The sequence below is a fragment of the Lepidochelys kempii genome, chromosome 3 (genome assembly GCF_965140285.1).
Source record: "Lepidochelys kempii isolate rLepKem1 chromosome 3, rLepKem1.hap1, whole genome shotgun sequence".
In the NCBI taxonomy this organism is placed as follows: domain Eukaryota; kingdom Metazoa; phylum Chordata; order Testudines; family Cheloniidae; genus Lepidochelys; species Lepidochelys kempii.
This window is the reverse complement of record NC_136382.1, coordinates 141,938,994-141,999,941: the sequence shown is the minus strand read 5'-3', so window position 1 is coordinate 141,999,941 and position 60,948 is coordinate 141,938,994. Positions and strand designations below refer to the sequence as shown.

The 60,948-nt window shown below is 42.4% G+C and overlaps 1 protein-coding gene across 1 annotated transcript; it reads right to left on the bottom strand.

The window, feature by feature from the left end:
• Window positions 1-6,433: 6,433 nt before the first annotated feature.
• DRC8 (dynein regulatory complex subunit 8) lies at window positions 6,434-41,394 on the bottom strand. The gene is made up of 7 exons (XM_073335272.2): window positions 41,110-41,394; window positions 24,858-24,942; window positions 16,935-17,007; window positions 11,438-11,517; window positions 10,430-10,472; window positions 10,257-10,323; window positions 6,434-6,869 (listed from the first exon to the last, which is right to left on the bottom strand). Exons 1-7 carry the CDS (start codon window positions 41,138-41,140, stop codon window positions 6,754-6,756), a joined length of 495 nt encoding a protein of 164 aa, XP_073191373.1. The 5' UTR covers window positions 41,141-41,394; the 3' UTR covers window positions 6,434-6,753.
• Window positions 41,395-60,948: the final 19,554 nt, after the last annotated feature.

Genomic DNA, 60,948 nt, shown 5'->3' with positions numbered 1-60,948 from the left:
TGTTTCATATTCTCTGTGTATATATAAAGTCTGCTGCAGTTTCCATGGTATGCATCCGATGAAGTGAGCTGTAGCTCACGAAAGCTCATGCTCAAATAAATTGGTTAGTCTCTAAGGTGCCACAAGTACTCCTTTTCTTTTTGCGAATACAGACTAACACGGCTGTTACTCTGATACCTCCATGAAGTTACTCTGCATTCTAAGTTGGTTCCTTCCTGCAGGTTTCCCAATGCAAAAACCATAGGACCCTTAGGACAATGTCATCAAGAGTAAAATTCCATGCAGGGAGAAAACATGGTAAAGTTGTTAAGAGATATTTATTATTTGTATTACTGTAGAGCCAAGGGGCCCTAGTCATAGACCAAAACCCCATTGTGCTAGACGCTGTACAGACAACAAAAAGATGATCCCTCCCATAGAGACCTTTCAATCTGAGAAATAGATTTGGATAACTGGATCATACAATTTATACCAGTAAGTGCAAATCATGCTAAACACTTGTCTATGACAGACAGCAGGCATCACTCTATAGTGTATTAAATAGCAGATGGAGGTTAAATGATGAGTATTATATGTATAATATCAAAGTGGTTATCCAAGGGCCTATGAGTCAGGAAAAAAAAAAACAGTTACTCACTTTCTTGTAACTGTTTTCTTCGAGATGTGTTGTTCATGTCCATTCCAAATCAGGTGTGTGTGCACTGTTCGCACAACAGCTGGAAGATTTTCCTCTAGCAGTATCCATAGGATCGGCTTGGGCTCTCCTTAGAGTTGTGCCTTCATGGCATTTACTATATGCCCTGCCGACCCACCACCCCCTCTGTTCCTTCTTGCTGGCTACTCCGACAGAGGGGTAGGAGGATGGGTATTGGAATGGACACGAACAACACATCTCGAACAACAATTACAAGAAGGTGAGAAACCTTATTTTCTTTGCCTGCTTGTTTATGTCAATTCCAATCAGGTGACTCCCAAGCCTAAATTCCGGAGGCGGGGTTGGAATTCAGATGTCCACTGACTGGAGCACTGCTCTATCAAAGGCCGCGTTGTCTCTGGCCTGCTGGATGATAGAATAATGCGATGTAAAGGTATGTATTGAGGATCACGTCGCTGGTCTGCATATTTCCTGGGTGGGAACCCTGGTGGGAGTGTGCTGTGAGCAGAGGAGCAGGCATCTCTGCCACTCTCAGATGCAGGACATGATCCACGATGAAATTCGCTGAGAGGAGACTTTCATCCGGTCTACCACAGCCACAGTTGAATTGACTTTTGGAACAGCTTCGTTCTTTCTATGTAAAAAGCTAGAGCTCTCCGGATGTCCAACGAGTGAAGCCTCTGCTCTCTGTCACTTATGTGGGGCTTAGGATAGAACACTGGAAGGAAGATGTCCTGGTTGATGTGAAACTTGGAGACAACCTTCAGGAGGAAAGCTGGGTGGGGCCTGAGCTGAACCTTGTCCTCATAGAACACTGTGTGAGAAGGCTCTGATATTAGGGCCTTGAGCTCAGACACCCTCCTAGAAACACCAACTTGTATGAGAGGTAGAGCAGGGAGCACGTCGCCAGCAGTTTGAAGGGTGGCCCCATCAGTTTGGGGAGGTCCAGATTAAGGTCCCAGGCCAGGATCGGTTGTCAGCTTTGTGGATATAGTCTATCGAGATCTTTCAGAAAACGGCTGACCATAGGGTTGGTAAAGATAGAGCGGCTCTCTGCACCTGGACGAAAGGCAGAAATGGTGGCCAAGTGAACCCTTATTGACGATATGGACAGCTCCTGCTGCTTAAGATGGAGAAGGTAGTCCAGTATAAGTGGTATTGAGGTGAGCATCAGGGATGGACAGTGCTGTGCCGACCAGATTGAAAATCTCTTCCATTTGGCCAGGTAGGTAGCCCTGGTGGAGAGTTTCCTACTGCCAAGGAGGACTTGTCTGACTAGATCCGAGCAGAAGAGCTCCATTAGGTTCAGCCACGAAGCTTCCACGCCGTGAGGTGCAGCAACTTGAGATTCGGGTGCTGGAGATGGCCATGATCCTGAGTTATTAAGTCTGGGAAGAGTGGCAGGGTGACTGGGGCTTCCATGGACATTTTGAGTACAGATGTGTACCAGTGTTGGCAAGGCCAGGCTGGAGCTATCAATATCACTGCAGTTTCTTTCCTCCATATCTTGAGGAACACCTTGTGAACAAGAGGGATAGGCGGAAACCCATATAGGAGATGGCCTCCCCATGGGAGGAGGAACCATGTCCGCGATGGAGCCCGGGCTGTGATTCAGGGAGGTGCAGAATTGCTGGCACTTGCTGTTGTGTCACATGGTGAACAGATCTATTTGGGGAAAGCCCCACCATTGAAAGATGGAGTTTGCGACATGCCGGTGTAGGGACCACTCATGGCCGTGGAATGACCTGTTGAGATGGTCCGCCAACTCATTCTGTACTCCCAGGAGGTACGATGCTTGCAGGTGTATCAAATGAGCTACACAAGTCCCACAGCATGAGGGCTTCTTGGCACAGGGGAGAGGAGTGCACCCCCCGTTTGTTGATCTAAAACATCGCCATGCTGTTGTCTGGCATAACTGATACACATCTCCCTGCCAAGTTGGCTCAGAAAGTCTGATACGCTAAACACACTGCTCTCAGCTCTCTGACGTTGATGTGGAGAGCGAGCTCCACCTGCGACCAGAGGCCTTGTGTCCTGAGGTCTTCCAGGTGCGTAACCCAGCCCAAGTCTGACATGTGTGTCATCAGTGAGAGGAATGGCAGAGGACTGGTAAAGGGGACTTCCCCACACACTACCTGCAGGTTGAGCCACCACGGGAGGGAGTCAAGGACCGGGGAAGGCCGAGTCACAACCTTGTTCACACTGTCCTGAACTGGCTGGTACACTGAGGCTAGCCAAGATTGAAGTGGCTGGTGTCTGAGCCTGGCCTGTTGCACAACATAGGTACACATGGCCATGTGTCCCAAGAATCATAGAATTTCATGGTTGGAAGGGACCTCAGGAGGTCATCTAGTCCAACCCCCTGTTCAAAGCAGGACCAATCGCCAATTAAATCATCCCAGCCAGGGCTTTGGCAATTCCTTGCTGTGGTGATGGGGACCCTCCTGCCTATTCTCAGGATAGTAACTCCTCGGCGGGTGCTGTGCTCTAAAATGCCTCCACCCCAATGCAGGGGCGTGACAGCCAAGGGACTTTAGGGTGGCCCTAGAGTCCTTGAGGCTGTGCAGGTGGGAGTCAGTCTTTTCCAAAAATAAAGTCTGACCTTAAAAGGGGAGGTCCTGGATGGTCTGCTGGACCTCATACAGGAGGCCAGAGACCTGCAGCCAGGAACTCCTCCTCATGGCCTCCCCAGTCGCCATGGTGCATAAAGCCATGTCTGTTGCATCCAAAGCTGCATGCAGAGACACGCAGGAAATTAGTTTACCCTCCTCTACTAGCGCGGAAAACTCAGCACGAGAGTCTAGACACAGGAGTTCAGTAAACTTTGTCAAGGCCCCACATGTATTAAAGTTATATCTGCTGACCACTGCCTGATGGTTAGCAATGCAAAGCTGCAACCACCCTGTTGAGTAAACCTTTCCCCCAAAAAGGTCCAACTTTTTGGCCTCTTGACTTTTCGGGGAGAGCCCCTGGTAGCCCTGGCGCTCATACTGATTGGCCTTGTTCACTACCAGAGTGTCCAGCGGAGGGAGGACAGGTGTATACAGATGTTCATACCCCATTGGAGGGGACAAAAAGTGTCTCCGTTCATACCTTTTTGCAGTGGGTGGCAACAAGGACGAGGTCTGCCACGGTATCTTAGTGGCTTCGCTGATGGTTTTGATCAGGAGTAGCGTGATACAGGATGGCCCAGGATGGGAAAGGATATTGACCATCCGTCAGTCTCCTCCACCACCTTCTCTGTTTCAATATTGAGGTTCTGAGCCATCCATCTCAGCAGCTCCTGTAAGACCCTGCTGTCCTCCAGGGCTAGGCAGCTGATGTGCCGGCCACGCCTCATCCAGGGAGGACGAAAGGCTGACCGGTACAGGAGCCTGCTCTCTGCCCTCAGCAAATCTGGGGTCCCAAGGAGCAAGGACCTCCAGTGCCGCAGTCGGTGCCACAGTCAGTGCTGGAACTGTTAACACTGGTATGCAAGTCAGCTGGGTCACCGTTGAAATCCCGAGTGCTGAAAGTGTGAGAGGCTGCCCAAAGGACACCGAGACCACCAGTGCCAATTTGGAACTGTGGCTCTGCCCCTGGCTTTCATGATAGGCCCAGGGCGTCCAGAATGGCCACTGAGGAGCTTGCCACTAGATTGGTCATGGTGCCAGGTAGGGATGGCGGTCTTGGCAGGAGCAGGACCTCCTGCTTATAATGGAGCATGAAGACTCTGCTTCCGACTCTGAGGTCTCTGACTGAGACAACCAGGAAGGAGCGGAGCCCCTCAGTGCCAGTGACGGGTGCCACAAACTGGGGGACCGGAATGGCTCCTCCATAAGGGTGGCCAGTGCCAGGGAGGGGGAAGGGGGGGATGCGCCAGGGATGGTGCACACATAGTTGTCATCATTGCCGGCTTGTCCATGGATTGCACCGGGGCCTGAACCACTGCCAGCTACCTCTCCTGCCTTGGAGGGGAGGCTGGTGCCATAAGTGCCAGAAGGCCCAATGCAGCCTCAAACGCAGCCAGCATGGAGGGGAACTGCAGGTCTTCTTGTTGGCGGCCTGGCAAGTGAGGAGGGTCTGGACTTGACTGAACCCCCGCTGGGGCAGGAGTCGACATGACCTGTGGTGATTGGGCACGGCACCGGATGGAGGGTTACTGACTGCCTGATCCTTAGACCTGGTCAGGGAACGGCCTCTGAATGACCTCTTCTTTTTGTGAGGCACCAGGATTTGAGACTGGTGCCTCACAGAGGTCAGGGTTCTGTGTGCAGAGCCGTGGTGGTGCCAAGGATCTCTGGAGGAGCCCTTTCTCGGCACTGGCTCATGCGTCGAGAGCGTCAGCGCACCGTGCACTAAAGGAAACGGTGCTTGGGGTTGGCTCCCCGCACTGGGTTTGGCTCCCTGCACTGGGTTCTGACTGAGGCTGAAGCGCTCCCTCCATGAGCAAAATACGGAGGCACTGATCTCTGTCCTTTAGGGTCCTAGGGCGGAACCCTTTGCAGATCTTACAACGTTCTCTAAGGTGACCCTCACGGAGATATTTCAAGCATGAAGTGTGCGGGTCGCTTCTAGGTATAGTCCTGCCACAGTCTGTACATGCCTTAAAGCCCGGGGACAGAGGCATGCCCCGGTACTGGGGGAATGTTGGGTGGAGGAACCCCCCCGCCAAAGGAAACTTATGAAGCTATTATGAAGCTACACTAAAAAGGACGCTGCAAAGAACATGCGCTTGCCGAGGCAAGAGCAACAGGGAGTTCCATCTAGGTGTCACAGGCAGTAGAGAAGGAACTGAGGGGGTAGTGGGTTGGCAGGTTGACTCCAGGACATCCACACAACCCTATGGATGCTGCTGAGGAAAAATCTTCCAGCTACCGTGCATGTGGCGTACGCACACCTGATTGGAATTGACATGAACAAGCACTCAAAGAAGAGGCTTATGTTCTGTTCTCAACTCTGACACTGACACTGTGAGAGATGGGAGAGTCATTTCATGTCTCACTGCCTCAGTTTTCCCATCTGTAAAAAGGTTTTATAGGCGTAATATAGGAATGTTCTGAGTTTTGTTCAATTAATGGATGCTAAGTGCTTTGAGCTATTTAGATGAAAGGTGAAATGAGTGAAAAATACTTATTCTGTAAGTACCCAGAACAAGGACCATTTCTTTCTATATGTATAAGATACAGAACCAAGCTTACTGTTGATGCTTAACAAATAACTGAGATAAAAGTAAAAAAAAATTGTAAGAGCATAACTTTTATTCACAATGGCCTCAAGTGTTCTTCCATAATTTCCCTGTTACACAAAGATTTCTGATTTCCTCACCATTATCTTTCCATTCAAAACTGAGCAGAATTGTTATTTAAAAGACACACTTAGATAATTGAGACCTCACATTTAGGTTATGGTAAAAAGGGGGTGCGTTTTTTCTGTCAATTCCCATATTAAACAGAAATTTAATGATTTCTTTTATTTTACATTTAAATTAGCAGCATTTTTGGATTTCCCTGCTCTTTTTAAAACTGAAGCAAAAATACTATGTACTGGTGAATGAGAACCTGAAATGAAACTGACTAGTTTCATTGCTTAATGTGAGTAAAATAAAGAAAGTAAACAAAAAATAAATGCTGAAAATAAAATTGAAAGTATTTTACAACTCTAAGTGTTATTTTAAAATATAAATTTTATTTTAAATTATAAAAATTTTATCTTGGTAGTATCCCTTTAAAATTTCAGCCATCTTAAGAGCCTCACAGATCTGCAACAGTCCCATTTCCCCCCCCCCCCCCACCCTCACTTTTTCAAATGTAATTCTAAAATAGTTTCTTGTTCCTTATTTGTCCTGTTTGTGTGTCACTTATACATCTGAATTCCATGCTTTTTATCTCTCCTCTTTCCCATCTTCTATACAATATTTCTTTCAATAACCCCTTTTCAGACACCTTAAATGTTTCTTGTGTTCAAAGATACAAAATCCAAGGAAACGCTTTCATAAAGATTGTATTGGAATTACAAACACTGTCAGATTCTGATTTCTATGATGCCACTGTATATCCAGACTAACTCCAAATTTACACTGGTGTAACTAAGTGGCCCATTAGTTCTACAGGATGACTCTAATTTTCATCTACTACCATCATTGTAATATAATCTCTGTAACGAACAGTATTTGTTTCAGGATCTACAGCAGCAGACAGCATCTCCTCCATTTCTTCCTGTGTAAAAGGTTCACCTGCAAGAGGACAGAAGTGTCAGTTTGTCCTGATACTATATATTAGTCAACCTTATCCAATAGACTTAGTGTTTGGGCTCTCCTTTGAAATCCTTTTGGTACTCAGGCAGAAGACAGGCAGACCCAGGACCCAATTCTTTCACTTACACCAGTTACTTGCAGTGTTGTTGTAGCTGTGTTGGTTCCAGGATAGGAGACACAAGACGGGTCAGATAATATCTTTTATTGGACCAATGTTGTTTAGTGGAAGAGACAAGCTTTCAATTTGCACAGTGCTCTTCTTGAGGTCTGGAAAAGGTCACTTTGTGAAAAGTTCGCCCATGGGTGATTAAAAAAATGATATAAACATAAAATAAGGTGGTTTTGTCTTTTCATTTTTCTAGAACTTCCCGGAAATGGGGAGTGATTACAGAACAAAAGCTCTAGTCAATCAGGATGAATTCTTAAAGGCAGCATCTTTTTTCAGGAACACAGGAATGGCCATACTGGGTCAGACCAAAGGTCCATCTAGCCAGCACCCTGTCTTCCAACAGTGGCCAATGCCAGGTGCCCCAAAGGAAATGAACAGAACAGGTAATCATTCCCTGTTGTCCGTTCCCAGCTTCTGGCAAACGGAGGCTAGGGACACCATCCTTCTAGGAAACCTTCCACCATTTCACTAGCACCAGTGCAGTTAACCTGGGATCATAATAGTGGGACTGTTAATGTAGACAGGGCACAGCCATTTTCACCATGGCTGTACCCTGTCTACACTTGTTCTCTCACTTTTGCCACCACTGGTGGAAGAGCGGCACTGAAATTAGTGAAATGGCGGGAGATTTCCTAACAAACATTAGCTTCTGATTGTCCAAGAAACAGTAGATCTTTCCTACATTAGCGTAACACATTTTCCAACTAGTTACAGGTATTTTGGAGAAATGATTTTACTTCTTATCCCTGCACAGGACTAGCATGCCTGTGGTGAGCAGTGCAGTGTATGTGTTAAACTCCTTCCTCCAACAGCAGCTGCACTAGAGATGTTTAAAACTCTCCCATCTAAAACTACCATAGTTTCAGAGTAGCAGCCGTGTTAGCCTGTATTTGCAAAAAGAAAAGGAGTACTAGTGGCACCTTAGAGACTAACCAATTTGAGTATAAGCTTTCGTGAGCTACAGCTCACTTCATCAGATGCAAGTGAGCTGTAGCTCATGAAAGCTTATACCATAGTTTGTTTTCCCCACATATTCAGTCATAGATTGACCTTAACACCAAAGGCGAATTAGGTTGTAGATGGAGCAGTATTTTCTCTACTACTGTCCTGTTAGGGACTCTATCTTCTGTTTTCAGACATGCTGTAGGAGCTTGAGCTTGCAGTCACTCCACATGCTACCAGAAAGAGTTGTTAGTACTGTAATTCTTCAACAGTGTTGTCTGCATATTCAGACTTGTGGGAGAGAAGCTCCTAGTGGAGCCTGAAGGGAAAAGTGAATTATCAGAAGATACTGCTCCCTCATCCCAAGAAATGTTGAGGTGTGCCTCAAATCCATCATGGAGAGCATCAAGGCTAACTGGGGCACTGAAAAAAGACAGTTAGATCCTCCAGATCTGAAGATCTCAATCTATTGGTTCTCTTCCAGGAAGAAAGGATACAGTGAAAAATAGAGGCACATTGGCACAGAAGGACCATCACTGTCTCCAAGAGAGGGAGAGCCTAAAAGAGGGACCAACATTTTGAATCCACCCAGCATAAGTGCCAACTTCTTCTGGCGCTGGTTGGTGCTCGAACCCCCTCTGCCTCCAGCCCCGCCCTGACTCCACCCCTTCCCAGCCCCCTCCTACCCCCATTCCAACCCCTTCCCCAAAGTCCCCACCCCAACTCTGCCTCCTCTCTGCCCCTATTCGACTCCTTCCCCAAATCTCCGCCCCAGCCCCGCCTCTTCCTCACCTTCTCCCCTGAGCATTCCATGTTCCCACTCCTTCCTGTCCCTCCCAGCACTTGCTAAAGCGGTTTGGGGGCAGCAAGTGCTGAGAGGGAGGGAGGGAGGAGCAGAGACACAGCGTGCTGGGAGCAGGTAGAGGAGGTGGTGAGGCGGGGGAGCAGGGCAGGGAGGTTGGCTACCGGTGGGTGCAGAGCACCCATTAATTTTCCCTGTGGGTGCTCCAGCCCCAGAGCACCCACAGAGTCGGCATCTATGCCACCCAGACAATTCCTAGATCCATCGTGGTATTTCCTCTTCCTTCTCTGTGGTGGCACTGACTCTTTCCGTTTGGAGAACCTCTCTGGGCCCCACACTTGAGGGCAAAGAAGAACAGAATCTAGACCTCCACAAATATCAAGCCCAACTGAAAACCCTGATCCAAGGAGAGGTCAGTACATTAGAGGCTCCTTCAGGGCTAAGAGAGAGACTCCAGAACGGAGGAAATTGCCCTGGCTGTACCATCTGGTTCTTCTCTGGGAGGAGGCACTGTCCAAGTCCACAGCAGTAAGGATGTCTTGGCACTGAGAGACTTAGATGATGGAGCATAGCGTTCCACTGAGCTGGTGCCAGAAAAAGGGCAAACCCCGGCACCAAAGTCTTCTGTTTTCCTGCTGCAGGTGGCTTAAGAGCTGATGAAGGGCTGCTGTGTCCCTGCATGAGAATAGGGCCCTGAACCAAGGAAAGGCCTGGGAGAGTTAGGAGTGAAGTATGTTTGTCTTTTTGAAGTCAAGGCATAAAGAGCTGGTATGCCAAACAACCCATACAATAAATACAAACACTTCAGGCAACAGATATGTGCATCAAACTTTGGAAAGATGGAAGTGCATAAAAATACACTGCTTAAATCTGGTCTTTTTCTCCGATTCTTTCGGGTTGGACATAATGCTCTTGAACCAGAAAAGAGATGGTCCTGCAAGAAAGATGTGCATTGGCACAGAAACTACCTAAACAACTACAGTTCTAAACATATTAACAGGAGATCTTTGGTTAAAAAAAAGTAGCTCCTCATACACAGAACATAGCAGGACACTATATCTACAGGTAGCCATGGAAAGGAAAGAAATGAAGGGGTTGGAAACTGTACAACCTCTTATAAATTTGACTGACTATTTGATGCCACAAGATGGTGCTCATCTGGGCACTGATTTTCTAGAAAGTTCTGGAAGCTCAGTGGTATCAGGGTGCCTGTCACAAGTGGAAATATGCAGATGCCATCTCAAAGAACTGTTCATGATTATTATTAATTTAATTATTAATTTGAATTATTTTTCAAGTACCAGAGGGGTCTAGGATATGGTACAAACAGTTAAAGAGATAACATCCTTTCCCTGGAGAAGTTGCAACTGAAATGTTTTGTTCTGCAATGTTTACTCAAGTGTATTCTTTTATTAAATATATGTTTTATATGTTAATTAGCAAAAATCTTTACCTTCTTCAGTCATATATTTGACTAACTCCTCTTTAGTAAGATGTCCGCATTTATTCGCATCTAAAACCTAAAGAAAAGAAATAAATAAAACCTTTTGGTTTAACACCTTATGGAGTCAAGATTCAATAATTATTTTCCCCTTAACTAGATGCTTTAAAATTGTGGTTACAGACCTCAAATGCACGTAAAAGTACATCTTCTGGAATAGGCCGGTATCTGAAATCATTGAATTAGGACAATTAGTGCCATGACTTGAAGGGCTATGCAGTTTTGGAAGCAGGACCTCACAACAGTAACAAAACAATACACAATAAATCCTAAACACTAAAGAAAAAGGAAAAACACAAATGAAAATTTACTTAAACACACTTGCAGCTTGCAAGTTATGTGTGCTGCAAGAATACATATGCAAGGAAACAATTTAACCTAATCATGCAGAACTACATTCCACTGAAGTCAGTTGGAGTTTTGTATGCAAAAGAACTTTGCAGCATTGGATATAAAACTATGGGGTTCACAAAACTTTTAAGACACTGCCACCTTTTTTTTTTTTAAGAATAAAGGTAAGTTCATTACAGGTAATACTGTTACAATGAAGGACAAATGAAAACACATCAAGTCCACCTGTAAATGCAAAGACCACTGCATGCCTCTGAATACTGTATGTATAGCCTTCTACTTCCAGACCAGTTAACCTTTTAGACTGCTAATCATATTTACTGTGCATGGTAGTTATTTTGTTAACACATTAATATGAAGCTGATTTATGTGTTATTAGAAACATGCTATGTCTACCCATAAATTAAACTCAGGTTTGCAAAAACCTGATGATTAAAGACCTTTATTTTGATAAAATCTCTTTAGAGACACACAAAATCAGATGAATGGGAAGTTTATTTTGATTCACACTATACAAGACAAGAGAAGCGACACATCATAATTCACAGTGACTATAAACTATGTGATATTATTTGTGTGGTTTTAGTGACTAAAACATTTTTAGATTAAATCAGTTTGAACTAAAATACTCATCATCACTATCAAACTTGGATAGAGTTAAAAAAAACCCAAAATATTTACTTTTTCCAGTTACATAAAAATATCTTTGGTCAAAATCAGCCACCCATGGATCTGAACCAAGCTACAACATAGAAAAAAAAATAAATCTATTTTTCCATTACCTTCTTTCCATTAATACTTTTGTCATCATTGGAAGAAATTTTTCCAAACGAATATACCCAGTAGGTTCTTCTTCTTCTACCTGATATTAAAACAGAAGGATAGTAAATTTAAATCTTAGATGACACATTAGAAAACTAAAAAGAGAACCAGTTGGCTCTGCATTAAAATAGAAGGGTTAGATTTTGACTAGTCTTAAAGTTGCCAGACAGGAAAGAAGTGGTTGGATCTATAAGGCCTCACTCATCTCTGAGTGGCCATTTTTTTTTCCTTGTCAGATGGCATGGCTACACGCCAGCCCATACGCAGGGCTGATCATAAAAGCTCAATCTAGCCTATAATAAATAAATAGTAATGATACATTGTATGAAGTACTTAATTGATTAAGCTAAGTGAATATTACTGGGTTTTGTTCTCAAGAGTGTCAGGCAGAAAATTTAGCATCTAACCAAGGCCATGTTTACACTATGAACTAGGGGGTATGATTCCGCTGCTCATGTACACAAATTTTTGCTCACTCTCATGGAGCTAGTGTGAGTATAAATAGCAGTGTAGCTGCAGTACCATGGAGCAGTGGCAGTGGAAGCCCGTCTTAGCTAAATACATACCCACCGGTTTCAGGCAGGTTTGTATTCAGTATGGCTAAGCCATGCCCTCCACTGCTGCTGCCTATGCTACTGCAGCTACACTACTATTTATAATCCTGCTAGCTTGATGAGTGCTAGCCCAGGTATGTATATATGAGCAGGAGAATTGTACCCCCTAGCTCATAATGTAGATGTAGCTCAAGAGAGTGTGCCAAAGTGTGTGCAATAATAGATTTTTCACTTTAATTTTCTAAGCAATTTATGTTTTGGTTTTTTTTAATAACTCACTCATCACAGCATCTGAGTGAAATACTTGTGATCAAATAAAAAAAAAATCGAAAGGAAGAGACTATATCCCCAGACAAGCTACAGGACAATTATAGTGGGAGCTTTGAACGACTCAATATTGTCCTCTAGTGGTACTCAGTAACCGATGCTAAGTTATCACACAAAGTGTTTATAAACGATACAGCATACTGTACTCTCTCTCAAAGACTGAATGGTTGTTTCCGGATATTTTACAGCCAGAGAGTGCTGTCAAGGGAGAGGCCGAAGTGGCAGCGGCTCTCGGTTCAAGGCAGTCAAACAGACAAAAGGGTGGGGAAAATGACAAATACCATATATACAAAGAAAAGACTTTTCTTGCCAACCAAGTATATTAATGAAAGATTTTCTACACACTATAGGAAAGACTACCGGGACCTCACTGCATTCCTACGCTTCCATAGGGGTCAAGCAGCATGAACAAAAAGAGTTTCTAATTGTTCAGGAACATGCCTGTGTTGAAAACTTCAAGTTTCACTCCTGAAAGGAACACTCTGGGCTACATTGTGCCCATACAAAGGTGGGCACAGAGCAACTGAGTTAAAACCAACCCCATATGGGGACGAGACACACTCAATCCTTGCACTCTTAGCAGGCAAGAATGGAAGAAGTCTAGCACAGGCAGTGGTTCTAAATTCCTCGGGAAAGAATGTGGCAAGAAGGCTCCTGCTGTCCTTTTCTGCATGATCAGTGGAGATGAGCCAGAGGAGGGATCACCACATGCAGCACCCAGTTAAAGCATGTAGCAGGAGCTGCTGCGTTCACTGTGTGTTCTGAAAGGCATTTTGGTTGCCTCAGGGGCAACACTTCTAGCAGCAGTCACCAATGAACAGTCCATCTTCATTCCCCACCCCTTCAGTTCCGACAATGTCTTGAAGCTACAGCGTTGCCCTCTGTCTGCTGTGCCTTATAACAGAGAATCTTTTGTTAGAAAATGAAGCTGTTCTATACACGAATAACTCTGTAATCATTACAGGGTTGTTTATTTTAATGCTGAATACACTGCAAAGATGCAATAAAATGGATGGCAAAAATTAATTTCCCTCTCATGACATAATAGTCAATAAACTGAACTATTTCATGCTTCACAAATATTGAGACAATGTCTGTAGTAAGGATGTTTTATGAAGCACCTATGTTCCAACGGGCTGTAGGTTAGGAAACCAAAAAGACAGAAGTAGTAATGTGGTAAGTATTTATAGATACTATACAGAGACATCTTATATTATACATTAACTAAGGTCCCAAAGGGCACATAAAGATCATACTGCAAATAAATCATGTTTAAAAGCCAGAACCATTAGGCCTGATCCAGCAGGTGCTAAGCACTCTCAATCGCCATTTCCATCAATGGGATTTGCAGCTGCTCACCACAGGGCTAAATGTGGTCCTAATTTTCAGACTGGGAAGAAAAAACACATTAGTAGCAAATAGCCGCTCCAGAATCCACGATGTAACAAAAACATGTATTTGTGACTTACAAAATAAAGTATTAGATTTGTCTCTTTGTTGGTTTACCGTTTGCATTTTATCCCAATAAAGCATTTCCTGGTAAAAGAAGTGTTTCATCACCGATAATGGACCCGCTACTGTGAGGTGATGAGCAACCTCAACTCCTACTGATGTCAAAGTGAGGGAAGCACCCACCAATTCATTTGTACTGTAGGCCCAGAGGTGTCTTGGGATTTTCTCTACTCTAAAATGCAGAAAGACTGAAAATAGGTTCTTTCCTTAACACTGGACAGGTGGTAATGAGAGGCCAAATAAATGCTTTGCTTTAAGTCCTTCAAGTTTTGCAGATGTTTATCTTCATCTTATCCACCATCATGGTCACTCCTATCTTAAAATTGCTTTTTCACTAAAATTTCATCTTCTTGCCTGTATTTTTTGCTCTATTTATGGGGGCTATGACAGTAATAGCTACTGCAGGGTGAAATATTTAAAGCATTATACTCATCTATCTAGTCAAGGTACTTCTAGGACCTCTATTACCATAGTATCTGAACACTAGTGTCTTGTGAGTATTATTACACTAACCCCCACTGTGACGTAGGGCAGTACTATTTTCCCCATTGTACAGAAGGAAAACTAAGTGATTTGCTCAAAGTCACACAAAGTCTATGGTGGAAAAGGTTTGGACCCAAGGTCTCCAGAGTCCCAGGTCAGTGTCCTAATTCTTGACCATCTTTCCTCCATCTCCTTCCATTTCTCTTTTGTAAATCTTGGGCCAGGGTGCAGAGATTTTCATTTATCAGTAAATGACAATCCATGTGGGTTTGTTTTTTTTTGTATTATTTATATTTTGGAGCATAAATTTCTCTTTCCTCAGACTGTCTTCTACTTCTTGGTTGAAGATAGGAGTTGGGGAACTCTGCTAATAAGGGGAGCAAAACCACAGCAGGCAGGCTGTAGCAGGCAAGACAACTTTCTATTCTGCTGGTTCTTTGCACTTTCTCTTCATCTAAAGAGCAGAGAGTCAGCTGAGCCAGGGAGTGGAACCACTGCTATGTGAGACTCTAGGGGGGATGGAGTTGGCATACGGATAAGAGGTAGGGATAGCAAAATTTTCTGGGTGGGAGCCAAACTCCAGCATCATGACATATGGGGGGGTGTGTATATATAAGGACACACACACACACCCCTCTCTTCAGGCTACTTCCAAGGGATCTTTCCTTCCCACAAGGTAGCATTTCAACCTGATATCACCTGCAAAAGAGAAGAGGAGGCAGTCGTGGAAAATATTTCTGCTGCTGTGTCCCGCACTCTGGCTCCACCCTATGCATCGTCACTGTGGTGACCCCAGTTTCCTACTAGGAAGTAGAAATAGAGCAGGGACTGAGCGGACAAATTACAATCTAAAATCAAAGTATTCAATAAAAAAAATAAAAAACCATTGGACTGGTGTTTACCAGTAGAAGTTCCCTGCACACAATTCGGGGAGTGGGAACTCGGACTTATAGGATGAAGGAAATGAGCAAGAAAAGATTACTGACTAGTTACTGTGCATCTTCAAGAGAAAGTTTTGGACATTCACACTCATAGGACTGGCATTTCTGGAACCTTCTAGAAAGCCATGTCTGTTGGGGCTACAAAAGCATCACCTCATGGCACTGAACATTCAGCACCAGGTTATATACAGAGCTGCAGCTTCCAGCTATCTCAATTTTTCGTTGTCTGCAGCAGAACGCACAGGAACTAAGTTGCTTGTTCAGACCATTGCATGAGTACTCAAAACCTCTTGTTTTGTAAATAGCTAAACTGTAGGGTATTACTCCCTTTAAACCTGAATTTAGACTTGTGAGATGCAATTTTTAGTTTCAAAATGTATTTAGTCCAAATTCTGCTTACTAGTTACACTAGTACAACTCCATTAATTTAGAAAGAAACCAAACCCTTTTAAATGTTATTTTAAAGAATAAAGATTGCATAGCAACTTTAGGAGAAGACAATCCTGGGAGAAAGGATGAAGACTCAAAGAGAATCAGGAAAAAAGGGTTGGAATGAGGAGGTTGAGCCATACAATATTGGTAAAGGTACAGAAGTTCAATGCACCAATACATTTTTAGCATCACCATAATCAAGGAAACTGGTTTAATAATCCTATTGTATCTCACTTTTATACTGTTCAAATAATTGTGACCTAGCATTACAGAAAAGGCAATACAATGTTTAAAAGCCAGTTTAAAACAAAACATTAACGTTATTACAAACCCACAAAAAGGGGAAAAATCGCCATTATGGGTACAACCATATCCTTAGCTCCCCCCATTATGTTGAACTGCTGAAACAAAGAACGTCGCACTGAAATAGACTAAATAATGCATCAGACGTGTGCAATATGTAGGAATCATAGGGGATAAAAGAAGAATACATGGCAGGTCTTTCCTCAGAAGCTCTTTGAGGTTAAAGTCACAACTTCAATGCTATTTCATGAGTTAATTGGTATTACTTGTTCATTCTGTTTGGCGTGATTGTGTCAAGAAGTTAATTCAGTTGGAGCTTGTGTAACCTGATGAGTTTGGAACTCACTTTTTTATTTTTCCATCTGCAAAGGTATATTTTTCCTTGGTTCTTGACAAAGAACTCCCCCACCCTCTTGGCACTGGATCACCGTAACCATCCTTGGTAGGAGACAAAAGCATTTTGCCTCCCAGACCAGGTTGACAGACTTGGGGCTCGCACTTTAAAAATATCTGCATAGGCAGCACTTTGAAGTTGCGGCTTGGGTTGGTGCTTGGACTCTGAAATCTATGGAGGTGGGTGGGCTTCAGACCCCAAGTTCCAGCTTAAGCTGTAACTTCAACGCACTGTCTATACAGCTATTTCTAAAGCCCTGCTAGCCCAAGTCTGTCAGCCGATATGTAGCCGGACCTGAAAAGATTCCTTTTTGTATTCTATCAGTGTTGCTCCCGTATCAGCCTTAGGGGTTGCTCAAGGCAATCTGAGGGACCCCCTTGCTGAGTGACCTGTCTCCATAACATTTCCAGCCTCTGGGAAACAAGCTAAGGTCTCCCACACAGCAATGCAGAGATTAAAACTTTTGCAAATTGTAAGATTGAAGAAAAATTACAAGAGACAAACCGCTTACCTCTGCAAGCAGATCATGTAATTCGCCCTCACTTGGGCAGCATCCTAATGACCTGATGATTGTACCAATCTCTCTGAAAAAGAAAAAAACATTTTGGTCAGTAAATCTAGAGTACAAGAAAACCTATGGCAGAACCAGCTATCAACCCAGAGCAAGTGTGTGTGGGAGGGAGAGAAGGAGGGAAGAGGAGGGTGGTGGTTTATAGTGAGGCCTTAAAACTAAGATCCTCTTTGTTTTGTGTGGACATTAAAAAAATCTCATGGCACTTTTTGAAAGAATATGGGTTTGCCCTGTGGCCTTAACCCAAAATCTGCTCTCCCCCTGTTGCAGTGCAGTGTGTTGTGTTGTATGTAGGTTGCTTCCTGACTGCAGTTCTCTTTCTCAGTATGGCTGGATTTCAGCAGGGTCTATATTTATACTGTATACCATAGTTAATAAAGCTCTTTGGAATCCATTGAGATGAAAAGTCCTATATGAAGGTAAAATGAAGGTAAAATGAAGGCGGGTGCAGCATTGTTGAGTGAGCTTCAAAGTTGAAAACACCACTACATGGTCAAGATTACCAGCCTGGCTCTATGTTGCATGCACACATTAGTGGTTCATGAGTGGAAGACCTTACTAACAAATCTAGCGCACTTGTTATGAAGTTCCAAATAAAATTTAGGACCAAACTAGTGATGCCTCAAATAGAAACAAAAAATTAAATATCAAGAGAGATGCTATCTGAGAAATTTAGAAGGGTGTCACAGTGTACATATAAATTCACCTGAGGTTTCTAGAGGTCAAAGATGAGCAAACTGGTTTCAACTGATTAAAAAAAAAAAGACAGACCTGAACCACCTCAAACTTAATTTTTCCCATTTTGAAATTGTGAATTTAAAAAAATGAATCCATCTATCTTTGCACTTCCCAGTTGCATCTTAGGCCTTGTCTATATTATAAATGCTTTGCCAGTATAATGACAGGTTTCAGAGTAACAGCCGTGTTAGTCTGTATTCACAAAAATACATCCGATGCATTGAGCTGTAGCTCACGAAAGCTTGTGCTGAAATAAATGGGTTAGTCTCTAAGGTGCCACAAGTCCTCCTTTTCTTTTTGCCAGTATAGCGATACTGGCATTGCTATACCGACACAAATCCCCACAGTGTAAGTGCTAACACAGAGCGTTTTTCTGTCAGCATATTAACACTTCCTCCATGAACAACGTTAGCTATAGCGATAGAAGAGTGCCTTTGTTAGCATAACTGCGTCTGTATTTGGGGTTTGGCTGGCAAATCTATGTCAACTAAGGGGTGCGGTTTTTTCGTATTTCTGGTGTGATGTAAATCAAGAAACACAGGAACTCGTGTGTGTTTCTTGAAATTTTTCTAGTCCAATTCCAGAGCAAAGAAGTTCAGTTAACCTTGCATAAACATCCATGCTATAGGATTCTTAAACTTTTGAGGTTCATCCATCACTGCCAGTGCATCTAACAGACAATTAGAGTTTTCTAGTGGAAGTTGTATAGATAAAAATCAAACACTTACAAAACAATCACATTATTACAGTAACACCCAAAATGTGTTAGGCACCATAAGGATGTAGAGGAAGACAGTCCCTGATTTGAAGAGCTTACATTCAAATTGCACACACGATGAAAAGTAACAGCAGCAGATGGGAATAGTAGAATGGGTGGACCAGGGTTGTAAAAATAAGGCCATGTCGGTTGTTTTTGGTGTCCAGGATTAAAGGAAGCTAAATACCAGGTTCTAGTGGTGGCATAGAGTAAAGAAGCTTTAGAGACCCCAGCTGAATCACTATCTTTCCCTGCCAGCCTCCCCCCTCCACTTGATGCACCATCTTTGGCTTCTGCTAGCATAGTTTCTAGCACACAGAAGTGATGGTGAATCTAAGCAAAATGCTCACCTACTTGATGCATCTGAGTTAGTGAATCACAGTTTAATGCTCATCTACTTAATCTGAGTTTATACTGCAGATGAAATATAATCCTAAATGTCATATTTATCAAATAAAAAGTAATATTTTGCAGGACAAACTTTGCAGTAATCACAAAAAAAACCTCTTTGTAATTTATATTGTGAGAAAAAGAGCAGAACATCTTCCAATGCAAAGCTTGTTTCTTTTTAGTCTCGTACGTGCATGCTTAAAGGTCAGGCAGTATATTGGTATTGGCTTTCTGCAAATAGGTTAAAATCTCACCTTCTCTTCAAGGGTACCTGATGTTCCAAGAGAGAATATTCATAATACTTTTATGACCATGGTTAAGAATTGTGCAGTACTGCCACCCTCTGACACAACATAATCACCTACTATTCTGAATGTGATAAAACAGGGAGATAAAAGAAATTGCATTTATGAATCAGGAAGGATGCGTGAAGAAATACTGTTAATGATTTTTATAGGGTAATAATTTTGACATGAAATAGTGAGTTTGTTACATTTAATAGACTTTCTGACCTCCCCTTTCATATCTTACGGTTTATCATCTCAAGAAAGAAACTGTCAAGGAAAAGTTTATTCATATCATTTCATTGTCCCAGCGTTTCCCTCAAAATACACATCCAACATACAATTAAAAAAAATGAAGATTTTAGCAAACTTCATGGCTAGTAGCATGCTTTGACCACTGTCCATTGGTCATACTGACTAACATTGTCTCACTGTTTCCTTGTACTCCCCTGCCTGTCCATATCTAATCTGTTGTCTCGTCTTATACTTAGCTTTAAGCAACTTTGGAGAGGGACGGGTAATTTTTTGTGTGTGCGTGCACATGTGCAATGCCTGTCACAATGGGGTCAGGGCTCCTGGGCACTAAAGTAATACAAACAATATACCAGAATATACAGAACCAAATAACAGTTAAAATGAGCACCTAGCAGATAGAAATATCAAAAGGAAAAGGACAACTAATGTAAAAGCTCTTTCCTACCCAGGCCAGGAAAGACAGCAAGGTGTAAGCCGATTTCCTCATTGGTATTCAAAATGAAAGAGCACACTTTTCTCAAATACTTCTACAGAAGCAGGAGTAGCTACAAAGGCTATGGCTACTCTACAGAATTTACAGTAAATGTGTATTGCTGAAAAATTACTGATTTAGGTCACCAGAATATTAAGAAATTTAACAAAGACTGTGCAGACAATATAAATAGATGACTTAATTACATAACTTTTTCCCTGGCTCTAGATCAATGAGTAATACTAACTAAATCATTTTTAGATGGTTATATCCAATAAATATTGGGTAAACGCGCGGAAAAAAAATCCAATTTCTCGTTATTGCCCCTGACCCTACAAACATGCTTAAAGTAGGTGGTATGTGAAAGTAATGGAAAATACTCACTTAAAGATAAGCATGTATGAAAGTGTTTCAGCATAAGGGCATGTTTCTTTCAAAATAAAGTATTAAAATAGACACCCTTGGATTCAGGAGAGATTATTTTCAAGTACTCTTCACAGATTTTTTTTTTAATTGGGTTCATGTCCCCTCATTTTTTTTCCTTTCTTTAGGTTGTATAAAAGAAGGCTGGAACATTTTTAAAAGGATTTTTCTCTGGTTTTACTTTACAAATATCAGGAATGTCAAGTCTTCTCCCTCCTAGTTTTGCTATAAGGCTTCTTGAGGGGTGATTCTTCAGAAATGTGTACTGTGAGCCCTCATCCCTCAACTGGAGAGGCTGGGGTGCTGAATCTTAAAAAAAAAAAAATCCTCTCTCTCTAGTGTTTATTGGACATTGACATTAAATAAGGGTGGGAAAAAAGGGTTTTAAAAAGTCTGCAATAAAAATCTCTTCCACTATCAATTTCAGTCTTTCAGCCTCCAGTCTCTTCGGATATCAATTTCTTTAGCTCTCCAGTCACCCTAAGCTATATTTACACTGGAGAACTGAACTCCTGGTAATTGAATTGATGACATTCCACTAGTGAAGAAAAAAAAAATTGTTCAGTGCATCCACACTAGTGAAAATATAAAAAGAATAATGAAAACACGACTGAAAGTAAATGTTAATGATAATGGCCTATCTCTGAAGTCTTTTCTCTGAAACTCGATCCTCTGTTTATTATATAAAAATATATACGTTAAAAGAATGAAAGGTTTCAAAGCTCTGAAGACAGAAGGATTTATTTCCTCATGGACTTTTCAATGGTGCTTTTCACTGTAATATCTGAGTGGTTCACATATATTAATAGGTTTCAGAGTAGCAACCGTGTTAGTCTGTATTTGCAAAAAGAAAAGGAGTACTTGTGGCACCTTAGAGACTAACCAATTTATTTGAGCATAAGCTTTTGTGAGAGCTGTAGCTCACGAAAGCGTATGCTCAAATAAATTGGTTAGTCTCTAAGGTGCCACAAGTACTCCTTTTCTTTTACTGTACCCCATGATACCCTCTGTACCCACATATCCACTACTATCATATGATTATAATATGTTTTGTACAAAGTATACCTTGTGAAGTATCATTTGAAAAGTCTTAATTTAATGAACCTCATTATCCTGTTTAAATGTGTATATCATTATATATGAAGTTAAAAGACTTTGTTATATGCTTGTTACTGAAACATGTTAAGAGTCTGGGAAACTCCCACTGACTAGCTCTTCAGTAGCAACAAAAGAGTGACCAACACCCAGCCAGGTGTTAAGTAACCATCACTGGCCATTCACCAGCATGAAGGATGGTCAGCAGCTCATGTACACAATGGAGGTAGCCTAACCCCCATGACAGCATGGATTTTTCCAACACCTGGAGGCGAATATAAAATAAGGGACAGTGACATCATCAGTTCACCTCTCTCCTCCCCCATCTCAACATCTGGAAGTAAGTTCATTTGGAAGACAAAGAAGTCTCCTTGAATTGGAGGGAAGGGATGGTCCTAAGTAGAAGGCTTTCTAGTTAGTGTGAACTGAAAACGGGCTGCAATGTCCAGCAGGGTGAGAAAAACAGATTCAAATCTTGCTTAGCCTGATAAAGTTTAGGGTTTAGTGTGCGTGTTTACTTTTATTTGTTATGTAACCAACTCCGATCTTTATGCCTATCACTTAAAAAAAAATCTCTCTAGTTGTTAAACTTATTTTGATGTTTAATCGAAACCAATAAGTTTGTCTCAAGCGCTTGGGGGATCTGCTCAGCTTAGAGGCTGGTGCACGTTGACTACCCTTTGACAACGCGAACACATTTCTGGGTGCAAGGCTGGGGCAATTTTCTGTGGTCTCCCTGTATTCACCTCATGAGTGGCTTGAGAGTGCATTCATATAACTTTGGGCATGCCTCCAGAGAGCAAAGCCTAAAGGGGCTGCTAGCAGAGCAGAGTAAAAGGCACCGTTAGTGAGAGAATTAAGGAGACGCAGTAATTCCACAGTCCAAATTGTGCCTCAGGACGTCATACATCCCCAAACCAGGTCCATCCTGTACAGTGAATGAAGCACAGGTCCTGTGGGAAAAATAGTGTGTGAACATATAATACAAGACTATAGCATAATGCATACACACAAGGGAACCAAGTTTGGGTTGCACAGGCAACCTTAATTCTGGTATTTCCTAACTTTTAACTGCTTCATTTACAATCTTAGTGTTCTTTTAACACTTGTGCGTGTGTGTAACTTCCTAGGTTTTTAAAAAAGCAAATTAAAAAATTGATGTTCCATCTGTGGCTTCATGTTGACATCTAAATGGATCATCATCAAGGTTGGACCTTTAGATCCACAGTGCAGACCTCTGCCACTTGAGCTACTGGAGAAACTAATTACAAGAGTAAGTTGTCACCCTCTACATGGACCAGCATTAGAGGAGGAGGAACCATACTATGCAAGTGGATTTTATAGATATTTACTGACAGCAGGAATACTGAGACTTGGCAACCCCGGTGTGACCAAAGACACCCTTGTATTCACACCCTACACACCATTGTAACAATCTTTGTACCAAATATCCCTTGTAAGATATCACTGGAAAACTAATAACTTGCTGGTCAATAATATCATGGTGAGATTTATGTAGTAACATTATATGTAAAGTTATGAATATAACCTGACATCATGACTGAAGGGTGTTCACCAGACAAGTCTGGGGAGTGGATAAATCTGTTTCTCAAAGACAAGGGATAAACTGACCCCTCTAGTCAGGCATCATCAAAGGTGATAGTTAATCACCTATCAAGTAACCATTCTTTGGCAACAAGGGATGTATGAAGAGATCTAGCTGCATTTTAGCAAACAGCAGCATGGAACCTCTTTCACCACCAGAGTCATAGAATATCATGGTTGGAAGGGACCTCAGGAGGTCATCTAGTCCAACCCCCTGCTCAAAAGCAGGACCCATCTCCAATTAAATCATCCCAGCCAGGGCTTTGTCAAGCCTGACCTTAAAAACGTCTAAGGAAGGAGATTCCACCACCTCCCTAGGCAACGCATTCCAGTGTTTCACCACCCTCCTAGTGAAAAAGTTTTTCTTAATATCCAACCTAAACCTCCCCCATTGCAACTTGAGACCATTACTCCTTGTCCTGTCCTCTTCCACCACTGAGAATAGTCTAGAACCATCCTCTCTGGAACTACCTCTCAGGTAGTTGAAAGCAGCTATCAAATCCCCCCTCATTCTTCTCTTCTGCAGACTAAACAATCCCAGTTCCCTCAGCCTCTCCTCATAACTCATGTGTTCCAGACCCCTAATCATTTTTGTCCTTGTCTCCATTCTCACAGTAAGTATGAATTTTATCTAGGGGTAACCCTCATGAAAATGCATTTCAGAGTGTGACTGAACTATAAAAGTGAGGGGCAAAAACACCCCAAGCTCCCTCCCCCATCCATCTCTTGCTGTTTCCCCTAAAATGACAAAAGAAACCAGCCCATTTGACTTTGGGAGAGATCCTGGTCATTTGGTCAGCCTTGTTGCTGGGAGCATGTGGTAAGAATTTTATCTTGAACTAATATTAGTTTAAGTTTTAGGACTGTAAATCATTTTATCTTTATTTCTCTCGTAACCATTTCTGGTTTTAATGCCTTGTAGTTGCACTCACATAACACCCATCTCTTTTTAGTTAAACAAGCTTGTTTTATTATGTAATCAAAACTAATCCAGTGTTGTGAACTGTGTGAGTAATGCCATTTGGGAGAGTAAACGATCATATATTGATCCCCTTAGAGGGGCAATGGACCTAATATATCTGAACTATGCAGGAGAGGGCTGGACAGTGCAGAACACATGTATTTGAAGGAAACTAAGACTGGGAGTGTGTTGGGGTAACCCTGTAAATAGTAACTAAGGCTACTAGAAGCTAGAGTGTATCTGGTGTTTGCTGACAGGCTGCTGGGGTCAGAACTGGCAGACCAGGGCTCTGGCTATACAGACACTCAGGGTGTGACCTGCATGCTGGCAGGCGGTTTGTGTGCAGCTCAGGTAGGAGCTACAGTAGCAAAGCATTGTGAGATACCCTTGCCCTGCAACCTGGGGTGACACAGCCCCTCACTGGTCTGGACTGCACCGCACCACAGAACGTCATTCTTGGGTTCCATTTCAGGTTCTGGAGGGGTGTGTGCTTCGGTGGCTATAAACCCTTCTGCCCCTCTTCCACCCAAGCCTGACATTGTTCCAGTCTGGCCCTCCCTCTCCCCACCCAGCTTGTCATCTAATCTCAGTCTTCCCCTCCCTGGGCTCCTCATCCCACTCTCCTTGCCCAATCAATCCCAGTTTCTCCCCAACTCCAGCTCCTCTTTGCCCTGCCAGCCCACTGCCTCCTAATCCAGTATCAGTCTTAAATCAGTGGGACTACGCACACTAGTCCAGTTAAGCATGTGCATAAATGTTTACAGAATCAAGGTCATGGTGCATTATTTCAATTTTGTTTCTTGTTAAAGTGGTTTAGGATTTAGGGCAGTGTTTTGCTCTGCAAAAAAAGTCATAATATTTCTCTGAGAAAAGATTTTCAAACCTGACATCCACAGTTTTATTGCATTCATGGTCAAACACTTCAAAAGCGTCTGTAATCTTTTTCTGAATGTCTGCTATTACAGCTTCTGCAAGACACAAAACCAAAAAAAAGTTTCACCAAGCTATTCCAATGAATTTTATCTCTAATTTAAGTATCATCTGAAGAAAGACTCAAATACAGTCTCTACCCTAAAATGGAACGATTCACTTCTCTGAATTTCCCCCTATTCACCCTAGCTTTAGGTTTCACACATTCCATTCTACCACCAGGTCTTATGTCTGTCTCTTTCCACTCCTTTATTTCTTTAAGCATCTTACTCTTTGCCTCTTAATCTTATCCCTCTTTGTTTGAGGATCCCTTTCTTTTTTGGGAAGAGAGAGATGAAAGGACTCCTCTTTCTCCTTCTACTTTCTTCCTCTGTTCAAAGGGCCCACATCATAGCAACAATCCCTCCATCTGTTGAGGGTAATGCATCTATCCCTTTAGTGCCCTCTTTGCATTGCTCTCAGCAGAGTAGCTGTTCCTCCTGTTGTCCATCTTTTTCCTCCTCCCTCCTGCAATTTATTTCTCTTCCATATCTCTGTCTCCTTCCCTTTTAATTTGTCTCTCTCTTTCATAATTTTTTTCTTCCTGCATCTACTTCTGAGGCGTTTTTTGTTTTGATTTTTTTGTTCCCCCACTTTGAGCAATTTGGTAACTTCTCTCTGGACCCTCTCCAGAATGTGTCTGTTCACACAGATGCACAATTCCCCAAAATGGATGCAATAACTCTACTGGGTCTTCATGATGGTATTGTACATAGGTAAAATACTTTATTTCTTTGTGTATATTAAATGTTTTTTGATACAACTTACTGGCCTAATTCTCCTCTGTCTTGCTCCTTGTGCATTAATTTATATCTGTGAAAATAGGTATAAAATGCTATCACAAGTGTCTGAGAGTAGAGAATTGTGATTCGGTAGAATTTATATATATTTTACTTGGTTCTCATCCAAGGTACATGTACCCCTCGGGATATGCAGAGGTCTTCCAGAGGGTACAAAAAGTCATCGAGGTATTTGCCTAGTTTTACAACAGGCTACATAAAAAGCACTTGTGAAGTCAGTATAAACAAAAATTTCAAGACAGTAACTTGTTTATACTGCTCTGAAATTTACATAATGAAAAGTTATATTCCAATTGATTTTATTTTTACCATAGAATAAAGCAAGCAATTTTTCAACAATAGTGTGCTGTGAAATTTATATTTTTATATCTGATTTTGTAAGCAAATAGTTAAGGGACATGAAACTTGGGGGCAGGCAAGGCAAATCAGACTCCTGAAGGGGTCTAGTAGTCTGTAAAGGTTGAGAGCCACTGTTCTACACAAGTGTAAATGGCTATAAAAGGCAGGAGAGGATCAGGCACTAACATCTTATTTGTCTTTACTGTAACTTATTACCAATTTGGCTTCTTCCATTGTCACTACATTACAATTCTTCATCAGTGTATAGTCTGGTCTTCAGTTAGAGCCTACAGGTCTGATCAAGAGTACACTAAACACAATGGAAAGACTCCCATTCAGAGAAATAGGTTTGTATCTGGCTCCAAACGCATTACTTTGCATTTGGTGTCTTACACCTTCTCTACCCTACAAAACTAGACCACGTAGCAGCACCTTTTCAAAAGCTAGCTAAAACCATGAATGTGGTTTGTACTTGTATCCACTTAAAACTAAAGTGTTTTCATCATTGCTTTCAGCTGTGGTTAAAACCTAGGTGGACCTAATCCTAAGTGGTGCCAAGCACTTAAAGTCTGATCCTCAGCCTACTGAAGTTAATGGAAGTCTTTCCACCGACTTCAATGGCTCCTGGATCAGGCCCCTACTGAGCACCTATAATTCCCACCGAACTAAGGCCAGGTCTACACTAACAAGTTATATCAACCCAGTTACATCACTCAGGGGGATGGATTTTTTCACACCCCTGAGTAGAGGCACCAACTTTCTAATTTTCCCAGGGGTGCTCGACCCCCCCATGCCACCCCAGACCCAGCCCTCACTCCACTTCTTCCCCCAAGTCCCCACCCCACCTCTTCCTGTGCCCGCTCCACCCCTTCCCACCCCCTCCCCTGAGCACATCCTGCCCTTACTCTGCCTCTTCCTGGCCCTCCTCACAGAACCTCCTGGACGCCACTAAACAGCTGATCCTCTGCTAGCATGAGGAGCTGGGAGGGTGATGGAGGAGCTGATCAGCGGGGCCCACTGGTGGGTGGGAGGTGCTGGGGAAGGGACAGAAGCTGATCAGCCAGGCCACTGGTTGGTTCCCGAGTACCCACTATTTTTTTTTCCTGTGGGTGCTCCAGAGCATCCATGGAGTCAGTGCCTATGTCACTGAGCAACATAGTTAAGCCTACCTAACACTGGGTGTAGGCAGCACTAGCTCAATCGAAGACTTCTTCTGTCGACCTAGCTACTGGCTCTCAAGGAGGTGGATTAACTACAGCAACAGGAGAACTCGTCCCATCAGTAGAGAGAGTGGCTACACTAAATGGCTGCAGCTGTGCCGCCATAGTGGTTTAAGTGTAGAAATAGCCTCACTAGGTGTTCAGCTCTTCTCAGGGTCAGGCCTTTAAACGCTATACTACTCCTCTAATGTACGCAAATTTGTGTGTATATGGAGGAGCCTTACTAGGTGCAGATTAGAAGAGCTATGAGCTAGTCCTCTGTATTTAAATATTTTTTTAAAAAATGATATACACAACATATACATAACAAGTAGAACACCAAGGACTTTATTTTGAGGAATATGTATTCAGAATTATAATGTGAATATACAAACTGGAAAAGGCACAATGTGTAAAAGCACTGGGTAGTAATGGCACAAAATAGCAGATTTTTTTTATGGCTTGAATGAAACCTAGGATCTATAGGGTATATGAAAATTCCATTGCATGCAACTAATTCCCAGCAAAGTCACACATAGAAAAAAAGAGACATTATCTGTTATATCGCTAAAATGCTTCACATACTTCTCAATTTTTTCCATTTTCTCAGGTTCAATTAGTTTTAAAAACACTTGAGCAACTGGGAAAGAAGATGCCTTAAAATTCATTCATCAAATGTTAAATATAAAAGCTATTTGCAGACCAATTTCCCCTCATTTATCATCTTTGCCAGATTTCCCAATATTTTAGGATTTTTAAACTTATTCCTATGAGAGCTACACAAAGCTCCAGACACTCCCACTTTTTGAGAATGGTGGGAATAGAGATGCCCAAATTAATTTTCCTGGCTGCTCTCAATCTGGATTTTTCCTCTTTAGAGGATCCATGCTGTTCTCTACAATGACGAGGCTGTTTAAGCCCACCCCTTAGCAGCAGATCTGTCCTGTTCGTGACATTATTTCTTCAAAGAATTATTGCTGCAGTCAGGGCAGGGAAGAGAAGAAAAACAAACAGATGTGGCTCTGCCACCATCAGAATAATGAGAACTTCAAAAAGTGGCTCTTAAAAAAAAATCACTATATTTTATCATTAGACATAAGCTTTTTCTTCCTTTCTTTTTTCAAGGCCAGTTGCTCTGACAGTCTATGCAATGGAGCCATGGCAGTTTCAAAGCCTGTCATTCCTTTTGCAGAACTGAAAAGTCACAGTTTGAAGAAACGGCATCAGGACGACAGGCAGGCAGGTTGGACCAAGATGAAACAGCCCCCTAAAATGCTAGGTAGTGGTAGACGCTCACAAGAAAAGGTCCAGTCTCAAACAGCCTGATGAATTTGTTATACAATGTTACCTTCTGAAGTGTTCTTGCCCCACATACAAAATGTTAAATTATGTCTGCAGTGTACTGGGTGATGCAGGTTGCTCAGCACCCTTGAAACTCACAGAATTAATTTCTTTATTTGCTTAAAATACAATATATTAACTTCTTACGCTGGTTATTCACATACATGAATTGGGAAAATAGGATATAAATTATTCAGATATGTATCTATATTAACAATTAACCTAATAAAGTCACAAGTATAATGTAAATTCATAATTGTAAAGCAATTTCCCTATATCTCACCTACTAATTCCACTTTGAGTAACCTGCAGAGAATTAAAAGGGCCTCATGCCTCTAGAGAGCAACAACATAGAATATCAGGGTTGGAAGGGACCCCAGAAGGTCATCTAGTCCAACCCCCTGCTCGAAGCAGGATCAATTCCCAGTTAAATCATCCCAGCCAGGGCTTTGTCAAGCCTGACCTTAAAAACTTCTAAGGAAGGAGATTCTACCACCTCCCTAGGTAACGCATTCCAGTGTTTCACCACCCTCATAGTGAAAAAGTTTTTCCTAATATCCAATCTAAACCTCCCCCACTGCAACTTGAGACCATTGCTCCTCGTTCTGTCATCTGCTACCATTGAGAACAGTCTAGAGCCATCCTTTTGGAACCCCCTTTCAGGTAGTTGAAAGCAGCTATCAAATCCCCCCTCATTCTTCTCTTCTGCAGACTAAACAATCCCAGCTCCCTCAGCCTCTCCTCATAAGTCATGTGTTCTAGACCCCTAATCATTTTTGTTGCCTTTTGCTGGACTCTCTCCAATTTATCCACATCCTTCTTGTAGTGTGGGGCCCAAAACTGGACACAGTACTCCAGATGAGGCCTCACCAATGTCGAATAGAGGGGAACGATCACGTCCCTCGATCTGCTCGCTAAGCCCCTACTTATACATCCCAAAATGCCATTGGCTTTCTTGGCAACAAGGGCACACTGCTGACTCATATCCAGCTTCTCGTCCACTGTCACCCCTAGGTCCTTTTCCGCAGAACTGCTGCCTAGCCATTCGGCCCCTAGTCTGTAGCGGTGCATTGGATTCTTCCGTCCTAAGTGCAGGACCCTGCACTTATCCTTATTGAACCTCATATTTCTTTTGACTCCAAGATCTCTTTCTTGAGTGGTAACAGGAAATTTAGACCCCCTCATTTTATATGTATAGTTGGGATTATGTTTTCCAATGTGCATGAATAGCAGTTTAGAAGATCTAGTCAATAGTTCATTGTCACTTTGTCCATATGTAAAGAGTTACTCCATCTCCTCCTCATAGTTATACCCAAAGTATTATATTTTTCCAGTTCTTGACATAATTTGTATTTTCTATTTACAGTCTGTTTATTAGAGATTATTAGAGACAAACATATTTCTGTATCCTGGCAATTTGGTTTATGAAACATTCAGAGTATGTGAAAGCAATGTGAGAGAAGCTGTGGTTGCCACTGGTACCTAGAGGTCTTAACCCCCATTTTGTTAACACAGAATTAAAGTTACCCAGTGGAGCCTTGCCCTTCCAGCATGGTGAGTTCATCAACACTGAAATCTTAGAAAATCAGGAATTGAAGAGTTAAGGCAATACAAACAAACTTCTGAAACCCAGTCAATACAGAGTTAAGGTACAGACCATCCCCACAGTTCACCCTTAACTCCTCCCCCTGGAGCCAACAATAGCTATTGGGAATGGTTCAGTAAGTGGGTGGCATAATAAGTAGACATAAGAAAAGACTAAGAGAAAGTGCATTGTTTGTGTTGTGTTCCACAGATATACATCAAAGCTGTAACTAGGCACTTTAGCATCCAGGGCAAACAAGCATATCTGCACCTCATACCAGAGGCGATGCACGGGAGTCATGTGCCCCCCTAGATTTTTTGGTTGTACTCCATCAACCCAGACAGGCTGGGTGGCACGCTGAGGTGAGTTGGGGGGGGGTCCTCCCCATGCCCTCCCCCCATAGGGCTGGCCTGCCTGGCATCACCAGCTCAAGCTACCCCTGTGGCTTTGCACCCTGGGCAGCTGCCCCACCCTGGCTGAGATAAAGCTTAAGAAGCTGAGATCAGTTTGGGGAGGATTTAAAGCATAGTCTGAGCCCCAGGTGAGCATAAAAGAAGTTAGAAGAACCAAGTGATTTTGAAAACAGCTGATTTTAGGGAGAGAGTATCATAAGAATCCCTTGCTCAAATGATCCCAAATTTGGAGCACAAGCCCTACCCAGTGGCGCTGGAACACTTTTTATAGTGGGGGTACTGAAAGCCAGTGAAACTGTAAAGCAGGGATCCCAAAGCTTTTTTACCTTGTGCCCCCCCTTACAATGGGGCTGGCAGCTGGGACCCCGGGCGTGGGGCCAGGAGCAGAGCCCTGTGTAAAACCCGCACAACTCTAAAACCCGCACCCATAACCCTACCCCACAGGCCCATGAGGCATAGCATGTTTTGGCGCTTTTAGAACAGTCATCCTTTAAACAATAAGCAACTCTCAACCTTAACTATAAAGAGATCCCATTGTGCTAGAATACTGTACTTTGTAAAGACATTTGGGATGAAGGACACAATAGATTGCAAAAAAATATTCTTTAAATCCTTAAAATCCAGAAGACTACATTGGATTTCATGCAATTACTTTATAAGAAACAAAGTTTTTAGAAGTATGACTTTTGTATACATATGTATCTTAACTACTAGAGTTCTGCTGACAAGAGTTGGTCTATGGTAAAACACACATGGTCTGCCTAGTGTACAATCTCAGATTGACCTCTCTGAAGTACTGGTTTTGGCCCCTTTGAGGAAATCAATGTAAAGCGGAAAAAAACAGCAAAAAGATTAAGAATTTTAAAAATTGGTCTTAAAATAATTTGTATATACAATAGCACATCTTCTGCACATGCCTGTGTCAGGCAATGAATGTCAACTTTTGGTATGTTCAGCTTTTATCTAGGGCCATCTACGATCTATACTACTACAGCATGCGAGCATCACACCACAGATAGAGTGTCCATTTATTGGCTAACACACAAAGCTCATCATGTGTTATTGCTTATGTATCATAATTTATTAAGACTGGCTACTAGAAGCCCATGTGCTACATGGCACCTGAGTTTTCTATATGCCTATAATGGAACATTACTCTGCACTTGTACAACATCCCTCAACTGACATATTCAATGCAGTACATTTATCAGTTAATTAATCCTCATAAAAGCCAAATGAATTGGTTGTTTTACAGATACGGAAGCAGAGGGACAGACACTACAAGGAATAATTTCAAAAGTAGCCTCTAATTTTGGGTGCTGTACTTTAGCTACCCAAGTCAAAATTTCATACGAGTGCTAGAAGTTAGGCATCTGTCACGGGGCAACGACTCACCAGTGCAGTGCTTCCTGGCAGTCATCCTGCAAATTAGCTCTTCCGGCCAGGAACGCCCTCTGCAGGCCGGTGTCTTGCCTGCCACTGGCACCCATGTCCCTCCCAGACCCCAGTGCCCTTCTAGATTAGGGTTCTGCCCCCTGGCTGTACCCCCTCAGTCTGGGTCTCCCTTCCCAGGGGAACGCCCAACCCCCTATCCCTCCCTTACCTCAGTGGCTACTGCCAGTCATCATCTAGCCCCCGCTCCCTGGAGCAGACTGCAGTCTATGAACCACTCATCAACGGCAAGGGGGGCTGGACCAGCTGCCTCTGCCTATCTCTGGGCTGCCCCTCTGCAGGCCCAGTACCTTTTCATAGGCCTTTAACTAGGCCTACAGCCTGGGGTTTTGCTAGGCTGGAGCTCCCCAGCTCCTCTAGCTTTCCTCAGCTCTGCTCTACTCTACTCAGGTACCCTGCTCAGCTCCCAGACAGCCAAGTCCTTCTCTCTCTCTACAGATAGAGAGTCTGAATCCTTCTGGCCCACCACCCTCTTATAAGGGTCAGCTGGGCCATGATTGCACTGGCTACAGCTGTGACTGCTTTCCCAATTAGCGCAGCTTTCCTCACTGCAGCCTTCTCCGGGGCTGCTTTATCCCCTTCCGGCAGGAGCAGGGTTACCACCCCACTACAGCATCTAAATCTATACTAGAGTCCCTAAGTAAGTGGCCTTATTATTTCAGAGGTTCTGAGCACCCACCATTACCACTTACTTCATTTTGAATTGTGGGTGTTCACAGTTTCTGGGGGGGGGGGAAATCCGACCCTAGATTTCTAAGGCTGGGCATCCAGAATTAGAAGCCACTTTTAAATAATGAACTTTTCACACAGCAGGTCCATTGTAGTGCTATGCTAACCAGTAGATCAAGCTCATCACCTGCACTCCATTTTGCCAAATTTTATTGCAAATTATATATTTGTTCCCACAACATAAAAGTACTTCTAAACTGGAGAAAATCTAGGATGTGAAAAAATTAGCACACAGATATGGAATGAAAACCCAAATTCTTCTGAACAGCATATTAACTACAGTTGGAGAAAAGATCATTTGTATGAGCACTGCAAATCCCCTTTAGCATTGTGAATCTGATACTTGGCATTGTTCAGAAGACAAAATATTATTGACAGCTTTCTACAAACCTGCTAATTTCTTGTTGAATTAGTGAGCTAGAGGTAGAGTTAATCTGCAAAATTTCTACACTTGTATGCACGATGGAAATAGGAAAATCTCTCTCTGAAAAAAAATCCACAATTGCCTTAAAAGTCAGCCATGGTTTTGTCTATAAAAATGACTGCATTTTGTTGTCTACTTCAGTCTCAAATATAAGCTGAACCTTTAAGCTTAAAAGTTTGCGTGTATACAGTCCATAATCAAGTATCAGAGGGGTAGCCATGATAGTCTGTATCCAAAAAAACAATGAGGAGTCCGGTGGCACCTTAAAGTCTAACAGACTTATTTGGGCATAAGCTTTCCTGGGTAAAAAAAATCCACTTCTTCAGATGCATGGAGTGAAAATTACAGACACAGGAATAAATATATATTAGCACATGAAGAGAAGGGAGTTACCTTACTAGTGGAGAACCAATGTTGAAGGCTAATTCAGTCAGGGTGGATGTGGTCCTCTCCCAATAATTGATGAGGAAGTGTCAATACCAAGAGAGGGAAAATGGCTTTTGTAGTGAGCCAGCCACTCCCAGTCCCTATTCAAGCCCAAATTGATGGTGTTCAGTTTGCAAATGAATTGTAGCTCTGCAGTTTTCTCTTTGAAGTCTGCTTTTTGTTGAAGGATGGCTACTTTTAAATCTGTTATTGACTGTCCAGGGAGATTGAAGTGTTCTCCTACTGACTTTTGTATGTTACCATTCCTGATGTCTGATTTGTGTCCATTTTATCCTTTTACATAGAGACTGTCCAGTTTGGCCAATGTACAGGGTAGGGGGCATTGCTGGCACATGATAGCAAATATCACATTAGTAGATGTGCATGTGAATGAGCCCCTGATGGTGTGGCTGGGTCCTATGATGGTGTTGCTAGTGTAGATATGGGGACACAGAAGGCAGCAAGGTTTGTTACAGGGATTGGTTCCTGGGTTAGTGTTTCTGTGGTGTGGTGTGTAGTGGCTGGTGAGTATTTGCTTCAGGTTGGCAGGGGCTGTCTGTAAGCGAGTTTTGGCCTGCCTCCCAAGGCTTGTGAGAGCGGGGGAAATTGAGTGGCTGTAATGTGCAAAAATTATCAAAATTAGAAAACATGCAGAAAACTGCATAATCTATTTTAAAGCTGTGATGCAGGATAGCACTTAAGTACATGTGTAACTTAAAGTGCATTAGTACTCCCATTCAGTGGTATTACTTGAAGTTACACATGTGCTTAAGTGGTTTGCTGCATCAGGGCCTAAGCAGTGTATTGATTCTACATGCCCTGAGAAGACCTAAAGGACACAGAATTAGATCCTCAGATATTTAGGGACTTAATTCCCATTGATTTCAATAAAATTTGGGAACCTAAATACCTCTGAAGTTCTGGGCCACAGTGCTTAAAATTTCAATAGCAGCCCGCAACCTGTGTATTGCTAACTGAGTTCTGGTCTACACTACAAACTTATATTGGTATAACTTTGTCACTCGGGGGTGTGGATTTTATGAGGGAGAAAACAACACACCCGAGCAACATAAGTTTAGCTGGCATATGTTGGTTGGAGTGCTTCTCCTGCCAACATAGCTACCACTGTTTGTTGGGGATGGTTTAATTATCTCTGCTGTCTCTCCCATGGCTACACAAGAGATCTTATAGCAGCGCAACTGCATCAGTACAGATGTGCTGCTGTAAGGTCTCTAGTGTAGACATAGGTAACACACATGTGGAAGGAGTCAGAAGAAGGTATGTATCACACTAATTCAGGCTACCTGTAATCAGTATTGCCAGCTTTTGTGATTTTATTGTGAGTTTTGCAATATTTAGTGCTTTTCTTAAAGCCCGATTTTCTGGAATAATGGCATTAAAACAGAAATTCAGATTTCATCTTAGACACTCTGGTAACCTACCCCAGACCTGAAGAGCTCTGTAAAGCTTGAAAGAGCGTCACTTCCACCAACAGAGGTTGGTCAAATAAAAGATATTACCTCACTTACCTTGTATCGCTGATTGAAAAAAGTAGTACATTTCTAGCCTTTAATGTTACAAAGAAAAGCTGGGAAATGGATGTAAGAGTAACCTACAGGGTCAAAATCCAGAAGCAAAGAACCACCACCCTGGGTTATTTTTGGCTTAAAAATTGTGATTTAAAAAAAAAAATCTCATGATTTTGGGATGGGGTCTCACTCATGGTTTCTGAATGTCTGTGTTGGCAATATTCTGTATTTGATTTTAAATGTAATGTAATCCTATATATGAACTGTTAAATTGCAAAATACAGGTAGGGGAATGAAGTTATCAAGGGTGATTACATATTTCAAACAGTAATCAAACTACCAACAAAAGCAATTGATAACCACTGGAACAAGCTACTAAGGGAAGTGGTAGATTCTCTATTTCCTGAAATCTTCAAATCAAGACTGAATGCCTTTCTGGAAGATATGCTTTAGTCAAACCCAAAATTACTGGGCTCAATACAAGTTGTTACTTGGTGAAAATCTATGGCTTCTATTACGCAAATGATCAGATTAGATGATCTATCTATTGGTCCTTTCTGGCCTTAATATCTATGAATCTTAACTTCACTTCCCTCTCCCCCACACCCAAGACCATCTTTATTATATCAGAAAGACTGATCAATTACATGACATTCCTATGAAGATATAAGGATGTTCAACCCTTGCCTTTTATATGATTACTGGAAGAAAAGAGACCTATTTTCACTAATTCTACATTAGGCTCTAGTAGGGCACCATCTGACATCTTGCTTTCAGGTTCTTGCAACAACAGTAATGAGATGTTAAAGCTTGGGAGTATTGACATGTTATGTCAAAGTGTAAGGAAGCCATCAGCACACACAAAAAAGAAAACATTGAATTAAGCATCATGAAAAGGGAAAGAAAACAGAACGACAGAAGGGAAAATACATATAACAGAAACAGTAGAGAGCAAAAAAGAGCAATAGTAGAATCAGCTGAGTATAAAATACATTTTCAGAATACCTATTAGGAAAAAAGTAGCTGTACAATAAAGAAACAAAAGATAATGAGAATAGGCATGGACACTATGGTCCTGATCCCGCAAACATTTAGGCACATGCATAACTTTGCTCACACAAGTAGTCCCATTAACTTCAGTGAGACTATTCTTGTGAATAATTATTTAAGTTAACAGGATGACTTGTGCAAATAAAGTTCAGCATGTGCACAAGAATTGGCAGAATTTGGTCCTATACTGTCTCTTGCTGTGTACATCCATAAAACACAGAATCAGGAACTTAAACTCAGATGAAGGAAAAAAGTTTAAAATAATAGGCCCCAAGGGAAGCACTAACCATGAAAACTAGTAGAAGCCTACAACTAAGAATTTCTGGGAATACCCCAAAGGCTAATTTGGCAATGCAATTAATGTTACTGTGCTCTTTGATCCACAATATACACACTAAAAGAAAAGGAGTACTTGTGGCACCTTAGAGACTAACCAATTTATTAGTTAATAAATAATAAATTGGTTAGTCTCTAAGGTGCCACAAGTACTCCTTTTCTTTTTGCGAATACAGACTAACACGGCTGTTACTCTGAAACCTGTCAATATACACACTGTAATTTCTATTTTATAGTGCAGAGCACTGCTTAATTGGTGAAAAACTAGGGACAAGATTTTCAAAAGTGACTAGTATAACTGGCCAAAACTCAGGAGTTTTGCTTAACAAATTTGCTTTTGTACCAATCTGGAAGTTTTGTTCTGAAGACACCAAAATATGGCATTTCTAAAACAAAATAGGACATCAATATTCTTGTCAGTTTTATTGCTGTTATTGAATGAATAGCAGTTGTGAAACTGACAAAAATGTCAATTTCATTCAGCTGCTTCTTGGCAGGGAGCCAAGACTTTCAGCTTTGCTATGGTCCCTGTCATGGACCTGGGAGTCCTACGACTCACTCCCAGGGTCTGTGGCAGCCCTGCCATGTGGGCTTCCTAGTGTTTCAGCAAATGTGTTGTCAAATCTGTAACAGATTTGGCAAGCCTTCACTTCAGCAAGTCAGCATTTTCTGACAAAATGTAGCTTCATTGTAAGATTTCTATCCAGCTCTAGCAACTAGTGATTTTAGATGCCTCAATTCTGAGAGCCCTAATTGATTCCTACCTAGAGTCTGCAGAAACACTTCACCTGAAAGAGAAGCAAACCATTCCCATTCATCTCAGCATAGGATTAATTCTGAAGACTAATGAGGCAAGTCACTTCACCATACTGTTTCAGCTCATCATTGGTAAAAAGGAAATACTACTACCTCACAAGAGCATTATGAGGAACAGCAAATGCACAGCAGCACATCCTCACTTCATGGGCCTCCCCTCATCTCAGATCACAGCATTGCATGGGGTTTTTAGCTCTAGTACCACCTACTGGGGCTCTCCCTTGGGTCTGCAATAGCCTTTGAGCCTGTATCTTCTCCTGTCTCCGCTGCTAGGTGTTCTGTGGTTTGGCCCTCCAGCCAAGTCACATAAAAGTCTATACCCCTTCAAGGGTAGCACAAATAAGTCCAAACAAATCAAAATAACAGCCCTTCCACCCCCTGAGGCCTCATGGTAGTTCCCTTGTTAGCTCTATCTCAAGGCTTCACTTGCAAGAGCTATCTTGCTTCTGTAGTGTGTATGTACTATCATTTCCTGTTATGCCCCACTCCAAAAATTCTCCATACCAGAGACTGCTTTCTTCTACACAACTGTGCTCCCTCAGTCTACTTATAAGGCCTAGCTCCACCTCCTCTGGCCAGGAGGCAATTATTTAATTACCCCCCAGGCGCAGAGCAGGACTAAGTTCTTTCCCTTGTTTTGGAGGTGATGGGGGTTAAGCTCCATCAGAGCAAGATTTTCACAAATGCTAAAAAAGCAAGTTAGGTGCCTATCTCCTATTGATTTTCAATGAGAGTTAGGCACCTGACTCACTTAGATACATTAGAAAATCCCCCTGAATGGCTGAAAATCTCTCTACTTAGATGGGCCCCATTACTGTATTATCTGGGCACCTCAAAATCTTCAGTGTATTGATTCTCACAATCCTCTGAAGTAGGAAAGTATTATCTCCATTTCACAGATGGGGAACTGAGGCACAGAGTGAATAAGTGGCTTGCCCAAGATCTCAAATGAAGTTTAGAAATGCAGGGAACTGCACCTACATCTTCCAAGTCCCAAGCTAGTGCCCTTAACCATTGGACTATCTTTCTCAAAGGAGATATTATTATTCTTAACTAGACCTATTAGAAATAATGTTCTGGACAATGTTCAAAACTTGAGAAAACAAAACTGAACAAAAGATGCTGGATTTCTTCAATATCATATTGATTTGTCTTCAGAAAAAATATTCTCATTGTGAAAACTGTGTAGAATGAGCATTAATAACATTAGCTACACAATCCACCAGGAACTCTGACCATCTCCTCTGTCTGGTCTTATATTGCCAAAATGGTGCAAAAACCCAATATCCCAATAATGATGGCCAGAAAGATATGGAGCCAAAAATGTCCTGTTACTTTTAGTTGGCCAGAACACTAGCTAGAACTTTTCCACTCAACTTTTTCTAAGTGGTATTATGGGTCAGTAGCTAGACTTCCTGATTTTTAGTCGTGTACCCTAAGTTCTGTTCCCAGTTCTGCCAATGATATGCTGTGTCACTTTGGGCAAAGCTGCTTAGCTGTTCTGTGCCTCAATTTCCTTACCTGTAAAACAGGAATAATAATCATACAACTCAAAGTGCTTTTACAGAAAAGGCTAAGTATGGATGAAAACCACTACATAAGAACTAAGTATTGTTATATGAGAAGATGTGGAACTAGCCACTGTAATTATTTTGAGACTGAATTAATGCAACTCACTCTACCAAATTGCGGGAGCCAGAGGTCTACCCACAAACTACACATGCTTCAAGATGCAGTAGCTAGTCCGCTGGGCAGACCAATGAAAGTACATCACAATACTCTGCGTGCTACACTGGCAAATTCCAGTTATTATTAAAAGTCCTGGTCCTTATCTTTAAAGTCCTATGTGCCTAAATGAGGGTCAAGCTACTTCAAAGACCCTCTTCAACTCACCATTGTAGCTGCTTCAACATGAACACTGGTTGATACAACCCAGAGTCTAATTTTCTGGTGAATGCTCAGTAAGTAGAAGGCTCTTACCTGTGGAATCTGTTATGAGCAGAAATCAGGATAAGACCAAGTCTTACTACTTTCAGGTCATGATGCAAGACTTCTCCCTTTTGGTAGGCATTCCCCTAAGATTTATGCATAAAGTGGCCCTGACTACAGGACCAAGTGAACTATATAGATTTAACTACTCATTTATTAGCCCCATAATACTGAATGGAGGGAGAAAAAAAAATCAGTTCTTTATTCTGAAGGAAGGTTGATGTTTTTTCTTAATTTATGTATGGTGCCTACATACGACAGTGATGGGTTCTTTAGAAATACATATAACAATAATTTCCAACTTCTCATCACAACTATTAACAACAAATATTTCTGTAGAACTGCTCTATTGATCATACCGTTTTTCATAATTAACAACAAACATTACATTTTTTACTACTGAAATTTGATTATTTCAAATACAATGTTTAAAGTTTGCAAATTATGAATAACAACTAATATTAGTAGGGCGTGAAAGGAAAAATAAGGGTTAAAATAAATAAAAATATTGAGAATTATGGGCAATCAAATGTTATTGTTCTTTTATCTTGGGATATAATGAGGTTAGCATTCATGATGTTTGAATATTCTGGTTATAAATCATACTTATGGTCCATTAAACATAGCCTCTGTTAATGCCTCCTATACTGAAATACCATGAGCATTATCACTTCATTTAAGGATATCACACTGGTGACTTTTTCTTGGCAGTGGTTACTAGCTATATTTGAAAATGAAATATAACAAATTGTTCAGGCAGAGGGAACAGCTGACTGGTTGAAACATCTGATTCCAACTACTTAAATCCTCTGGAAACACAAAGTCAGATCCCAAGAGGAGATTGGTTGTTTGTTCATCCAACACAGATAAATTGAGTTGCATACAGTTTACTATGAGTGCCTTTCTACTGTGGTAAAACAAAACCACTGTCTACTCTCCACGGTCATTAACAATCCCATGACACTTTTTGTAAGGTTTGCCCTAGAGTACTTGTCCAAATGCAATCCCCTTCATCTCAGACAAAAACACTTCAGTGGTAGATGAATTATTTTCATCATGTATGGTACTGTATATAGTTTGTTAAATCATTTTATGAATTAAGGTGATATATATAATATTTATTATGGTAACAAAGCCCTGCAAAGGGCAAGGTTGTTTTTATTTAGCAAACCAGGAGTTTCACAATGACAAACTGAGCAAGACCATAAATCCAAAAATTAAAACTATAAAGGCAGATTTCATCCTTGGTTCACATGTGAGCTGATATTGGCTTTTAATTCTGGACTGTGAACTCCCTGAAGTTAGTAATAATAACTGTAAGGTGATGCGTCGTGACTGGAAACAAAAGCACAGTGGCCGGATAACATGCGGGGGACGGGACCCTCTTGACCCCAGCAAAGACTGTGAAGAAACAAACCTACCAGGATGCTCCTTCCACGTGTTGGTCTGGGCAGGTTTGGTCTTCCTGCCTTACACCATCTCCCAGCGTCCCTGTGCATCTTCTCCCAGCGTCCCCGTGCACCATGTCCCTGCCCTGCCCCATCTCCCAGCGTGCCCCCCCCCCCCGGCAGTATCTTTATCCCTCCCCCGCCCCACCCTGTCACCAGGCCCCCGGCCCGGCTCAGGCGGGGTCTCTGGGCTTTCGAGGAGCCCGGGGACCGGGGGTGTTTCTAGTGCATGGGGCGGGGGGAGGGCTGGGCGGCTGCCGGGGCCGCTCTCTGCTCCTGCGGTTTCTTACCCGCGGCGGCTCCCTCCTTCTCCTCCGCCATGTCGGCCCCCAGCCGTAACCATGGCAACGCGGGGCGCCGGCGGCTCCTGCCAACCGGGCCGCGCCCGCGCGCTCCCAGCTCCCGCCAAACCTCGGCCCGGTGCCTGCGCAGCGACCCCGGCCCGGCGCCCGGCAGCGCCTCCTCCTCCCGTCAGCTCTGGGCCTGAGGGGCGGACGCGGAGGCACCGTCGTGGGCCCGCTGCTGACAAGACCCTGGCCCCCGGGGCGCCGCTGCCCCGCGCTGGGGCCGGCTGCAGCCATCTCCGGGTCCGCTCGCTGAGCGCAGCCCCTGCCTTTGCAGAGCGGCGCGGGGACCAGGCCAAGGGCGGGGAAGTGACTTGGTCGAGGTCACAGAGCTGCAGGGACCCCCAGGGCACCTGACTGTCCATCCAGTGGTTCTCAAGCAGGGGTCCATGTAGCCCTGGGGGTACCCAGAGGTCTTCCGGGGGTACATGAACTCATCTAGATATTTATCGAGTTTTACGCCTGGCTACAGCAAAGGGCCTAGTGAAGCCAGTACAAACTAAATTTTCACCCAGCCAATGATTTGTTTATACTGCGCTATATACTATACACTGAAATGTAAGGCCAGTATTTATGTTTCCAATTGATTTATAAATATAGGGTAAAAATGAGAAAGTAAGCAAGTTTTCAGTACTAGTGGGCTGTGACACTTCTGAATTTTTATGTCTCATTTTATAAGCAAATAGTTATTGAGTGAGGTGAAACTTGGGGGTACGCAAGACAAATCAGACTCCTGAAAGGGGTACAGCTGTCTGGAAAGGTTGAGAGCCACTGCCTTAACCCATCATACAAACTTTCAGCACAGTTTTGGGGTGCAGTTAAAGGTCCACATACACTGCAAAGCAAAAATAGGTCACTGTTGTTTACGTTGCAGTACAAATGGTTCCATGTCTATGCAGCAGCCCTGGAGGAATCTCCTTTTAGGTCTAATTTAGTAACCACTGAAAACCACAGCTCCCATTAATTTGAACAATAATAAATAAACTTGCTTCCCTGCGTTTCTCCCTAGCCCCAGTGCTTATGACTCTTCACAAACACTGCAACTACAATCAAACAACATAAAAACAAATAAAATATTTTAAAATGGGGATTCCTTAGAATCTGACCACTGTGTTTTATCTTCTTCAGGAGAGTATAGGCCAATAGAGAAGGCAGCACACTATCTTTTGTGTAAAAGTTTCAAACTGCTGGCTACACCCAAATACTGAATTTTATTTGTGGAATTTTGTTTATTTATGTTTAGTGTTGCTATTGGTATACTGGTAAATATATGTTAACCCTCATACATTCTTTACAAATTATGCTGATTTAAAAGCAGAATCTGCACCACTGATGATCGGAAGAAAAGGCCATGGGCCTGGTTAATTAAGCTGCACTGAGAGTAGTGTGTCTTGTTATTTTGGAGTATTATTTTTTTTAAAGTGAGGAAAAAAACATTAATATCCCTAAATAATCTTAAGTTAAGGATGCACTGAGATGCATCTATAGTATTCATGTAGGATTTCACAGCAAGCACATTCATTATAAAAGCCCCAGAACTAGACCCTGGTCCTTGCCCTCACTGCTTCTTTTTCTAATGTAGAAGTACAGCAAAAGCAGAGATAGGTGGTTTTTTCCTAAACATACAGCTATTGTGTGTTCAGAGTTCATGCAAAATAATTGAAACTTGAACAGCCAGTTCAGCTATAAAATTGAACAGAAGCCAAACCTCTTTGCTTGATCAAAGAAATGTTTTTCTAATACTGTAACATGTTATTTGCTGAAATGACCACACCATGTACCCCTTGCATTAGTTATTTTTGTCTTTCCTTTTACTCAAGCATAATGTAAAATTTAAGAAATGGGCATGGTAAGAGTCCTAAGACAACATATAATTAGCCTACTGGGACAACATTTTTATGTTATCTGAATAAAATAGATGCTTTTGAATGGTTATGAATGGATTGGAAACATTAGGGCAAATTACTCTAAATATTACATACATGCATACAGTCTCTCTTAGTGCAAAGCACCACAGAGTCACATCACAATTAAAAGTAAACACAACAGATGGAAGTCTTTGGCCAGCAATCTTCCTCCACAGTTCCTGCTCTTCACACAGCCTTGAGAAAAATGCCATGATGCATCCCATCCAGTTAGCCACATCGAACCATGTTTGCCATGAGCACTCTCCTGCCACTGGCAGCAGGCATCAGTCCCTGCAAACTTGTTTCAGCAATCTTCCTCTGCTCATCCCACCCACATGTCCTGCAAACTCAAATTTTCTTTGATCATCTTGATGATATCAGGTATCGCTTCAGCTATGCTGTAAATTTGGGCAATTACCTCCTCATTAGTCAGGGGTACACGGTATAGCTAATGTACAGCAATTGTCTGTAGAATTTCAATTTAAGAGACTTTCTGCCTTCAGTGTCCTGTTTCCTAAGGTCATGTCTACACCAGAGCTAACAGCGGCACAGGTGTACCAATACAGCTGCACCACTGAGATCTTTCATGTAGCCGCTCTATTCCAATGGGAGAGAGAGCTCTTCCAACAACATAAACCAACCGCCCCCAATGAGCGGCAGTAGCTATGTTGGCAGGAGACGCTCTCCTGCCGTCATAGCAGTGTCTGTACTAGTGCTTCTATTGGTGTAACTTATGTTGCTCCTGTGTGGTTTTTTTCCCCCACAACCCTGATCAACATAGTTATACCTACAGAAGTGGTAGTGTAAACATAGCCTAAGCATCCATATCTCACAAGCATTCAGCATCTTGCTACAGATGAGATGGCAGCAAATTTCATTTTACACTTCATGGTAATTCCTTTGCTTCTCCAAATGTGGCTGTGTCGCTAGAGCAACAGTTGTGATTCCAGTTCTGTGTCAGATCTCTAAGTGATGTTTACCATCCCTCGTTGTCACACTACCTTTGTGAAGTGCTCAATGCACTTCAAGGCCTCCTCAGATTTGGGTAGGAATATTTTTGCCTTTTCAGCAGACTTAACTGCCACCATTGTCTTTGTGTGTGATATTTTAAGACCTAATTTCTCTTTCCACCACTACTCTCTAGCAGTTCTGGCACCTCTTCTTGCCATGATCCCATCCTGTGAATGTCAGTGAAGCACAGATGACTAATTTTTCAATCCACCAACAGATACACCATCCTGTAGGTTTCCATCAGAGCATCTTCTTAAAATTTCTTCAAGATAACAGTTGAAGAGGGTCAGTGATAGCACGCAGCCCTGTCTGACACCTATCCTCAAGTCAAACCAACTACTTTGCTCACACCCCATAAATACTGAAGCCATTGCATTTCCATAGAAATATTGTATCAGCCTTATTACATTTTCACCAGCTCTACTCAGCCCCAGGATAGCCTGAAGAGATTTGTGCCATATGCTGTCAAATGCCTTAGCAAAATCCAGAGGCATGGGCCACCTGCCCATCTCCATCACTTTTTCCACACAGCACATACCGATTGAATATTTGCTCCATTGTACCTCTTGGGTCCAAACCCAGCTTGTTCTTTAGCCAGAAAGTTCTTTATCTTGGGCACAATTCTCTTCAGGATGATGTGCAATAATATTTTGCTCGGATATGTCAATAATGAGATAGCTTTGTCCCCCTTTGTAGGACTAGGGACCATCAGGGATTGTGTCCAAGTCTTGGACCATTTTTCAGACTCCCAAATCACATTGACAAGCTTATGATATACCAAGATGAATGCCTTTCCACCACTTTGAATTAGTTCTGCTTGTATGTTATCCACTCCAGGGGCCTTATTGCTTTTCAGTGTCCACATCACATCTTCAACTTTGTAGATTGGAGGAGGAGTCAGGATAAGTCAAGCTTCTCAAGTAGATCCCCTCTGCCTCTCACTTCCAACTTAAAGTTCATTTTGATCATATTATACAGTTATCAGCAATACTTACCCCAAATGTTGAGTGAAATGGTATTTTCCCTGCTAGGGAAACTTTTCAAAAGAGTTTTGAGGGTTTGGAAGATTTTCCTAATGGCATTTGCTGCAAAGGATTCTGTATATCAATCCACTGTTGTCCAAGTCAATCTTCTTTTGGCACTTTAATCAGTGCATCTATTTCTCATGTCATATGAGAATATTGCTCCCTTGCAGTTTCATCCATCTTCTTTTGTTCTCTTAGCTTCCTTCATTGATCAGACAATTTGATAATATTCTCCATGTGTGTCTTTGTCTGGAGTGGCTCACAAGCAAGAATACCAACAGGGCAGACTGTTAAGAAGGGCACAAACCCCAGACTTATTGTGAGTTCTGTATGTAGATTTCACCAAACAAGTGTAAACTCCTTAGGCACAATACAATTGTCAGGCTGCCTTTGTTAGAAATCACAGGCCAGAGATGAGAGGCAGGAATGAGGCAAAGAGGTGATGTCAGAGTCTCCAATTTATACCTCCATGTACCTGGAAAAATACTGTCTCAAACATGGAGTCGTGAATCATGTGTTCTAGTGCCTTGCTGAGTCAGGAGGCATCCATTGTCTGTGCTCTTTGAGGCGTCTTCAGGAGGGGACCACTGGAAGAGTTGATTCTTCTTAATGACCCATCACCACATGGCTGGCTAGTCTCAATGTAAATCTGTTTTGTGGGTGTTATCCAGGAACACAACATATTTGAGACAAACACATAGCAAAGTTTCATGACTTCATACCCAGTGATAATACATGCATTTCAACAAGACAGTATTGTTCAACAGATCACAACTTTTCCAGTGATACCTTACAAGGCACACTTTGTATAAGATTTATTGCAATTTTGTAACAGTGGTATTATATTAGTGCAGACAGTCATCTCCCTTTTTATATGGCATCACAAAAGCCTTAACATGGATTCACAGACAGTACCCTTGGGCATTCTGATCTATCTTGCCACCCAGGCAAGCTTAACTGTGATAGATGGTCACTCTACACCAAAGATCACAAAATATTCAGGTTACTCCCAGTCCCCAAAGGACCAGTCACATGCCCCAGGTCAATTTGTACCTTAGATCTCACATCAAAAACAAACACTCATTTATTTTTCTTAGTTAATACTTGGTTTACTATAGGATTGACTACAAGGTTAAAACAGGCAAACACACACACACACAAATGAGCTGCAGTCTTAGGTTTCAGATGGCAATAGAGCTGCTGAAGTAAGCCAGCTCTATAAATCCTTTCGGGCTAATCCAGGTTAATCCTGGGGATCTCTTGTTTATGTTTAGGAATCTTTGCCCCTTGGAATCCAAACAGCATAAAAAGACTTAAATTCCTTCTGGTCAGAGATTTTTATCCCCATCTCCCTAGAGTCCAAGCTCATGGGATGAGTGCTTCTGGACATCCCCCTTCATGGGTGTGCTGGGAGTAGTAAACAAGGTCCTTGTTCTTTGATAGCTTACAATGGCCCATTTGGATTCAATAGGCCTTCCAGATGGGCTGGAGATAACCCATCTTCATGGGTGCAAACCAGTATTTCACACTTGGTGATGTTTCTTTCCTGACTGGATTTACAGTTCCAGAGCAAACATTTTTTTACAGTTACAAAATAGACACTTAAGTATTGCCTTATAATATGGGTTACAGATACCATTAGTGAGATTAATGCTTGCAGCAATTTATAAGCATTTCATAAAGTAGAATACCTATTTTAGCTATACTAAAAACACTCTGGTAAGCCAGACTGGTTTCCAGCTATGCATTGGTCAGTGTTCAATGAGGCCTGGGGTCTTGGCATGAGCTGGCACTTGGTCTGCCAGCGTCAAGAGATCCAAGGTTTTGTCTTTAGGATCTGTTTCCCTAGGAGTTCATCCACAGCCTCCGTAATGCAGCAGGAGATGTTGTGGTCTGTCTGATCTATGCTACCAGTGCACGGAATTAAATATTACTAAAAAATAAATTGACCTCATTAGGAGTGTGAGCCCATTCCAGCTGAAGTTGATGAAAGTTCTGGGGGAGGTGCTTTGAGGAGGGTGGCAGGACAGAGGAAAAAAGGGACTCTTTGGACAGGAGAAGGAGGAAGAATCCCAAACATAGCACTCTAAAATCAGTCAAAGTTTACCTCTGCCTTAACTATTAGTGGTCCCACCTCCCCACCAAAATAGAGCTCTCAATTCACACTGGGAAAATGACTAGGAGGGTTTCTGCAGTGGAGCTGCATGATGGGGTAGACTAGGTTTGGAGGCCCCCTGCTGGAGGGCTCACAGCCCTGTCACACCCCACCCCAGAAAAGGGCAGAAGAGAAGTCCTCCAAACTGCCTAGAGCAGCTGTGTGGGACACAGCCAATCACAGCTGAGCAGGCTAGTATAAGAGTAGCTGTAGGGCCAGTATGAGATCAGTTCCTTGCTGGAAGAGCATTGAGTGAGTGAAAATTGCAGGACCTTGGACAGGGCAGTCATGAGAGAGAGAGAGAGAGAGGAAAAAAAAAAAAAAAAAAGTTCTGGGCTGGTTGCTTGGACTCCATAAGGACAAGGCCCTGAGGTAAGGGTGAAGATGGTGGGCCATGGGGAAGTGGTTCAGGGAATTAGAGTAGTGGTGTGACTTAGATGAAGGGACATGGTAGATGGCTGCTATCTACAGGGTCCCTGGCCTGGGACCTGAAGTAGAGGGTGGGCCTGGGTCCCCCTCACCCCATTACTCACTGGGGGAAGTGGCCTGGATTTTGATGCACCCCAGAAGGGGAACTGAACTTTTTAGTGTCCCAGCAGGAGAGCTGGGGCCTGAAACACACAGAGAGGGCCAGGAAGTATGGTGCTGAGACCAGTGATAGCCTATGGGACTAATTAAGGACCTAAGCCCAAGGAGGGTACAGGGAGAGAAAGTGCAGGCCTGCACACACTTGACCAGGTGCAGCTTGTGAGAGGTGCGTGCACCCCATTGCAAGCAGTTATGCTTGAAACTAAGAAATGGTGAGAAATCATTTCAAAACTAACATAGGGACTTTTCCATTGCCTTCTTTCCCTATACCCAGCTCTGCAATTTCACTTTTTCTGTTACTCCTCTTTCCCTGGCATTTTCTCCTCTGGTTGCCTAATTCAATAAAAGACTTACAGATACTGTCCTGAATTCAGAAGCTCCAGAGTGCTTATCACATTGACCTAGCACAGGGTTGGAGAGCCTTTTTTCCCTATCGGGGCCATTGACTTGTATACAGAATCATTTGTTGGGGGGGGTCACATACAGTCCCATGGGTGCGACATGGAGGCTCAGGGCTTCCCCAAGGCTCTAGGGTGGAGCCAGAAATGAGGAGGTTGGGGAGTAGGCTCTGGCCTGGGGCCATGGGGTTTAAAGTGCAGGAGCAGGCTTAGGGCTGTGGCAGGGGGTTTGGGCTCCAGGAAGGAGTTGGTGTTCTGCTCTTGTAGTTAGCCAAGAGATTGAAGCCTTGAACATTCAGCACCTGTTTTTCTCCTGAATGTTCAAGGCTTCAATCTCTTGGCTAACTACAAGAGCAGAACACAGTGCTGGATGTCTCTTAAAACAGGGATTTGATTATTTTTTTTTTTAGTTTCCTGGCAATATGCCTTGAAAAATGACATGTAGAAAAATTGTAACGATTATAGTGATCAAGAGTTCGACCTAAACTATGACACTGTCCCTTTTAAACTTAATGCACAAACGTCTCACTCAAGAGTATGAGTGGGTTGAAATTACTAATCATGTTTTGGCACAGACAAATGCTAAAGGAAACCTGGAGCAACTAATTGAACAGCTTGGAATGTCAGCTGCTACACACAAGAATTTTTAAGAGTTCTGAAAAGAATGTACCCTTAAGCTTTTTTAAAAGGAAAAAATGGTGTCAAATGTAGGGAAATAATGGAAGGGACAGCAATGGAAGAAGCTAACATTGTTGATATAAGAACTGAATCCACTAAAGTTATTGGTGTTACTCTTAACTCTATGCATTTGTGCCCAGAGATTGCATCACAAACAACCCTCAGAGGCTCCCACATTCCAGGGTCCCCTATTATACCTACCCTGGGTGGTACTTTCCGTACAGACTCTAGTACTATATTTTGAATGCTGAACAAAATGTTAAGTAGATATGTTCCTAGCGGTATTTAGTAGTCTGAAGTACAGACTCTCTGGGTATGTCTGCACTGCCATATAAGACTGTGGCTGGCTCAGGTCACCTGACATGAGCTCATGGGGCTCCAGCTGTGGGGCTATAAAATTGCAGTGAAGATGTTTGTGCTAGGAGCTGGAGCTGAGTTCTGCAAGGGGAAAGGGTCCCAGAGGCTGGGCTCCACCCCAAGCCCAAACATCTACACTGCAATTTTATAGTCCTGCAGTCCAGGCCAGCCACAGCTGTGCCACAGGTCTTTTATTGCAGAGTAGACATACCTTCTGTTGCCTTGTAGATTCCTCACTGATGCTACACCCCCACATGGCAACCTCCGTGAGTAGCATTTTAGATAACTTTTGGCTAAGTCTGTCTCATCCTAGTGGATGATGATCTGCCCTCAGTTATTCATGCCTTTGTCACCTTTCTGGCGCACTAATATATAAGCCCTCAGCACTTAGGATATTCCAAATAGTACAGAATGCTGCAGAGGTTCTTAATAATGGCTACCACAAGCACATCAAACCTGTCTTCTGGTCTCTACACTGGCTTCCAGTAGACTATCATGTTCAAGGTCTCAGCCACTTTTCAAAGTGCTCCATGGCCTAAACTACTGTCTAAAAGGTCCAAGATGAAGATCATGGTCCACAGTTTTGCTCCTCTGGCACAATGGAGTGCTCCATAACAAGGCTAAAACTCATCTGTGCAGGAGATGAAACTTTTGCGGGGGCCAATCCAAGAATATGGTGAATGATCTCCCGGAGGAACTAATGACCATCACAAACCTCATCACTTTCCACTCCAAGTGCAAAGTACATTTCTTTGACCTTGCCTTCTATAACAAATAGACAGCAACATTAAAAAAAAAAAAGAAAAGCCACCTTACTAAAATAACACTCCACTGCATGTTCTCTTTCCCCAAGGAAGAGAAGGAGAGAACCACCAATATGTGACAGTTATTCACATTGCTTAATGCCCTACTAGAAGGCACCCAGTTGCAATGGTGACAAGCATAGTATAAAAACCTCTATACAATAGAATGGCTGCTGTATTTAAGCACAAAAACTTCGTTCTGAATAATTGTCATAGAAGACGTTGACTTTGGAACCTCCCTCTGTTGGAACAATTACAATTTTAAAAAATCCACACAGGTAAGGGCAAGAAAAAAAATCTATGCATTCTCCCTCATGGAGAAAGTGAATTAGTAACCACTACTAGAGGCAATAATAAAATTAAATACCTATATTCTGTGCAGAACTGGCTTACCTCAATTAAGCCAGACACACATTAGATGGCTGATATGTGTTTTTAAATATGTGTATTGTCTTTAAATGTTTGAGTTTACACCTACTGTACCTCCTAAAAACCAAAACAAACTAGGGAGTTTGTACGACATTCTTCATTCCTGGAATACAAGTTAGTGATCACACAGATTTGGGAAGGAAACAGCTTGAGTCTTAATAGTTGAAGGGGAAAAGATCTTGTGGATCCAGGTCCATTGAGAAAGGCTGGCCTTGTGAGGAGGAAATACACAAAATGGGATTATAAAACCATTTTATGCTGTTTCAGACTAAAAGATTCACTGCTACCCTTCAGAATAATCCATGTGAACAGGGAATATCTCAGCAGGAGAAATTAAGTATAACTACCATTGGCTTAGTTCACTCACTGCATTTCTGGCACCCTTCTCCATGCTCTTTCCATTCTCCTTCTCCATTAATTATGGTGTAGCCACAGTATGGAGAAAGCTGTTCATGGCATAAAAATTGGAAATAGTTATACCTTAATTGACAGCTTTAGGATCTATGAAATGGATGGTTAATTTTAACATTAACAATTGTATTTATTCTGCATCTACAAATAAAAAGGCAACCTCTACACTGCTGGATAAAATATTGGAAATTACTAACTATGAAATGGATTTAGGGATTCTGGTTAGCAGTAACATGGAAGGTGGGAACACTGTTCAATTGCAGCAAAGGCCAATAATGGTATGATAGGGGCCTGCATTAAATTATAAACAAGACAAATTATACAGTTGTACAAGGTCATGGTGAATCCCCTCTAGTAATACTACACTGAGCATAAATACCTTACATTCATATTAATTTACAAATTCTAGGAAAGCATAGAAAGGAGCCACTAAACTTAGCAAATGGCCTTTGCCTACTCTGGGTTCCATTCTGGGAAATCTTTAAACATGTGCTTAAGCCCTATTAGGCCTTAAGCATATACTTATGTCCTGACCTGGGATGCTGTAACCCTAAAAGTCCCTTTATGCCAGCTGGCAAAGGGCACACTCAACACACTGTCAGAATATTTAGTCAAACAGTGTCTTATAGGGTATAAGAACTGGTGACACGCTAGTCAAGAATATCCTTGCTTGGTGTGTTTATGGGTTGTGTATAAAGAGTTATTTATGTATGTGTGCTGGAAATATGTTCCTAAAATACGTTGTGGAGAGAGTTGATAAATAAGCCTGTCTTGGGCAAAGGAATGTGGATTTACCTGTCTGGGTCAAGGTTTATAAGTCAGACAATGAAAGTACATTTATATATAAGGCAAGCAAAGCAACAAGTTAACAAGCAGCAGAGGTAACAACTCAGTGAGCACACTGAGAGACATACCAGAGTCTGAACCCTCAGGAGGTTTTCCTAGCTCTTTAAGCAAAGGCAATGGACTCTGGCAAATATAAGCGGAGCAAAAAGTTAAGTTATCCATTACTCAGGGGATAAAGAAGACAGCACCCTCTAGTTCTCAGAGCACTGGATCCTCCTGACAGAAGGGCTAGAAATGCTGGTAACTTGACATAAATGAGAAAGCTGTTTAGGCAAAGATTGTAGTTTGATAAAGTGAGTCTTAGACACTAGAAAACATGGTTTGTAATCCTGTCTTTTCCTTTGCTTAGTATCACTTAAATCTATGCTCTTTATTAATAAACTTAGTTTTACTATGAAGAATATCTCAGTGCTGTAACTTTGAAGTAAAGGGTGAGTCCTCAGCTAGACCAACAGGATGGTGCGAATATTGTCTCTTTGGAGTCAGTGAACATAATTTTGTGAGTGTCCGGTGAGAGGGACTGGACAATACAGAGAGATGTCTCTGGGGAACTCAGACAGAAGGGTTCACTGATTGTTACCTATAAGGCCAGGTTTAGATGAGTGGTGTCTCAAGGAATTGTCTCAAGGGAGGCAGACTGGTGTGGCAGAGAGATGACACACAGTTTAAGCCCCAGCAAAGCTCATTCTTGCTGAGGCAGAGAGAGAGCGCACAGTGGCTTATGCTTCTGGGTGCCCTGAGGAGAGCATATCAGATGCTTTCCTGAGTTGGGGCCTTTATGACAATAGGCTCAAGTGCTTAAAGAACCAGTCTGCTGTGGAAAAAGGACTCTAACATAGGCATCATGGAAATGCCATGTTTGTTGTCTCAGTGAGACATACCAAGAAAAGCTCAGTTCACAAGTAAATGGATGTGTTTCTAGCTGCCAATTCTGCAAACTCAATCTAGGATCTGAAGGTCAAGCTGGGTTCTTTTGGGCTCATGCATCACCACTTGTAATTAATAGTCTACAGGCCAAATTGTGCCATTAGTTACGTTACTGAAACCTCATTGCTTTTTCCTTTTGTCAGGTGTAACAGAGGATAGAATTTGGCTCTGTAATCTAATGTCACCTACTTAATGATTCTGTTGATGATTTGCAATCCAAATTAGAACCCAGCTCACTTGAAATAGTTTGGGTTCCAGCTCTGAGAGATCTGATATGTGGAACCAATCAATTTCAATAAATAAGTACCATAAGTAAAGAATTATTCTCAAAGTCCAAGCATTTGGAATCCTCTGTCTCCAGATATACTGTCAAAAATCTACCTTCTAGGAGTTTAGGGCAGGGCATGGAAATGAACAATTACTTAGTTACCAATAGTATCTCAGAGCATAAGTGGGATTAAAGGTTTAACCATGACAAAGTTTGGTCACGTGCTCAGGGCTGAACTGGTTGTCAAACTTGGGATGAGAAGATATTTCTCCCCCTCCCCAACCAGAGCATAACAGTGATCTTGAGAGGTGGGAGAAGCTTTGCTTTCCACTGGACTCTCAGACCAAGCCCTTAATTTCTCCATAACCACATGGCTCATTGCTGCTTTCCTTAGGCATTCACAAATGGCCTCTGTGTTTAGTCGTAACCCAAAATGGAAGGATCAAGAGCTAAATAAGCTTGAGGTTCCCCCACCATTCTCATTGTGCAAATGCAACGAAGGATAAGACACAGAAGAGCATCAGTGGCACTTATTTCATGGGGATTAGACAATCTTTTTTAAGCAAGTTAACTAGAAGCTAGAAAAAACACTACAGTGCCACCTGTAAGGTGTCAGAATTCCAGTCCCCTCTCAGTCAGGCTTCTGGTGAGGGTATGGTACAGAAACAGCCCTGCTGGATAACTTCCTCCCATCCTGTGACAAGTTAAATATATATCCATACTTATACTGCTAGAACTTTCAGCAGCACTTGAGCATATTGATTTCTGAATACTTCTCTCCCCCTTCTTGTCAACTGTTGAGACTAGCCCACTTGCACCTTAACTGAATTGGCTCATTAGCAGTGACCACCCACTTAGTAAGGGAACTCATCTTTTCATATGCTGTGTATTTATACCGCCCCACTATGTTTTCCACTCCATGCATCTGATGAAGTGGGTTTTAGCCCAAGAAAGCTTATGCCCAAATAAATGAGTTAGTCTCTAAGGTGCCACAAGGACTCATTCTTCCTTTCTCACCCCACAAAGAAATGTCTCAGATCCTTCGCCTCAGACTGAGCCCAGAGAGGAGTTATGGGTAAGTGTTCCTCTACCTTCAAATGTCTCAGTGAGTCCCACAAGACTCAATCCTTTTCCCAATATTCTTAGATATCTACATGAAGTCACTGGGAGAGTTGGTGAGACAACAGGGGCTGAAGTGTCAGCAATATGCTGAGAACACCATTCCCTCTCCTTCATGTTAAACATGAACACCATTATCTCCCAGATTTCTCTATGCCTATCATGATCAGCACTTGGATAAAATCAGCCCAGCTGGCAAAAGCTGGACCTAGACAAAACAGGGGTGATAGTAATAGGCAGAGGGAAACACTTGAATGAACTTGCCCCCTCACTAACATCCCTCACTGTCAAGGGCTACTACTGAGGTTCCTCAGCCTTGGGGTCCTTTTGAACTCTATTCCAAGTAGCCATAGCAGCAAAAACCTCCTCTTCAACCTGCAACTATCCAGATGACTATGCCCCATTCTTTAAGACACATGATTATTGTAATTCACTATGTCTGGAAACTAAACCCTTGAGAACACTTCAACTGGAACAAAATGCAATAGCTCATCTGCTTCGCAACATAGGCTGTTATGAGCACTTCACCAGTCCTCCACTCTCCGCATTGGTGCCCCATTGAATATAGAATGAAGTTTCCTGTACTAATAATCAAAGCCTAACTATCTGAATGATTGCCTCTCCTTCTATGATCTCCTATAACACCTCTGTTCTACCAAAACAACGAAACTGTCAGCCCACAGAGGAAGCTCATGACTGAGGCGGGTAGAACTTTCACAGGAGCTGGACTTAGACAATGGAACTTACTTTTACAAGAGAGTCATAACTAAAGGCAAAGGTCATTCCTTCAGCATAGTTTTCCTTCAGTAACTTCTTTACACTCACACCAGACACATACAACATAATCCAACTTTGACAAACAAAAGAAAACAAATCCTATAAACTAATCAAACTATTACTTGTACAGACTTGGAAGGAAGAAACTGACAAAGATATACTGTTATTGAATGTGTGGCTTTTTAATATGTGGGAGGCACTCAGATACTACAGTGAAGCAGGCCATATAAGAATACAAATTGATAGATACAGAAAGATAGACGGATAGTCGAAATAATCAGCTTTGGTTTGTCAATTAAGCAACCATAATGGAATGGGACTTTGAAGGACTGGAAGAGGTCTGTAATATTTGATATTACATGATCATCTGTTTGATTGTTATTCTATTGTTTGCTCCATGAACACAAGGGATTGGATCAGACATAGGTTAGGCTGCATGTGGAAAGGAAAGTGAACACACTTCTCACTTACTGATAATTAAAGGGCAAAGCAAAAAACCAACTGCTTTTAAATCTATCCTTCACCCCCTGGTGGGGGCACATAAAGTGGTGTCACCAAGTTTAAGAGACACAGGGAAAGACAAATAATTTAGATATGGATAAAGAGCCAACCGTTAAAGCATGTCAGGGAGAGAGGCAGAGACTGCAGGGGTGCAGACTGTGCCCTAGTCCCAGAGGTGGGGTTATCTAGGACAGCTTTAGGAAGTCAGATAAGATACATGTGTCAACTTGTGTTAAACCCTTCATTCTTATGCTTTCTTCCTACTGTTAGATTAAATAATAAAAGATTCTTTTAAGTCCCTGTATTCACACACTGGTCAGTTTCCAAAGGGAAGATTTGCAGAGCTCAAACCCAGCCAGGTGTGCTGAGCAATCACAGTTGTTACACAGGGGGCTGCATACCAGCACGCAGTCTGCAAATGTTTCCACACCAAGGAGAAAAAATCTTGAAGCCTGGAAGGGCATGCAGTTAAAGAGAGACCACCAAAAGGGTCAGAGATGCCCCTAACTCTGGATTAGGACAGTGAAAATTCTTTTCACTTTTGAGGGTAGGTACTTTAGGGTAAATAGTTTAAAAAAGTCACAACTCACTTTTTATATAACATGTATACAATTATTGAAAATCATTCTCATAGCATGTGGAAGAGGGTTTTTTTGTTCTTTCTTAGGCCTTTTATTAACATGTTCTTAGATATCAATATATTGCTGCATTCACTATATTGGTGATTGTCACAGAGCACAGACTCACCAGCAGTGCCTCCTGCTGGTTGTCCTTGGGATTTAATGTTCCAGCCTACAGAGCACCCTCTTCAGGCCAGTGTCTTGCCTTGCTGCTGGCTCCCATGTCCCCAGTGCCCCTTTCACAGGGTACTGCCCCCTGGCAATACCCCACAGTTGTGGGTCTCCCCCTCCCAGGGGAACCCCCCCCACACCCACTATCCCTACCTCACCTCAGTCATAGGCTCCTGCCAGTCACCAGCTAGCCCCCATGCCCTGAGGGGAACTGCAGTATGAGCCACTCATCACCAGCAAGGTTGGGTTTGGACCTGCTGCCTCTACCTACCCATGGCTGCCCCTGCAACCCCCATATCTAGTAGACCTCACCAGGCCCACAGCCTGGGGCTTTCCTAGGCCAGGGCTCTCTTGGCCTTTCCCTAGCCCTGCTCCCAACTGGGTCCTCTATTCAGGTCTCAGCAGCCAGATCCCTCCCTCTCAGAGCTAGAGAGTGCTCTTCTGCTCCTGGCTTTTGTAAGGCCCGCTGGGTCTGTTTGGGGTGTGGCCTGCAGCTGTGGCTGCTCTGCCAATCAGCCCAGCCCTTCCCCTGCCTCAGCCCTCTCCCAGGGCTATCTTAAACTCCTCTGGGCCTGAGCAGGTGTCCACCCCACTACAGTGATCATCTGGAACATAACAAATCTGCGTACAAGAAAAGCCATAGATGTAAGCTCTTCCCGTGGATTTTACCGTTTTCCCCAGAAGTTAGGTTTTCATATTTTTTTTAAAAAGCTAGACCATCTGTTTTTGCAAGTTATTTTTCCAGAATATAATTTTATGCAGCAATGTTCTTTTGATTCTGCAGACAGACTGAAACAATAGTACAAAGAGATAATTCCTGGTTCCACTGAAGTCAATCTGTAAGACACATTGACTGTAATGGTACAGGATTTCGGTTTGAGGGTCTGATCCAATGCCTATTGAAATCAATGAAAGGATTCCAGTGGGATTTGGGACAGGCTTCAAGGGCTCAATCTTGTTTCCATTAAAATCAATGAAAAAACTCAGACTGACTTGAATAGCGCAGGATAAGTGAAGTGTGGACTTCCTCATTCATCTCAATTGGGTTTTTAGAAGCTAATTTTTACCACTTCTATTTCAAGGTTAAAATTATAAACCATTTCAGGATGAATCCACTTGTTAAAAACTAATAAGTTAACTTGCTTTTCCAATGTCCTGACAGTCTTTTCATTTGGCAGAGCATTGTGTAGGAACAACCTTTAAATATGCAAAGGGTAGACTATTCTATTTGATATTCCTTTGCATATTCAATCAATTTTAAGGCTTGCCTACATGAGGAAATTGACCAGAACAGCTATTGCAAAATAAACTATTCTGCAATAGCTAGTCCAGAATAGCTCCATGTATAGACATGCTATTCTGGAATAAAAGTCAGTCACTTCAGAGAAAAGGTTTACCAGTATAGCTATTATAAGGTAGACCAGGCCTTAAACCTAGTCTACATATAAAAGTTAGGTCAACATAGTAACAGTGCTCAGAGCTATGAAAAATTCACACCCTTGAGTGTTGTAGCTATTCCAACCTAACTTCTGCAGCTAGGTCAGCATTTCTCAAACTTCATTGCACCGCGACCCCCTTCTGACAACAAAAATTACTATATGACCCCAGCAGGGAGGGAGAAGAGGGGTCAGAGCCCTAGCCCTGCTGCCCTAGGCTGAAGCCCTCAGGCTTCGGCTTCAACCCAAGGCCCCAGCAAGTCTAACGCAGGCTCTGGCGACCCCATTAAAATGGGGTCACAACCCACTTTGGGGTCCTGACCCATAGTTTGATAACAGCTGAGCTAGGTCAATGGAAGAATGCTTCCATCAACTTAGCTACTGTCACTCAGAGAGATGGCATTCCTCCAGCTAAGAAAAAAACACTTCCCTCCCAATAGGAAGCATCTACACCATGGCATTACAGCAGCATAGCTATTGTACCACAGTTGTGCCACTGTAACACCCATAGTGTCGGAGTTGCCTCAGAGATGAAGATAAAATAAACTGCTGCTAATGGACACTCCAGACATATTATAAAAATTGTCCTAGCAGAAATAGTTCATTTTAATGCCCTGATAAAGCTATATGAATTAGTCACCTTTTGTGACTCAGAATTGTATCTCATTAAAATATTTGACTAGGGCCAAACAGAATAGAAATAAAAACAAAATCTCTGGAGAATTTATACAGTAGTTCCACAAAATTAGAGTGGGTCAGGGATTCTGTCACAGATTTCTACTGTCTCTGGTGATCAAATTGTGCTCAATCCTGAAAACACATAAGTAGTTATATTGACTTCAGTGGCACTACTCGAATGAGTAAAATTACTCCTGTACGCAAATATTTACAGAACTAGGTATATATAGGAATATTGTGATCATGTGTGTTATACAGGTAGGAGGCAAACGAGTAATCAATGCACTTACACGTTTTAAATTGATAGTTAAGCTTTTGCAGTGTTGAAATACAAATCTAATAATCCACCTTGGATTAAAGGTTGGTAACCCACAGAGATTAAACACTGCTTCCAGTTTTATTTTAAGTGCACCATGATTTACTATCACTATTTGCTATATAGGGGTGCCTATATAAATATGTCTAAAAATGGTTTTGTTTACAGTATATGATAGCCATTTAATTTTTTTCTTACTGTTCAGGGTTTGCAGTTTGTTTAACTGTGTGTGGCTGGTTATTAAACTATATAATGAAATCAACACTTTATTTTGCCTGCTGTATAAATGATCCGGTGGTACCAAAGTATCATCTGGCATTGGTGTTTGTTTCATCTCAGTCTCTAAAGATGCATTTACAGTTATTCGTAGTTTGTACTAAATCAACCAAAGAAACTGAAAGCATAATTTCAAGGAAGGATGGTCATGTAGCTAAGGCACACAGTTTGGATCAACTTGCCTAGAAAGCAAGAGAAAATAGAAGAGGGAAGTGTGGCAGCCAGATACCACTGAGTAATGTAAGAGTTAATGTCCTTCATCTGCAACCATTTAAGGGGTGCATAGTCTGTTACTAGATCAAAGGCACCCCTAACAGGTAATAGCCTCATGCCCCCCCAGCTCATTTGTTGGCCAGCGCTCTTTCTCAGTGATAAAATACTGGATCTGTTGTGGCTGCAGCTTCCATCTTAGGTATAGTATTAGCTGTTCCAACCTCTGAAAGTTTTGTGACAGTATGCTCCCAGTCTAATGGTGGAGGCATCCATTTGAAGTATAAAACAGGAGTGAAAAATCCCGACACCATAGCACAGGTTGTTGACCGAGGATATCCTTTATTAGGCAAAGGCCTTGTTATACTCAGTTATCCACTGGACTGCTTGGGGTACATTGGCCTTCACGAGGTTTGTCAATGATGCTACACGTGTCATGAAGTGGGGCACAACACTTTGGTAATAACTGGGTAGACCCAGGAAAGCCTGTTCCTGTTTCTTGGTGGTGGGAACTGGGAGTCTTCCTGTGTAATCTTGCAGTGGTTGAACCCAGACAATTCCCTATGAGACACTGGATTTCCTGCATCCCAAACATACCTTTTTTTGGATTAGCAGTGAGTCCTGCCTGCTTCAGTGATTGCAACACAGAGGCCAGGTGTAGCAGATACAACTGCCAAATTGTACAAAAATGTCATCCAAATAGGCTGCTGCGAACTGACTGTGGTGGCATAGGACATAGTCCATAAGTGTATGGAATGTGGCTGGGGCCCTGTGCAATTCAAGGGGAATGGCTGTAAATTGAAAAAGCCCAAGATATGTGGCAAGTGCTATCTTTCCTTTGGAATCTGGGTCCAGGGGTATTTGCCAGTGCCTTTTTGTTAAATCAAATGTGGTTATAGACTTAGCTTCCCCAAGGTGGCCTATGAGTTCATCAATGTATAGCATTGGGTAGGCATCAAATGTGATACTGAGTTAAGCCTCTTGAAGTCCACACAAAAATTGAATGGCCCCCATCAGATTTGGGAACCAGAACCACCAGGCAACACCAGGGGCTCTTGCACTCCACAATGATTCCAAGGTCTAACATGGCCTGTACCTTCTGTTCCATGGTTTTGCGGAGCGGCTCAGTAACATAAGTCTCATGTTCTGGGTTTACTTCTGGGCTGGTTTGGATTTGTCGTTTCATAAGATGTGTTCACCCTGGCTGGATGGAGAACACCATGTCATAGTAGTAGGTCAGTAAGTTCCTTACTTGCTAGCGTAAGAGAGGAGGAAGCTTTTCTGCTATTGGCACATTTTCAGTGCTTGCTGGCTCTTGTATTTGGGGACCCAGATCCTCAGGGAGGTCCCTGGGAATCTGTTAATAACCTTTCTTGAGCTCACCACAGTTTTAACATATTTATGTGGAAGATTTGCTAATACCTAACTTAACTAAGTGAACTTAAAATCAAAAAGGTTTTATCTCACCATACATTTACAGCAATCTGTACTGGCTGAAAAGCCTCCAGCCCGGACTCCCTCCCCCACAAGTTTAGTTCTTTAAGAGTTGTTGATGTCATGAACACAGATGAAGGAGGATAGTGAAATCAAGCGTTTTCCTCCCTCTTTATAACTCAATTTCTTGTGCTAAAAACATCCTCATGGTGACAAAACAGTCTCTTGTGGATGTGCAGCTTAAACCATCCCTGTGATGGAGTGTAAATTTTTTGTTTACCCCTGCCCCCTGCAGGAAAATGGCTGCTTAAGCTGCTGATAGCCCTTTAACACCTGGCTTAGCTGCCAGTGTGTCTTTGTCCCTGAAAAACTGGTTTGGCCTGCTTTTCTTAACCTTGGAGCACGTTATAACAATGTAGAGTCTTGTAACTTTACTTACCATGT

Bases quoted from the DNA above. Each gene is read 5' to 3' on its own strand.
- DRC8 (XM_073335272.2), bottom strand. From the start codon at position 41,140: ATGGCGGAGGAGAAGGAGGGAGCCGCCGCGG. The intron at 11,518-16,934 runs GTAAGCGGTTTG...TTTTAATATCAG, and splicing joins TACATGATCTGCTTGCAGAG to GTAGAAGAAGAAGAACCTAC. The intron at 10,324-10,429 runs GTCTGTAACCAC...TCTTTTCTTTAG, and splicing joins TACTTTTACGTGCATTTGAG to GTTTTAGATGCGAATAAATG.